General features: G+C 40.2%; 2 protein-coding genes across 4 annotated transcripts in view; one reads left to right on the top strand and one right to left on the bottom strand.

The window, feature by feature from the left end:
* Positions 1-7,155, bottom strand: part of LOC133822601 (uncharacterized) — an 8,910-nt gene extending 1,755 nt beyond the window's left edge. Inside the window, exons 1-10 of one of the 3 annotated variants that reach the window (XM_062254986.1) lie at positions 6,921-7,155; positions 5,471-5,712; positions 5,271-5,364; positions 4,749-4,835; positions 3,834-3,944; positions 2,971-3,141; positions 2,594-2,725; positions 1,114-1,616; positions 887-986; positions 690-749 (exon numbers count right to left, since the gene is read on the bottom strand). In XM_062254986.1, the coding sequence (XP_062110970.1) occupies positions 690-749; positions 887-986; positions 1,114-1,616; positions 2,594-2,725; positions 2,971-3,141; positions 3,834-3,944; positions 4,749-4,835; positions 5,271-5,364; positions 5,471-5,508 (1,296 nt within the window). In that variant the 5' untranslated portion in view covers positions 5,509-5,712; positions 6,921-7,155. Of the gene's footprint in view, positions 1-689; positions 750-886; positions 987-1,113; positions 1,617-2,593; positions 2,726-2,970; positions 3,142-3,833; positions 3,945-4,748; positions 4,836-5,270; positions 5,365-5,470; positions 6,140-6,211; positions 6,488-6,920 lie in introns of those variants that run through there. The other 2 variants (XM_062254985.1, XM_062254984.1) reach the window with 2 other exon arrangements.
* Positions 7,156-51,219: 44,064 nt separating this feature from the next.
* Positions 51,220-54,266, top strand: LOC133822600 (uncharacterized). Its single transcript, XM_062254983.1, has 8 exons — positions 51,220-51,387; positions 51,880-52,039; positions 52,427-52,533; positions 52,666-52,707; positions 52,795-52,882; positions 53,361-53,454; positions 53,803-53,903; positions 54,017-54,266. Exons 2-8 carry the CDS (start codon positions 51,909-51,911, stop codon positions 54,138-54,140), a joined length of 687 nt encoding a protein of 228 aa, XP_062110967.1. The 5' UTR covers positions 51,220-51,387; positions 51,880-51,908; the 3' UTR covers positions 54,141-54,266.
* Positions 54,267-72,089: the final 17,823 nt, after the last annotated feature.

The following is a 72,089-nucleotide window of genomic DNA, read 5'->3' as shown; positions in this document are numbered from 1 at the left end:
CTTTGATGAAATTTTTTTATTATGTGGTTACATTTGGTCTTGGATCACACAGACTGCGGAGAATACACGTCTAAGGGTAGCAGATGTGTCCTACAGTTATAGCAGCAGGTTGTGCCAAGTGTAAGCTCTTGGAGATAACCCTGCCCTCCATATTCATTAAATTTGAAAGGGTGGAGCAGCTTAGCCTGGTTGCTGTCTCAGTTTAGGCAGAAGCTAGAAGACTATCAACATTTTCAAGCAAGCTGCAAAACTTACTCTGTTGAGGTATAAAGTCATCTTGATTTGCTGGAACAGCACCAAATGCAATGCACCGCAAGAAGTTGTGAGTTACAAGGAATTTATACGATGAAAGGAACAAGGTCAGAAGCTCAAGTTTCTAGATAAAGTAGGTGCGACAGCTTTTAATTAAGTCTCTCACAGACTCACTCTGGCATAGCAGACACAATAACTTAATGGAAAATTTTCCTCATGAAAACTTAAGTAACTGCAACCGCAGTCACATTTCATAAATGTGAATCCATCACATCGTTAAATACCAATAAAATAACATATTCAAATAACTAATTGTTATTGTTCTAAAGAGTAAAGACTAAAGAAAACACTAGTTCCAAATGTTGCTCCCGCAACTCACTCTAATTTAGGCCTCAATGCATGAAATGACTAAAATGAGACAAAGTGACATTACTGACCTTTTGCATCAAAGAGAAAAGTTTCAAGTCACTTCTAGGGACTCCATAGGCCAAATATGCCTGCAAAATCAAATGAAAAAGAATTAATCTATAGTTTAATTCTTCCATTCTTATTATCCACATTTTGCTGAAAAATTAAACCATGCATATTTAAACCTTAACCAAACTTCATGGCTAATAAGATAGAAGAATCTTACATGCATTATGAGTGCATTATATAAGTTGATCCAGAAAGCCAGCCTCTGATTGCAGTTCAGATGTATAGGGTTTACTTTTGCAAGTTGCTCAACAAGTATTCTGTTCTCCCAACACAAAACAAAAACAGCAATCATCACATGATTCAAGTTTATAATCTAGAACTGTCATAAGAAAAATTGTCCTAGTTTGCAAAGAAGCCATGAGAAAGGATCAAGTGAGGTTTTACCTGAATTTCCTCAGTGCCCCTGCAGCATATTCTAATTGCTTTTTCCCAACTGACATCCAAGAAACTTCGGTGGCCAACCCATAGTTTCCAATGTCGGCCCAACTTAGTTTTCCACGAACTCTATAGGGATCGCACACATTCTCAAAGGCCAACACTTCAGAGTTACTCTGTATGTCAACCTGTGGGCTGTGCACCCATGATGAAATCACTGACCGTTCAGACGACCACCATGAAGAATTAGAAAGATGCCCACGTGGAGATAAAGATGATGAATTGTTCTCTAGTGCATCTGATGGTGGTGTTATAGCAGAATCTGCCAAAGACATGAATATATTCTTCATACATTTAACCATCTCTTCTGAAAGTTGATTAGGATTGTCCCAGAGGCCCTTAGGCGGTATCCCCTTGGGAAGCTTAATGAATTCAGTAGATCTACAAGATTCTGGGTCCATCTTAATGGATGTTTCCGTGTCATTGCAAGTTTCAACTGAGTCCTCTGCATTCTGACACAAATAATATACAACCAATCGTCAACTCCTTAGACACAAACCCATGCTAAAATCTAATGATTAAGAGAGGGGAAGGAGAGAAAAAAGCAGAACATGATCGATGGCAAAACATGTACAAGAAAACTTTTACTTCTTAAACAACCAGAAAGAAGAAAAGAAAATTGCAATTTAGTTCAGAAGAACTTTTGCCACCATTTTTTTTTCTATTTTAATCACTGTCACATTTCCTCTCTTTCTTTGTTGTCTTTCTTGCTTTCCATTTTTCATCTCAAAGTTCCTCAAACATTGATTTGATAATGAACTAGAATTTCTATACCGTCTTCAGTCAAATCCTGCAATAACTTCTCTAACTTTGTATGCATTCTGTTCTTGTATTCTCCCTACTCTAACATGATATTTTTCCACAATTTATAGAATAAGAAGAAAAAAAAATGTACCAATCATGTGGATATTAGTAAAACTAAAAGGACTTGATGGTTTAAGAGTAAAGCGAAGATGAACAACTCACACACAAAAGGCTTTAATCTCTAGCACAGAAACACATTTCCATAGCTATTTTTAACTATCAAGAACAAAAGAACAACAGCTCTTGTTATATTTGATTTCATTACCATAGGGCTCAAAATTTGGCTTTTCAACACCACATAATAGGGGTTTAAACATCGCCATTAGAGTTTATGACACTGACATTCTGTAATACCCTAAACCCTAAACAGTTGATGAAAATATCCAAATATTTGAAATATTAACAGTGTGCAGCTGAGAAGCTCTATTAAAATTTGAACTGTTTGAAAAGCAAAAAACCAAAGGGGTTGCATATATTACAGTACCTACATGAATGAATCACACTAGTGATGATAGTCTAAGAGTGTTTTATGGGCGACATTAGTTCCTATGATAAACACCAAACATGGTTGTCAAATATCATTAAGATAAAGGCAGTGCATGTACAAGAAAAACCAGAAAGTTACCTCCATTCCTGACTGCATGGAAGTTGATTCACCACTATGTTCTGATTCTTGATCTCCCAACTCTTGGAATGAGTTATCTTCAAGACTCCGTTCTGGAGTCAAATGCTTTGAGCACCTCAAAGAAGGTAAAATCTGAATGATGTAATAAAAAGTTACAAATAATGAAATTATTTTATATATAAAAATGTCATCTAATTTTTAGCTAATAAGTACTGATGCAATTTAAATCCTGTATTACCACTGCATACAACAGAATCTGCCCATTTTGAGGCATTAAAATCATTAGCTGGTCAAATCTATTAATCAATGTTTACACAGAAAATTATAGATTACAAATAAACAGCTACTGTAATTAGTGATACCGATAAATTCATTACATCAGTGCAGCGAGGAGATGTCAACTGAGGAGATGGATGCTTTAGACGATATTCTGCTAGCCTTCGTTCATTTCTTTCTTGACTAAGTTGATAATGCAAAGACACCATGTCTTGTTCAAGTTCTGAAACTGTCACCTCTAATGCTGCAATGGTGGTTAAAAGTTCTTGAGCCTGTAACAGTCATAAAGACCAAAAAAGATAAGAGGCTTCCATCATGATCAATTAATTGGAAAGAGAAACAGGAGTTTATCGTGAACTAATATCCCATTTTAGATCAATTAATTATCGGGGATCAACATATTTACATTTTTTTCTATGGAGAACAATAAAGAAACCAACTAGCTTTGGAAGAAAACAAACATAACATTTCTAAACTTCTACTAAATCCTTTAGTCACAACATGTTTTCTAAGTCAGAAACTCTACAGACTGCCTAGCTTGTACTTCCGGTAAGTCAAACCTGTTCTATTGAAAACCTTCTTTTGCTGCATAGGACAATTAAATTACAATTTTTTTTATGTGGTTTCTTAGTTGTCTCTTCTTAAAAGCAATCCAAATTCCCCCCAAGTCATATAGATATCCTTAGTAAAATTCTAAAGAAATGACTAATTTCTGCTGTTCATGAAAACTTTTTCCAATCAGCCAAAAGATGTCATTAAGTGCAGATACAAATAATATAACAGACACGTACAAGGTTTCCAAATTAATCATATTATGCATCTTAAGTCTAAACTAGTGAAAACCAAAAAGCACGTAAGCGCTCTCTTGTACATTAATCAAAAGTTTAACTAGCACACTCATCTGATTAATTACATGCATGAATAATTAACAAGAAAAGGTAAGAAAAGTAAAATAACAACATACACAGTGCGGGAGGCCTGGAGTAGAGATTTCAAGTGCATTTTTTTCAATAGCATTTTCCAAAATAATATGCAGTTCCTTTTCTTCTTGCAGCTGCTGTTCTAATTTCCGTATCTACAACAAAAGCACTACCATCAGTGAGCTGTAGTAATGACCATGTCACTCTTAAGTAACCTTATGAGGTTTCACGAAACCATAGGATAGATTCTGAAACAAGATACCTACATTCAAGTACAACTAAAAACAAACAAAGATGAAGGCTATCCTTACAAAACAAAAAATTATCCAAGTATCACCCTTAGGAAATATGACAGTTTCTAAAAGCAGAACGGTAAGAAAAAACTAAAGAAATTGAATAGTCGCTTAGTTAATTTGAATGGACAATTTTTTCTTTGACTGCACTGATATTGAGGTTGGGGTGTTTGCTTTATCAAACAAATACAACTTCATGTTACATTTTTCATCCAACTACTTGAAACAAGCAACAGCTATATTTGCATCCTTGGGTTTGTTTATGCAATTCAGTCCATTAAGGCAGTCAGCTACACTGGTATAGACATAGACGTGAATGAGACAGAATCTCCTATCAGAAATGACTACAAGAAGACTTTTCCCTTGTAACCTAGCTTCACATGTTGAATAAAGTATTCACGACATGTAGAAATTTGACCATGCTTCCATGAGATTGTATATCATGATGACAAGTCAGGTAATAATCGTTGATACTGTTTGTCTATGAACAGTATACTGCTATCATACGCACTTTGTGCCTATTAAAGCCATTACCACGAGCACAATTACTGCTTAATACTATAAATTCAGGCATACAACTTCTGGGCTTTTACAGCAGAAGCAGATACAAAGACCATAGTGGCACAATGTTGCTTATAGTTTTAGGCACAGGGGAGGGAAGCTTACATCCTGTTCAAGTTGGAATCTGTATGGGAAATTGTTTCTTTTAATGTATGTTCCAAGTCTTGCAGCACCTTTTCCACGATTTCTCACCTAAAGATCAAATAAATCACCAAATGTACCTTCCATTAAAAAATCTAAGTTTAAACAAAACCAGCAATATTGAGCACTTAGTTTATAAATATCAACTAAGTAAGAAGAAATGTTTTCCTGAGTATTTCCTAGGCTAAATCTCTACCATAATTCATTCAAGCTTTAAAAAAAAGATATAATAATCTCCCAACGCTGTAAAACTTAAGATATCTCCTCCATGGAGAGGATATCCACTGACCAAAAGGGAAGGGAATGAGAAGGAGGTTTATGTTTTCTTTTCTCTTGCAGAAAGAGGGGGTTAAGGAACAACATTAAAATTAATAAAAAAAAAGATCAAATTGAAGTGATAAATAAAACATTGATTTTGAAATAAGATATTGACAAGTACACATTTTGCTTTTGTCGTTATCTCTTGAGTTGCCAAATAGTACCTACCTCTAACTCTAAAGATGTGTTTTCACCGGTAGCATACTGAAGATGTGAGTTACAAATCACACCAGAATGAGGGCATTTACAGAGGGCATCACTTCTGTGAAAAAGGCAGTAAGACAATATTCAGGAAAGGTAAGTGTAAAAAAAATACCAGACCAGAGCTCCATTAATAACCAAGAGAAGCTTGAGAAACGAGTCCTTACTGGGTCAAGGCAGTTTGCAGAATCAGAGAGTCGCACATCCTTTGTAACGGGAGTTGACCTTTTGTCACATAAAGCACAGCCTGTAAATGTAATTCCCCCCTAAACCTTGGCTTCTGGTACTAGAAGATGCCCATGTACAAACAAGTATCATAAATCCTGAACTTGAAGCGAAATAGAAACTCTCGCTCTTTTGGCTTTAAAGAATGAAAATCTCAACCAATTTTGTCTCCAGCTATCTCAGCCTAACATGAAAGACAGCATAATGAGAAGTAGAACTAAAAAAGGCACTGTGACGCCTGTGAGTTCATAGTAAGGACAAACGCATTCATGAATGCACAGCTACCAGTCATTTTCAACATAACCATCCAAATTGGCAGCACAACTTTGTGAGCCCAGTATTTTCTTTTCAATTTAAGATCCAATGCATTGATTCTAAATACATTAAATTAAAAAAAAAAATTGACAGGTGAGTACTGAGTAGTATATGCATCAACAAACAAAAAAAAGTTGTGTATATGCACTATATTTACTCAAATGCATTACACACTCCATCAAATTCAGAGCAGGGCAAAAGGCAGTAAATTATGTCCCTTGAAATGATATGATGAATCTTCAAAAGAAAAGGAGAGAGAATATTTAATCAAAAGGGGGTTTTTCTTAACAATGTTTATTTTTATTGTGGAAAATAGTAAAGTGGGAATGCCATAAACACAGAGAAGAAAGTGGGGGCGCCTCCCTAACCTTCATGCAAGTCAAAAACAAAAGCGATTTCCACTAGTAGTTAATAGGATAGCATTCCCACAAACCTACTCCCAAAGAAAGTCTTCCAAAGTTCACTTGAAGAGAGCAAGTGGTTGCTTTTTCTCTCATTTTCTTCAATTTTTGCAACTAAAGAAAACATCATTTATTATTTTTGAGGCGAAAGAGATGCTACAACATTTTAAAAAATCCAATAATCAGATCAGAGGGTGAAGAGAAAGTGCTGTTTTTTGAAAAAGCCAAGTCAAAAGGAGCATACAAGCAAATGGGTTTTGCTTTTTCGGAAGGGAAAAAAAAAGTCACAATAAATGCGATATGATGAGGTAAATCACCAAAACAAACAAGAAACTGTAAAACAATCCAAAGCATGGAGCTTTGTGGTCCCTTTTGTCTAAAAGACCCCTCAGGAACTCTTTCAGGTTTACACAGATCACTACTTGACCCCGTGAAAATAATTGATCCCTCTTTTATTCTTTACCTCAAAACAAGAGAGCGAAAAAGAACCGTATAATAAAACAAACCAAAAGAAATGAGATGGATTAGAGTCTTGCTCTTTTTCCAATAACTTAAAAATGGTTTATTTTTTTCTAGTAAAAGAAATAGAAGAAGAAGAAGAAGATGTATTTTGGAAGTGAAAAAAAAAAAAGTAGACTTTGTAAACAAATAGGTTACAAAAATGGATTAAACTTACCAGAGAAGATTTCAAATGGTGAAAGATCCACAGAAGTATACAAAGATAAATAAAATGTCTGTAGCTCCCAAAGTTCAAACTGAGCAATGCAATGGTGTCAGTGGGTGTCAAATCCTCTATTCTCTTCTGAAACATTCAAAGTTCAAATATGCATTCATATATGGATATTATAAGAGCAATAACAGAAGAAATGACAAAGATACGACTGGAGCATCTGAGAGGAGACTGACTGAGAAAGGTATGGCAGCAAGAGAGGTTTGAAATGAGAAAGCAAACAAAAATTTGGGGAGAATCTAGAGCCACTTCCAAGCAACTAAACGACTATTAAAATTACCTGTCTTTGTATTTGGGTATTTGACCAACTCTCACGCACTACTAAATCAGATAAATAAATAAATAAATAAAAAATAATAAATAGGACAGTCTTCTTGTGTCTGTTTATGGAAAGAGGTTATGGAAGGAGCAAAAGGGTAGTGTTGCTTTGATACACATACAAACACTAGACTCCATGATTTTGTGTTTGAAATTTGAAATTGTTAGTTATTCAAATAGAAAAACAGAGAAACCCATATGCCGGAAAATCATGCTGATAATATTATATTAATGATAATACTTTATTTTATGTTATATGTTATGTTTTGAGAGACATTACATTACATTACATGGGGTATCTTGAAATGTGCGAGCCATAAACATAGCCTGGAGGAATATGACTATGAATGGTAGCTATTTGGTAAAATGAGTCGGTGGATGGGAGTACTTGGCTCTTTTGGCCAATTTTTTTTTTATTAATGATATTTACCTTTATACTTTTATTGGTATATTTTAGAGCACCAGGGAGAGTTAAAATACTTTATTCAGAAAAAATAGTTAAATAGTATTTTAATAGGTGAGGTGAATTTATATTTTTAAATAATAATTTTTTATATGCAGTTTTTTTATAAACTTATATATATATATAAGTGTGATATTATTATATTTAATATTTTATCTCTTAAAATTAATAAAATATTTTTAAAAAATAAAGAAGTTGATGTATAATATAATGTAAAAGTTTGAAATAAATTATAAAAAAGTATATTTTAGTGATGTAATTTGTAATACACTTTTTCTATAATATTTAGCTAAAACTCACAAAAACATCTTCCATCAGTTCTTTTATACATATATTTATAATAGTTATGCACAAACTCCAATTAATTTATATCTACATTTACATATCATTTATATAATATTTTAATATTATTATTTTTCTTTATAAACTTTATTTCTCCCATTTAGTATATATTTATTATTTCTTTTTTCTTTTTTAATTATTTTATTTTACTTTAATTAATAAAATATGTTTAAAGATATAATATTTAAATGATGTAGAGAAATTGATGTATGGTATAATGTAAAACTTAAAGGTAAAATAGAAAAAAATGTGTTTTGAAAAGATATTTTAAATGAGGGATTAAAACACCCATTATAAGTGCTCTTAGTATAGTTCTGAATACTAAAATACATCCATCAACATAAATAAGATAGTGTATAGCATTACTCAATTTTTTTATTTTTGTTTAAACATTTACTAAACTATTGTTGATATATATATATGTATGTATATTTAAATTAAAAATGTCTAACACACATTATGTAATAAAAAATCATTTGTATAGTTTTATATTAGTTAAAATGTCTAACGTTATACAATGCGACAAAAAATAATTAATGTAATTTTATATTGCCCTCACATATTTAAATTTGAAATTTAATATGTAAAATTTAATATTAAATTATATAAGCATTGTATATCTTATTATGTGGTGTTTTTTGTTTTGGCAAATCCTAACAATGACTAACTTTTTTTTATTACAAAGGAGGTGGTGATAGGTGTGTGGAACCAATTAAACTGTGCTTAAGACCCCAGCACCATGTCTTACTAAATTTATTCTGAAAATAAATATAATATTAATATATATATATTGTCAAAAACAAATATAAGTATGTTCATTTATTGCATAGTACCATTGGAGTTGGGTTTTGCAAAAAAATGTGTATATATATATATATATATATATAATATTGTCGCAAAGTCAAGGTTGAGATTTTACATTTTACACACGTAAGCTGTGTGGATTCATGGTTACAAGTGACATTATGAGGACTCACACTCACCTCATTTTCAATGGCTTTTTCTTGTCTTTTTGGATTCATTCATCCAAATCAACCCACACATTTGACCTTTAACACTTTCTCTTCTTTTTTGGCTATAAAGATAAAGAAGTGTGGTCAATAGAAACATAAAATTTCACACTTATTGAGTAACAAATTGTAAACATTCACTATATCATATACCAATTTGTGTTGCTAAAATCTTTTTTCATTCTTCTCATTATCTCTATAGCATATTAATAATATATATATTTATAATTTTGTATAAAATTATTAGTAGACAAGACATAGACTCACGTGGATTGGGTATCATGTGGGTCCAAGAAACTTATGTGGACTATATAAATATGGTCCATTCCATTTATTGCAACTAGAAGTAGCATGTGGTCATACCAAAATCTTATTTTAAATTAAATTACATTCTTATTATCCAAATTAATAATGTAGCATATTTTTGGTAATAAGACAATGCCATATGATATTTGGGACCAACAAGCTATTACATTATTTTGGTAGGTACGTACGCGTATAATATCATAATAATACTCTTTTTCCATTATTTCACCTTAGTCGGAATGGGAGTGTATTATCAAATTTGATCCTCTACAAAATATAGATCACATAACATAAAGTTAGTTTTGCTTCTTTTTTTTAATTACTGATGGAGTTTAGAACTTCTCAATTTAATATTAGAAGTGAAATGTGTAAGAATGCAATCACTTAAAAACAAAAAACAAAAAACAAAAAACAAAAACAAAATTGTATTTTGTACTGTCGAAAGATGCCTATATATGTTAAACGTGTTGTGATGTTTATGCAAATAATTGAAAAATAATGACCATTAAAAGCCATTTTTTCATAAAGCGAATTTGTATTATTCTCAAAAAAAAAGAAGCCAATTTGTACTTTTCATTGTTTGGTCCAGACTCCTAATACATGTCTGTCTCAAAGCCCATGGGCTAATTATGGTCCAAACCCAATCTTGTCCTCAACTTGGGCTTTTAACAATAAAACTTGGGCTTTTAACAATAATGCCCTACTTTTGAGCTTGTATAAGGGAATTTTGGTAATCTTTTAACGGGTGTTCCATATATTAATTTTTTGATTGGGATATGAGGAAAATTCATCTTATTGGTTTTTTTTTAACAAGTTTACAAAAATATAATTTTTTAAAAAATAACTTATTTTATAGATTTTAAAAAAATCAATTTTATGGATTTAATTTCCTATATTTTTGTATAAAAATTGGTTTATGTCATAGTTTTACTCTTAATTTTATTTAAATTAGGAGATTATTTTAGTCATTTAACTATTTTTCATTTGATTATTTTTATATTAGTTTCATTATACAATATCGACTTAGTATTTTAAAAAAGGAACTTAATTTATTTTATTGTTTTTATATTGTTTAATGTTTATGTTTACCGAATTTTTCGGAAACTTTAATAATAGAATATTAGAGAGCTTAGAAGAAAGGACTTGAGGAGTAAAGACAAGGTTTTTACGTGGTTGGGGCGTTAATAAACCTTAGTCCACGAGATAGTTGCATTAGAGCTTAGAGAACCTTTGACAATAGAGTTTTTCTACAAGTTTTAGCAGAGTACCTGCTTACCATCCAAAAATTATCCCTCTCCTCAGTGCACCATTATTCGTATTTATAGGCATAGGAGTGCACTGGGCTTGGGCCGGGCTGACCCGGGCCCAATAAGGGTGCAAATACCATTAGTTCCTCTAACGGGAGCCCAATACAAAGGATTAAAATATGAAACGTACAATAGTCAAAGCCCATTGGTCCAAACCAAACAATAGCTTATTATAAGACATGCGACAAACTGGAGTTTCAGTCTAGGTACTCTAGGCTGACGAAGAAGACTTGGCGGACAAGATCGGTCAGAGTAGTGGCGGCGCAGTTCTGAACCAACGGCGTACAATCCCGAGGTAGCCTCTTCTGCAGGTTTAAGCGTGGGGACAACCCCCACGCTTCATGGGACGATGTCAGTATCTTGGGCACTTTACCTTGCCAACCTTGGACAACCGACTCGGGTTCGTTTACCAATGTCCCCCTCCGTTTACCAAGGTCGCGGACCATTTACCAGGGTCCCGGACCGTGTACCAGGATCCAGGTCTAACCACAGCGATCCCGGCTCCCATCTTGGTTTTGCGAGCCGCGACCTTCTCTGTCGCGCCTCGGGACGTTGGGGGGAGTGGTTCCGGGACCATACCACCTGCCCCCGCGGAGGTCCCAGTCCGCACTCCTGGACGCACTTCGGGCCTTACCCAGCCTTGGGCTGCCAACATTCGTTTTCGTCTCGTCAAATGGGCCCGATCTGGGCCTTAACTCCAAATCGGGCGACCCACGGGCTTAGAGTGTGGACCCGGACACTCGGAAAGAAATGGGGATAACAATTGCCCCCCAAGCCTTCATCTGGGCTCGCGTGGTGGAGGCTTGTCTCCCTCCCGGATCATCTCGTCACTTCCCGATTCGTTTCCAAGGCGACGAGCCCTTAGGTGAAGGGCACTACATGCTGAACAATCATGAAATTAAACCCTGCTATGAGGCCCCGGGCTGAATCCAAAGGGCCCGGACCGTTTACCAGGATCCGGGTTCGTTTACCAGAGCCCCGGTTCATTACAAAGGGTGCACGTGTCCCCTTGTCACTAGCGCATTGATGGCACTAGGTCTTGAAAGGTCAGCAAACATCCTATTGGTTACTGTGCTAGGGGCTAGCGTGTTTGGCTCGATCTACGAAGCGTCCCATCCGCACGAGTGTTCCCATTATTACCTCTGCGACAAGGTGGACCGTTGGATGGGGCGACCTTTGAGGTGCTCTTTTTCTGGGCCGTTGGATCGGGGCGGCGCGGATCATGCCTTAGGGGTACCGTGATCCAGTACTCGAGTAGATCATTAATGTCCCTACACGATCCAGGATTGTCCGATAGGGGGGATCGCGCCTAGCCGTTAGATCAAAACAACCTTCTGGCTCTTATAAATAGCCTCAGGTTTTCATTTGAAAATCTTTACATTCTCAAAAAAGAAAAACACTTAAAGGATCTTTTATGACTGAGCTTGCCGACGACATTTTCCATCATCTTCACCGTCACCTGTTCCCAACGCGCCCGGTATCCACACCTTTGCCTGAGCAGACGACATCGGCCTGCCCCATAGACGAGCTTTTGGCCCGCCTTCACCTGTTCAAAGTCGTGATTTTCGTGACCAGCCTTTTACAGTAAGTTTTCCTGACTTTCGCTTTTATTTTCCTGCGCTTGCCATATCGTCATATTTATCTGTTTAGGCTGTTAAATCTTGCCTGCATTTAGATTGGCTTTGGGTGCCTTAGAGTAGGTTAGGAAAAGAAAACTAGTCCGGACTGTCCCGGATCTCCTCGGGCTCGGGTGGTTCCCGAACTAGTTGCAATGGGTTGGCTTAGGAGAACAGCCAGATCCTTTCCTTTTCTTTTTTGTTCTCAATCAAGGTTCTGCGACTTCTTAGTGATCTCGAACCTGATTCGGAGGGGACTCCTCCAAGCAGTTCGTAGGAGAGCCCCCGTACCTTAACCGACCTTCTTGGGTTTTGGTACTAACTGCTTGGTTGTTTGTTTTGTTCTGTTTTGCTCCCAGATCATCAGCCATGACCTCGGGCGTCACCCTTCATTCGGAAGAACAAGTTAATGTGGCCCCCATCACTCTATCTGAGTCCAAGACTCCCAGAGGCAACAGGTGGGAGATGGACGTGGTGCAGAACCTGTTTTGAAACTACCGGATGCTGTACGCCCTGGAGAAGCATTTGGGCGTGGAGTCGACTCCCGAACCATTCTATAACCGCCTGGCCAGAAGAGAGGAGAAGGCTCACACTGGCGTGGGCGAGTTCGGGGCCTGGAGTGTAGGCCACATCAATGCGGGAGCAACTCTCCCGCTCCACGACTACTTCGTGCAATTCCTCAAATTTGTGGGGATTGCGCCGTTCCAACTTCTGCCTCAAGTGTACCGGCTACTCGCGGGATGGCGCGTCTTTGGCATCACAAAGTAGATCCTGAATCCGACCCCGGCAGAGGTGTTGTATTTCTACAAGTTGGAGTCGTAGGTCAACGTCAAGGACAAGGCCCTGGACGGCTTCTACAGGTTAAAACTGCGGGGCAACTACGCCGCTCCTACCAGTACCTGGGAGCATCCCCCGGACGTCAGACATTACTGGTTCATGACGTCCGAGTTTCTTATAGAAAAGACCCCACGCTGATGCTGGACTTCCAGCGAGTGGGTAAGTGGTTTCCCATTCCCTAATTTCCTTTTTGTTTTCGCTTTTTATTCCTCATTCTCAACTTAATGCCTTGGGTGGCAGGACCCTATGTCCAGACTCCCCTCACCCAGTTCATTCTGGACCGGAAGAGATTCTACTCCGAGCTAAGCGTAGAGGATTTAGACATAGGGGGCTATGTCAACACTGACAACCTCCGAGTGGTCGGGATGCTATCGAGCAACCAAACGATCAAGGCCCCGAGCCTCCGGGGGATACAATGCAAGAAAGACCCCGCATTGAGGGAGGCGCTGGCCCTTGAGCACATCAGGGCTGTAAAGAACGTGGCTCGTGCAGATGCGGCCAAAAGGAAATGGGACCAGGCTCAGCAGAGGGAGAGCGCCACCTCCGAGGAGCTGGAAGCCCTCTTTGACGAGGCCCAACCGAACACGGGGACCCCCGGTGCTAGTGTATCAGGGCGAGGTAATTCACCTTTGCTTTTGACTTATGCTCCCCGAGTTAGGGACTTAGTTAGGGATAGACTAGTTTATCGAGGCCCCCTGTTCGGGGCTGATGGGGAGATGAGGCCTTCGTCTCCCATCACTGTCGATTCGGAAACTCTCATGTACTCATCCGAGTTCCTTCAGTATGGGAACTTCCTACACCCGGATGACATGGGAGATCGAATCCATTCCTTCACCTTAGGAGAATTGAGTCGAGTCCGAGGCCTAGACAAGGGTTCGTCCCTGATTATTTTTAGTTTTGTTATTACCCATTCGCATTAACTTGCTTATTTTGCTAACCCCTTTTTGGTTTGTGTTTGTTCCAGAAGATTCCAACATGTCCAATCCCGTGGACAAAATGAAGCAGGCCCTCGAGGTTCGGGCTACCAAGGCGAGGTCTTCGGCCAAAAAAGCTGCTAAAGGCACGCCCAAGCCAAAGCCGGTGCCGGAATCTCCTTCCGTTGGGGAGGCTTTAGCCGTGGTCCCGATCATGACTGTTGATCCTACAACTACCCCAGCTCCCCCCACTCATCCTCTAGTAATCGACCTGGAGCAGGATCCGCCGGCGAGTCGGAGTTATGGGAAGAGAACCGCGGAGTCGGGTCCGGACGAAGCCATGGCAGGGGCGAAGAAGGCCAAGACCAAAGGCGCTGGCTCGGGCGAGGAATCTTCCGGGGAGAGCCATCTCATCGCCAAGAAAATCCCGGGACGAACAGTCCAAGCTGGTAACCCGGACTTGGGAGAATGGTCAGGAGAAAAGAGAGGAGGTCTACCGGGCCCTGATGATTCGTTGTCAGGCTGGGTTCTCAAAGCGTCCAGCAGCATTCAGCGCTCCCCAGCCGATCATGGACCGGCTGGTTTCCGAGACGGGATTTTGTCCCAAACTGGGGCAGAACATAGCTCCATTTGGGGCGGACTTGTTGGACCAGGTGGGGAATACCATGTCCAACCTTCAGTTGAAGCGGTATGCCACCATCACCAACCAGGACATGTTGTTCATCTCCCAGGCCCTCCGCCATCAAGCCACGACTGTAAGTTATCTGTTTGCATCTCCTTTTTCTTCTTGCACTTCTAGTTCATATTTTTCTAACTTCAATTTGTTCCAGGACGCTCTACTGGCTCATCAGAATGTCGACTTGGCGGCCGAGATTGCCATGAAGATGGAGACGATCCAACTGGAGCTGGAGGCGGTCGTGAACCAGTGGGAGGCCGCTAAGGAAACCCTGGCCAAGGAGGTTGCTCAGGCCAACGCAGACCGCGAAGAGGCTGCCCGGACCAAGTTTCAACTTGAAGAGACTATGTCCCGGAGAGAAGCCGAGACTGGCAAGCTGGTGGCCAGTATAGAGGCGGAGCTCCTCTGAGTAAAGGCTCTGCAGGAGGCGGCCACTGCCCAGTCTACCCAGGATCGGGAGAGGGTCACCGGTCTGGAGTCCCGAGTCCATGAATTGGAGGAGTTACTGAACAATTAATATCCCTTGATTATAGGGGATTTATAGCAATCAATGTAGACCATGTCTCTTATTGATGATTCACTAAGACATTCAGAGTCATTATCTTATATCGCCAATGCTTTATTCACCCAGGTCTTTTATTGACTTTCGAGCTGTAGCATCGTCCCGAGATCATGTGACTTCGAGCTCATACTCGTGTCAGGCTCGAAGTCCCTGATCCGAGGCCATCCCGAGAACAGACGTACTTCGACGTCTATCTTTCGAGCTCGTGAGGATCTCGAGGCTACCATCTTCGAAGTCGTCTCTGCTTTGCAGGCTCGATGCCTAGGCTGCGGACATGTTCCAGACATTACGAGTCCATTCATTACGAATCCTGCTTTCGAGATCATAATTCTTATGGCTCGAAATCTGGGTGTAACACCCCTCCTTACAAAAATTTCGTCCTCGAAATTACCTGAATAACTCGGGATGCCGCTCCCGCATATCAGACTCAAGTTCCCACGTCGCCTCTTCAATCTTGCTGTTCCTCCACAACACTTTAACCAAGGCGATGGTCTTGCTCCGCAAGACTTTGTCCTTTCTGTCAAGGATCTGAATAGGCTTCTCCTCGTATGATAAATCTTGATCCAGCTCCAAATTCTCATAGCTCAACACATGAGTGGTATCTGATACATATTTCCGGAGCATAGATACATGGAACACGTCATGAACCCCTGATAGAGCTGGAGGCATCGCTAATCAGTAAGCTACCTCACCAACTCGTTCTAGAACCTCAAAGGGGCCAACAAACCTGGTGCTCAACTTGCCCAGAGCACCGAATCGTTTCACCCCTCCAGCAGGAGGTGAAGGCGCACGATGAGACCCGTCGTGAGAAAGAATAGGTGGATGCCATGCTGGAGGTTACCTTCGACGAGGCCATCTACATGGCTTGGCTCCAGGACAAAAACACGAACCTTCTGCTCTACCCCGACCCTGCCACGAAGAGGGCTGAATTTGAGGCCAAGGAGAAAGCTGACGCGGAGCCCCTGGATGAGGAAAAGGCGGATGGAGCCATCCCGGATGCGTCAGGGCATGGCAAAGCCTAGGCTCGGGTCCTCTTTATGTTTTTCTTTCTCTTTGCTTTTTAATTTTGTAACACTTTCATGGACGCGAGTGCGTCTAAGACAATTTTTGTGTTCTTATTTACTTTGTTTCTATTCGTTATGCTTTCACCAAGTGCTCTACCACTATTCATGAATGAGTCAAGTGTTTGGTCCCAGTTCCAACGACCGGGATCTCTTCTGGTGACCAGTCTTCCGGTCTCAACAACCTGGACTAGATTATTCCTGATTTTAACTTATTAGCTTGCTTTTAATTCTGCTGCTCAGTTTTCAACGGCCTGGGCCACTAGGGAGTTGATAATTATTCCTGAATTTATTTGTCTAGTTCCCAGTGTTGAAAATTTGACGGTCTAGACCGTCATGGATTAGTTGATTAGTTTGTTTTGAAACCTAGGTTAGGTTCCCACAGCTTGGGCCGTTTCTAAGACTAATTTTAGACAACTTATACCTGGGGTTCACGTTCTAATAGTCTTGTGCTATTGTAGGAATGACGCGGACATGTATTTAGTTATTTGGGACCACGTACAGTCAACCAAGTTTTAGGTATTTTATATCCTCGGGGCATGCATGTCCGGGTTAGGACCTGGGCTAGCACGTACGTCCTACTGGATATTTTACCTCCCGAACTGCGCTCGTCTGGGCCGGGACCAGGTCTGAGCCTTAGGTCCTATATATTGTACCCCCGGACCACGTATGTCCAGGCCGGGACTAGGCCTGAGCCTTAGGTCCTATATATTGTACCCCCAGACCACGTATGTCCGGGTCGGGACCAGGCCTGAGCCTTAGGTCCATTTGGGCTTTCACCCCCAGACCTTTTCACCCCCCAGACCTTGTCGGTCCGGGTTGGGACTAGGCCTGAGCCTTACGTCCATTTGGGCTTTCACCCCCCAGACCTTGTCGATTTGGGTTGGTTCGAACCTGGAGCATTTAGCTTCCTGCTTTGTTCTCAGACTTGTTTATAATGGATATACCCCCCCCCCCCAAGTGAGCAAAGACTGGTCTTGGGTCACTTGCTTATGGAGGTAGATGAGAATTTTCATTGTTTCATTGATCTCAGACTTGTCATGAGGAAGGTTATGTTGGTGACTAGTCATCATGCACCTATCCTGTTTAAGCTAGTGAAATGCTCCCTTATCTATAAAGCCCTGGTGACCTTATCATCACATGGCTATTGGGAATAAACCCACCTTAGTGACTATTACAACTGTCACTAGCCATGTGACAAGCAGTCACCTAGGCCTTAGGCCCTGGCTCTAGTAACTAGTCTTAGACTAGGCAAGCGCTTATAGGATTCATCGACCTTAGGGTCGGTCCAGCGTTAATGCTCCTAGAGTCATTCAATGCTGATATCGATTAGATCTAATCTTCATTTGGCCATGCGTTCAGGACGCTTATGCTATTTCTAACTCTTAGGTCGGTATCCCTGACTAGTCAGTACCATAAACAAGTAAACAATGCCACCAAACATATATCATATGTCAAATATCCAAATACAGGACATTCAGCATGCTTACTCAATAATTACTAGCACAATTAGGATCATGCATTAACATAGAGGCTCAAGCTCTGAACAATCTCAATACTCAATATTCATAGCATGCTCTAATCACATGTTTCTCGTGCATTACATGCATCACATTTAGACATCTAACATGCATCAAGAATAACCATGCATGTCACATATACACAGGGTGCAGTTTTCTTACCTCAGGTTCAAGCAAGAATTAGTAAAAGAACAACCCTTGAGAACGATCAATCATTTGATCCTTTAGCGGTCACCTAGTCATAACCAAATATGGAATCCCATCAATAAAATAAATCATAAAAAGGTTTATAATCTAAAACCTCACTCCGGGATCCATCCCACACTCTCGGGACTCTCAATCTACCCAAACGGGGTAAAGGAACCAACCCCCGAGCCCTAAAAATAGGTTGCTGGAAAAAGCACTAGCACTGGGGCGCTCCCAAAGTCAGAGAACCCCAGAATCTGCCCTCCCTAGCGCTGAGGCGCCATCAGCAAACCAGAAACTTTTCTGGTCTTCTCCCCTGTGATTTCCCTTGAAAAACAAACCTCCAAACCAATCCCAAACATCATCAAAACATCAAATTCAACCCCAAACCTCTACTACATCACACCCTCATCAAAACCCAAGCAACCAAACTCAAGAACTTCCATTAATTCCCAACTAACACATCAAAATCCTCAACTGAAAACTTATTAGAAAAACAGGGTATAAACCAAAGATTCTCATGGCTGAATTCCTTACCTCAGGCTTGATTTAGATATCCTTCAATGATTGAACCAAGGTCCTAAGCCCTCAAGCCTTGCTCTCCTAGCTTGCTACCTCAAATTGGCTCTCAAAAATTGAAAGGAAGAAGGAGGGAAGAACATGTACGGGAAGGAGAGAAATAGATGAGGATGATGCTCTGTTTTCTTATAATTCCACAGCCTTCTAAACTCAAAGGGCTGATATAAATCTTAGGGGTGAAAAGACCATTTTGCCCCTAGGTCAAATAAAGGCTTCTAAAGACTCCCAAGGGTAAAATAGTCATTTCCCGCCTATCTCGTTAATTATAATTAACACCCTCCAATTCCCGTTATTCTCAATATTCTCAAACACCAATAATTCATATCCCGTTACCCTCTAATTCTCGGCAACGTTCTAATCACCAAATTACCCCGAGACTCACACCGAGCCCCAAACTTAATCCCATTATGACTAGACAAAAAACTTGCATTCCATGATCGTCTCATGCCAAATGGCTCGAACCAATCCACATATAATGTGGTATTATTTATAATCCACCCACATGCATGAAAATACACAATCACGCCCTCAACGGGCCAAATTACCACAATGCCCTTATAATTAAAATGAACCCATATGCATGCATTTACCATCATATAATAATATAATTCACATAAACATGCATATAATCATTAAATAATATAATAAATCAATTATGGCCCTCCTGGCCTCCTAATCAAGGTCCTAAACCTTATTAGGAAATTTGGGGCATTACATTGTTGTTCGAAGCCTTGAACTAGAAACGCAGGGCATTTTGTAATTGGTGCCCCTAAGGCGAGACTAGGATGATTCCGGTCTCTGCTCCGTTTTCATTCGAGGCCTCGTCTATGAACACCTTCCACACAGGTGCTGCGGGATCCGCTGGATCGTCTTCTTCAATGATCACGGAGCATTCCACGATGAAGTCGACTAGATCCTTTAAGGTTCTAGGGATGTATGCAATGTCGAACTGACTCAGCTCCATGGCCCACTTCAAGAGTCTCCCTGATGATTCAGGATTTTGCAACACTTGCCGCAAAGGATGGTTGGTCAGAACTCTTATGGCATGAGCCTGGAAATAAGGCCTGAGCTTCCAGGACGCGATTAGTACACAAAATGTTAACTTTTCGATTAGTGGATATCATGATTCTGCACCCAATAATCTTTTTCTTACGTAGTAGACCGGGAGTTGGGCCTTCCCGTCCTCCCGTACTAGGGTGGCGCTGATCGCGTGTTCGGTCATAGCCAAATAGAGGTATAGCGGTTCCTCCTCCACCTATTTTTCCAGTATCGGTGCTTGGGATAGATGCTCTTTCAGTCGTTGGAAAGCCTCTTTGCACTCAGCTGACCATTCGAACCGTTGGCTTCCCCGAAGGACATTGAAGAACGGGATGCACTTATCCGTGACCTTTGAGACGAAATGGCTCAAAGCGGCAATCCTTCCAGTCAGGCTTTGTACATCTTTGTGCTTACGGGGCGAGGGCATCTCAACCAGTGCCTTGATTTTGTCCGGATTGGCTTATATTCCCCGGAAGCTTACTATGAACCCCAGGAACTTTCCGGATGCTACGCTGAAGGTGCATTTTTTGGGATTCAATTTCATCCCGTACCTTCAAATGATCGCGAAGGCTTCGGTCAGGTCGTCAGAATGTTCACCGAAGGTTTTGGATTTGACCAGCATGTCATCGATGTACACCTCCATGTTTCATCCCAGCTGGGCCCGGAACATTATGTTGACCAGCCTTTGATAGGTGGCTTCGGCGTTCTTGAGTCCGAAAGGCATGACGATGTAGCAGTACACCCCCTTGTCAGTTTGAAAACTAGTGTGTTCCTAGTCCGCTACATGCATAGAGATCTGATTATAACCTGAGTAGGCATCCATGAAACTAAATATCTCATACCCGGATGTTGCGTCCACCATTTGATCGATCCGAGGGAGCAGTAAGAAATCTTTAGGGCAGGCTTTGTTTAGATCTGTGAAGTCGATGCATGTCCTCCAGGTCCCGTTTGGCTTAGGCACTAGAACTGGGTTGGCCAGCCACATGGGATACAAAGCTTCTCGGATGAAGTTGATCGAGTATAACTTTTCGACTTCTAGCTTGAGGGCTTCCGCCCTTTCCGCCCCTAGGGGCCTTCGCTTCTGCCAGACCGGGGTCACACCTTTGTCGATATTCAAGGCATGGCAGATGATGTTGCAGTCGATCCCAGTCATATCCGAATGAGACCAGGCCAGGACGTCCTGGTTCTCCTTCACCCGGGCGATGATTGCGGCCCGGACCTTCGCTTTCAGGTTCTTCCCAACTTGGATTACCTTGGTCGGTTCGATGTCACTGATGCACACTTCTTCAATCTCCTCCATGGGCTTTAGGACACGGTCCTCCCCTATATGCAGATCCAGCTCATCCTCATCCCGGACAAACCATCTTGCCGGGGGAGGGGGCGGGACTGGATCAGCGATTTCCTCAAGAGGCTCTTCGCGAACCATATATACAGGTCAGGCGGATATGTGGTAACATTTCTGGGCGCTCTTCTGATCTCCCCGGACTATTCCCACTCCTCTGTTATCACAAGGGAATTTCATGCATAAGTGGCGAATGGAGGTGATTGTCCCGAACTCGACCAATGCGGGCCGACCAAAAATGACGTTGTAAGCGGTGGGGTAGTCCACCACCACGAACATACAAAATTTGAATGAGCTTTGCATCTCGTTCCCCAGAGTTACGGGCAACTGGATTTTTCCCATCGGGAGTATTGAGTCCCCATTGAAGTCGTAGATCTGGGTTGGGCACGAGGCTAGATCCGCCTCGGTCAAGCTAATCGCAATGAATGCTGGTTTGAACAAAATGTTGATGGAGCTTCCGTCGTCCACCAACACTCTGGACACCATCTTGTTGGCGACTTGGGCGTTGATGACCATAGGGTCATGATGCGGGAAATGGACATTGCGGGCGTCGTCTTCCGTGAAGGTGATGGGGAGGTTCATTAACTTTGGGCGTTGGGTCGGTGCCTGGACTAGGGCGCATACCTCTTGGTTGTGGTCAAGCTCGCTGAGGTAACGCTTTTGATCATTCCAGGACGGTCCTCCCAGATGGGGCCCACCCGAGATGGTGGCTACGTGACCATCTACTCGCGGGGGCGCGGTCCCAGCCGGATAAGGCATTTCGAGTCCGAGCGCCTGCACGGCGGGGGCCCCTTGAGGGGCCAGCGGTCCTGGACCCTTTGTGTATCCTCCCTGGGGAGGTAGGTACGCTCTAGGCGCGCCCAAGATCGTGGACTGCCCGGGGACTGCTGACAGTCTCGGAACCCCCACGGGCATCCTGATCCATTGGTGGAGGTGTCCCAATTTGATTATATTTTCGATCTCATCCTTGAGCTGCCGTCATTCTTCGGTTGTGTGGCCCACCTCCTTATGGTAAGCACACTGCTTGCTAGTATCCCTTGGATTCCTTCCTCCTTTGAACACGGGGGCCGGTTTCCGGTAATGAACCGCCCTTTCAGTGGCCAAGTAGATGTGCTCCCTGGTATTCGCAAGGTTGGTGTACTCCGAATATTGGGGCTCGTAGCCCTTTTTGCCCTTTTTAGACGACTTGGCCCGATTTTGTCCCTTCCCGGACCTCTTTCCCCGGGAGGGATTCACACTCGCTTCGGTTCCCCCCACCTGGGACGGCTGGGCTCCGACGGGAGCAGCATTGTACCTGACTAGCGCGATTTTGTACCCGGAATAAGGGGTAGACTAGGCCGGGCATACCTCGAAGGGGCAGGGCCATATACCGCGGGTGTAGCAAATGTCATTCCTGGCATAGCTGCCGATCCCGATGCAATTAGGGGAGTGACGTACTGCTGGGCCGGATACTACATGGCCGGATACTGCACCCCGTATCCTAGAAATGTTTGGGCACTTGGCTGAGGTGCCGGCTGCCATCCGAATGCTTGGATTTGGGCCTCCTCCCTGTTAATGAAGCCTTGGGCCCTTCTTATGAATTCCTTAAGGGTAGCCGCCTTGCTGCGTTGCATGTCATCCCAGAGGGAAAATCCGGCCCGAATCCCGGATTGCAGGGCCACCAGGCGCTGCCCTTCGTCCACCTTGGTCTTGGAGGCTTCCTCGGTGAAGCGCTGGATGTAGGCCCTCAACGTCTTTGTGGGGAGTTGCTTGATGTTGGCACGGGCACTGATCTGCATGTCCATCCTCATGGCGCCCACGAACTATTTGCGGAAAGCCGACTGCAGTCCAGACTAGGATTGGATGGATCCCGGCTTAAGCCTCTTCCACCATTCTTCAGCAGGTCCGCCTAGAGTAATTGAGAAATAGAGGTACTTGCTGTTGTCGCAGACGTGGGCTACAGTCATCAAACGATTATAGCGCGACAGATGATCTCTGGGGTCGGTGTTCCCAGTGTAGGCGGGCAGACTTGACATTTTGAATCCTTTGGGGAGCACCACATCAAGGATGTGCTTGGCGCAGGGCTCCTTTTCTTCCTCGTCGGAATCAGTGTCTGCTCCCTCCTGCTTGCGGACTAGGGGGTCCGTGACTTTCTTTAAGGCGACCAGTTGTTCCATGAACTGTTTGGCTGTACCATCCTCACGGGGAACTCTCTCGTTCCTTCTGTCGTTGAGATTATTTCTCAAATTGCCATCTCAGGGACGGATCTTTTCCCTGCGGGCCCATTCCTTTTGAGCATTCAACCCATCGCGCAGGTCTACCCGAGATGTATCATCCCCGGAACTAGGGGCATTTGGCTAATCATTCTGCTGGCGCTCCCGGTGGTGCTGGTTCACGGAAGCGCTTGGGTGGAAAGACCGTTCCCATCCAGCCCGCCCTGGGGCAGGCCGGGGCCTGGTACCCTGCGGGCGCGTCCTTCACGGATTGATTGGGTGGCCCTGTCCTAGGACGGGGCGCACCTTCTCTTTCCTAGGGAGCGGCTAGGGACGGGTCCCGGTCTTCTGGACAGGAGGGACTTCCCTCTGGGGGTTTGCTTTGGCCTTCCCTTTCCCTTGGGCCGGGTTAACCGGGCCCCGTCTGGATCTTGTCCCGGAGTAGGAATCGGCCTCGCTTCTCCGGGCGCACCATTCCTAGCCTGCAGAGTGGGCGGCTGTGTTCCTGGAGGCGGAACGACTGGAGGGTTAGCCGCTAAGCCTTGGGCAGCTATGAAAGCTTGCAGGGCTTGTGTAACGACCCAAAATTACTAATAAGGCTTAAGGGCCTTAATTAGTGTGCCAGGAGGGCATAATTAGAGGTTAAGAAAATTAATGGTAAGAAAGTATGAATATGGGTATTGGATAAGTATGTGGGCCCCGTTTGGCTGGTAAGGGCATAATTGTAATTTTGGCCTGTTAGGGCGTAAACGTAATTGTGTGTGATAAAATTGTTGAGACCACATTATTATGTGGATAGGTGGGTATATATATATATATGCATATGTGTGTGTTTGTAGCTTTCGGCACGAGGCGATCCTAGAGCTTGGTAGCGGGAGAAGTCACAAAGGAGTTTAACAATTGACTTTGGACAAGTCAGGGGTGTTTTAGGTATCGGGTAGTTAGTTAGACTATCGGGTTATGAAAATAAATATATGGAGATATATTTGAGGTTAGGAAGTCTAAGTGTGAATATTGGGGAATTTTACCATTTTGCCCTCGGGGACGTTTCCGGCACCCCGAGGCTCGGGATTGACTTAACGGGATAAAGGATAGACTTAGTTAAAACAGAAGCTAGTGGAAAGGAAGATTAGACCGACTTTCATTCTCTCTCCCTCTTCTCTCTCAAGGAAACTAGAAAAAAACACAAGGAAAACAGAGGAAACTTGGAGGATTTGGGCTGGGATTTCAAAGGGTTTCAGTGGGGATCTAAAAGCTTAGCTCAAGGATTATCCAAGGAACATTTAATCAAAGCCAAGGTGAGAATCAAACTATGTTTTTGAGGTTAGAAGCTCTGAGTTTTTCTAAATAGTAAGATAATTATAACTTTGATGTTTAAGGTTAAATTAAAGCTAGAAACTTGGGAACTAGCTGGGATTTTGCTTAAAGAAGGGGTTCAGCTGTAGAGGTAAACTTTAATTTATGATTTAGAAACTTAAATTTGATTTCTGTTTGGTTGTTTTTAGTGTTTAATGTTCTTGAGTTTCAGAGATTGAAATATGGATTGCAATGAGTTTTAGGTTGGGTTTTCTGTTGAATTATGATGTTAAAGTTGTCTTGAAAGTGTTGGGAATGATTGATATTGGGATAGGGAGCTTTGGTATGATTTTGGGTAAGGTTTGGAGGTTGGAAATGGTGGAACTTCTGGGTTCGAAGGGAAGGGTCGCGGCTCTATTCTAGAGCGCTGCGGCCCTAGGATGAAGATGAGCCAGGAGGGCTCGGCCAAGGGGGAGCGCCACGGCTCCCAAGGCAAGGGCCGCGGCGCGTGTCTTATTTCAGGGAGGGTCTTGGTTCTGTTTAAGGGCAGGGCCGCAGCTAAGCTTTAGGGGCTGCAGCCTTAGACGCATACTTGAATGTTCAGGGTTTTAAAGTACGGGGATCGAGCCTAGGGTGCTCGGGATCAATCTCACCACCGTGCTTGGTGGGATTCTACTTCCCGGAAGTTAGTTTTGTACATGAAAACCTATATGTGAATATTAATGGAATCCATTATCTTGGTTGTGACTAGGTGATAAGCTAGGGCTCGGGAATGGATCGTGCTCGGGGGTCGTCCTTTCTAATTAAAGCACTTGGAATCAAGGTAAGAAAACTGCACCTGTGTATGTGGATAGGATGGGACTAAGTGTTCCCTATATTTGAAAGTATTGTTATATGATCGCATTAAACCATGTGAATTGTTGGGACTAAGAGTTCCCTATAATCGTATGAATGTCATAAGGTGGTATTATGCCACGGGGACATGTGGTAACGGCCTAAGGGTGCCGAAATTCACACTTGCGCATATGGCGCGACTTGGACACTGGTATCCGAGGACAGCTTATTAATCACTGAGCTCGGTTAAGCTGGCCGGAGTCAGTGGGCATGTCATTGGAGTTGGCCTAAGCGAGCCAAAGGCGGTGAATTAAATAGAGGGTGCGACCTGTGGGCATTAACCCTAGCTATTGCTTGATATGTGTTTATTGTGGATTATTGTCTATGACTTAATGAGTATCTGGAGCTGGATTAATGGTTATTGACCAGTGTGTTGTCTTGAATGTATTTTGTGGCTTGATGGAACTGATTAATGCTTTGTGATTATTGGATAATGCTCTACGATCTGTTTAGCTGCTAATACTGTTATGTTATGATATTATGTTTTCTTGCTAGGCTTCGGCTCACGGGTGCTACATGGTGCAGGTAAGACAAGTTGACCATGAGTTGGAGAGCTCTGGGGGTGAGGTGTACATTGTCAGCTGCTCGGCCACCACGGTCGAGGATTTGTACAGGAACGGGAACCTAAAACGTATATTTTGCCATTAGAGTGGCTCGGTTATTTACTTGTAATTAAGAATTTTGTATTTACGTTATTTGAAACCTGATTTGGGATCCCATGTATTAAACATTTGTTTTTAATAAAGTTTAATCGTTTATAACCAAAATTCTTTTAAACCTAATCTGCTTGTGTCGTTAGAAACACATTTTGAATTAAATGACTTGATTAGCAAGTCTTGCACTATTCCAAACACACGGTGTAACGGTCTTGGTTATCCAGGGCGTTACAGCTTGGAGGGACTCTTTCATCCGTTGAGTGGCTTCCTTTTGTTTGGAAATCCTGGCCTCTTGGTCCAGGACCTGCTGTCTCAGTTTAGTCACCTCCGAGTCCACTTGGTTGGGGTCTACTTCTTCAGGGATCGCGAGATCCTCAGCTTCGAGATCGTGGTATTGCCCCTCATTTTCCTCCTCTTCCTCATAGTAATCTTCCTCATATTCTGCCCCGCCTTCGTAGTTCTGCGACTCGTCAGGCTGGGACATCTGATGAGGTGTGTCTTCAGATTGACCCTGAGGAAGAGGTTGGCTGGGTAGTGACTCTCCATTGCCTTGTTCTTGATTAGTAGTGTCGAAAGTGGTGTGTCTTGTGTTCACCATTGTTGCAGATGTTCAAGATCAACTCTAGCTTTCTCGAGCTCTCAATGAAAGCACCAAAATGTTTACCGAGTTTTTTGGAAACTTTAATAATAGAAGATTAGAGAGCTTAGAAGAAAGGATTTGAGGAGTAAAGACAAGTTTTTTACGTGGTTGGGGCGTTAATAAGCCTTAGTCCACGAGACAGTTGCATTAGAGCTTAGAGAACCTTTGACAATGGAGTTTTTCTACAAGTTTGAGCAGAGTAACTGCTTACCATCCAAAAATTCTTCCTCTCCTCAGTGCACCACTATTCGTATTTATAGGCATAGGAGTGCACTGGACTTGGGCCGGGCTGACCCGGGCCCAATAAGGGCGCAAATACCATTAGCTCCTCTGACGGGAGCCCAATACAAAGGATTAAAATATGAAACGTACAATAGTCAAAGCCCATTGGGCCAAACCAAACAATATCTTATTCTAAGACATGTGATAAACTGGAGTTTCAGTCTAGGTACTCTAGGCTGACGAAGAAGATTTGGGGGACAAGATCGGTCAGAGTAGTGGCGGCGCAGTTCTGAACTAACGGCGTACAATCCCGAGATAGCCTCTTCTACAGGTTTAAGCGTGGGGACAACCCCCACGCTTCATGGGACGATGTCAATATCTTGGGCACTTTACCTCGCCAACCTTGACAACCGACTTGGGTTCGTTTACCAACGTCCCCCTCTGTTTACCAAGGTCCTGGACCATTTACCAGGGTCCCGGACCGTGTACCAGGATATAGGTCTAACCACAGCGATCCTGGCTCCCGTCTTGGTTTTGCGAGCCGCGACCTTCTCTGCCGCGCCTTGGGACGTTGGGGGAAGCAGTTCCGGGACCATACCACCTGCCCAAGCGGAGGTCCCGGTCCGCACTCTTGGACGCACTTTGGGCCTTGCCCAGCCTTGGGCTGCCAACATCTGTTTTCGTCTCGTTAAATGGGTCCGATCTAGGCCTTAACTCCAAATCGGGGGGCTCACGGGCTTAGAGTGTGGACCCGGACACCCGAAAAGAAACGGGGATAGCATTTTATTTTTCATTATTTAATGTTACAATTTAAAATCACAAATACATTTTCATTTCACTATTTTTAGTTTTTATCTCTTCAACTTTTCTTCTCGTTGACGTCTTATTTCTCCTCCCTCTTTGTCAAATATTTTTTTTGGAGAAAGCTTCTTATTAAGTCGTCACCCCTACAACTCAAAATATTTTATTATTTATTATCATTTTTTATTATTGTACTTGTTTTTTTTACTATACAAAAAAAAAATCAAATCAATTTTTTTGTTCTAATTTTTTTTAAACATCATGACTATTTATTTTCCTTGTTTGGATTAAGTAACTAATAACAATCATGTTTTTCATATATGATTTTTTTTTTCAAATTTGGATGTTTACATCAGGGTAGCCAGGTACGCATTCACGTTTTCATACTATTTTTTTTTTCAAATTTGAATGTTTACATCAAGGTAACTGGTTACCCATTCATGTTTTTTATATCTATTTTTTTCTTTCCAAATTTGGATATTCCTATCAGGGTTACTAGTTACCCATTCAAGTTTGCATACCTATTTTTTTTTCCAAATTTGGATGTTCCCACTAGGGTAACTGGTTACCCATTCATATTTTCATCAGATTTTTTTTTCTTCAGATTTGAATGTTCTCATCAGGGTAACTGGTTACCCATTCACGTTTTCATACTTTTTTTTTTCTTTTCAAATTCGGATATTTCTATTAGGGTTACTAGTTACCCATTCAAGTTTTCATATATATATTTCCATATTTGGATGTTCCCACTAGGGTAACTGGTTACCCATTCACATTTTCATATATTTTTTTTTCTAGATTTGATGTTCTCATCAAGGTAACTGGTTACTCATTCACATTTTCATATTGTTATTGTTTTTCTTTCCAAATTTGGATGTTTCTATAAGGGTTACAGTAAAAAGGAAATTGTCAAAAAATTGATTTGAATATTTTTACATATATTGGAAAAAACTATATAAAAAAATTACAATAATAAAAGATAATAAATAGTAAAATAATTATGTAATGTTAAAATATATGTGTGAAAAAAAAGAAAAAAATTGAAGGAGAAAAGAATAAGTACAAAAAAGAAGAAAAAATGGAAGGACAAAATGAAGAAAAAAGAAGGAAAAAACATAGGAAAGAAAACTAAAAAAATATGAAGAAAAAAAAAACAAAAGAAATGATGAAGGAAAAAAAAGAAAAAAAAAATAGATTAGTGAATAAAAATTAAAAGAAGAAGAAGAAAAATAATGGAAAATAGAAAGAAAAAAAGAAGATGAAGGAAAAAATGAAAAAATGGAAGAAGAAAAAAAAAGCTCATATATGTGAAAAAATAAAAAAATAAAGAAAAAGTAGAAGGAAAAAATAGGAAAGGAAAGTGAAAAAATATGAACAAAAAAACAAAACAATACAAAAAAATAGATAAATGAATAAAAATGAAAAACCAAGAAGAAGATAATGAAGAAAAAAAATGGGAAAATGGAAAGAAAAAAAATGATGAAGGAAAAAAATAGTAGAAAAAAATGAAAAAAGAAAAAATGGAAGAAAAAAAAAGTAGGGAAAAAAAGAAAAAAATAATAAAAAAATGAAGGAAACAAATTACATTCAAAATCAAATAAAATAGAAAACATAACTATGATAAAAAAAATGTGGCATAATTATATATTTTTTCAAAGTTATGTGAAAGAAAATTCTATAAATATGAACTTCCAAATAAAAAAACTATAAAAAAGTAAAAAAAAATTAAATACCCATATTTTTGTAAAACAACTTTAAAAAAACTCATATATATGAAAAAATCCCGTTAATTTATTATTCCATATTTATATGGCTTTTTTTTTTTTTTTTGCAATTAGTGTTTTAAAAATTCACATATTTCTATATCATTTAATTTTCTATAACAAGAAGTCATTCAACACATGAAATAGAAAAAGAGCAACCAACCCCGACAATTCTATCTATCACCTTAATGATCAAGAGCTTTGACATTGATCATCCGCTATCCTTTGATCTTGCCGTCTTTTCTTTCTATGGCATCTCAAATCAATAAAATGAAATGTAAGATTTATCCACAATTTTGATTGATTTTATGTTACCCAATATCAAAATTAGTCGATTTGTAACTATTGGTTGAGTTAGGCACAAATAATATCTTATTTGGCCAAGTGGCAGGTAAGAACATGCCAGCACGAGTTTTGGGTTGGGCATGCTGTATATAGTGTCCCATCTGGTGAATCCTACTTAGGACAGGGCGAAGGGCATGGGACGTTAGGTGGAGGACTTGAGCATTAGGTGTAAAATTTGGGACATCAAGTAAAGACCTGGGTGTTGAGCGAAGGACTTGCAATGGTGGTGGAAGGTGTTGACTAGATTTTTCGTCAACTGGTGAATAAAGACAACGAAGTTCTTTGTGCGTAGATTTCAAAATGAATATTGGTTAAACTGCATAACTAAAGAGTTGCGAACATAAATGGGAGTAATAAATAAAAGAGACACTTATTTATAGTTGTTATCCCAAAATTTGAAAATGATGATGTGGCAATAAAATTGACATGTGGCATGGATTAGTTGGGTGATCTGGCTTAGCAGTAGCCCAATGCATCAGTGAAAAGTTTGAACTGCTTGAGAGATGTCCCCAAATGCACCCGAGGAGAATACTTGGGCTAAGGTGTGCTTGGCTCGGACCCTAGTCCGAGGAGCCCAAGTGCTTGGCTCGGACCCTAGTCCGAAGAACTCAAGTGCTTGGTTCGGACCCTAGTCTGAGGAGCCCAAGTGTTTGGCTCGGACCCTAGTCCGAGGAGAAGCCCATGCATGTGTGGCAAGTGCTTGGCTCGGACCCTAGTTCGAGGAGAGGCCAAGTGCTTGGCTCGGACCCTAGTCCGAGGAGAGGCCACAAATGCTTGGCTCGGACCCTAGTCCGAGGAGAGGCCAAGTGGTTGGCTCGGACCCTAGTCCGAGGAGAGGCCATAAGAAGTGTGGCTCGGACCCTAGTCCGAGGAGAGGCCATAAGAAGTGTGGCTCGGACCTTGGTCCGAGGAGAGTCAAGGTGTGGCTCGAACCTTGGTCCGAGGAGTACTCCTAAGATGTGGCTCGGACCCTAGTCCGAGGAGAGCCAAGGAAGGAGTGGCTCGGACCCTAGTCCGAGGAGCCCCAATGCATGTGTTCGGACCATGGTCCGAGGAGAGCCAAAACATGTGTTCGGACCTTAGTCCGAGGAGAACCAAAGAGGGTGTGGTCGGATCTTGGTTCGAGGAGAGTAAGGGGTATGGTCCGTATGCAAGTGTCCAGCATGCATATGTCCGACCAGAAGACGATATTCATCAAACAAATGGACCAGACTACGTCAAATTCCCATAAACGGCTTCAGCAAGAATCAGTCTGGGCATCGCGGGAATCTCTCATTCCTCACTCAAATTGAGGAATCTGTTGTATTTTGAATATTTTGTGTAATTTAAATATAATATGAGTAATAAAATATCCCGATCCTAGGGGATATCAGTTTAGGATCCCAAGCCTATAAATAGAGGGTTAATGGGATCAAAAAAGGACTTTTGGCAATTTGAGATTTGGTCTGAGTTCTAGAGAGAGAAAGTGCGTTTTTCTTGAGAGAGAACCCTTTTTGTATTCCTATTTACACTGGAGAAACTCAGTTGATACTGGTTCATCTGATCTTGAGTGTGGATAAAGTAATAAAATCTCTAAGTGGATTAGGCTATTACCGACCGATCGGGGCTGAACCACTATAAAATCTCTTGTGTTATTTACTTTTCTTGATTAAATTGTTTGTGTCGTTTAAATTCTCTTGAAGGTTCATCGTTTTTTACGTTCTCACGTCGTTGGCTAAAAACACAGTCAACATTTTGGTGCTTTCATTGAGAGCCTGAAGAGAAGAACAGACAGTCCCTGAAACAATATGGCGCCTAAGAACACCACTGCAGCCTCCAAGAAGACGGGTTCCTTTAAGGAGCATGCTAGATCGGAAGGTCCCAGCGTTCAAGATCGTGAAACTGAGCCTAGAGTCGTGCTCGAGGATGTAGCTCCAGAAGTTGAAGAGCTCCAGGAGGCCATGAGCGCATTCCAGGAGGAAATGGCTCAGTTCAACGCCAGGCAGGAGGCGTTTGCTGAGGAAATGGCTAGGCAGAATGCCGCATTCGAGCAGCAGAAACGGGAGATGGACGCTAGGAGTGAGGAGATCCGTCGACAGCAGAAGGAGGCCGACAGGCGACATCGCGAAGCTGCACTCGCTCTGGAGGCAGCTACGCAACTGACTCGAGCCAATGCCCAGGCGGCACCTGGAGTGGCAGCCACCCCAGAGGCAAGGACCACAGAAGTTGGTCGTAAGAAAACTGATAGACCAGGCAGGGGTGGTGGTAACTAGGGCTGTTCATCAAACTGCCCAAACCGCCCGCACCGCACCACATCGCAAAAAAAATGTGGTTTGAAAATCTTCGCGGTGCGGTCGCGGTTTGAATTTTCACTAAACCGCGCGGTGCGGTGCGGTTTGTGGTTTTGAATTATTAAAATGCGGTTCAAACCGCACCGCACCGCATATTATAAAAATACTATTTTTTTTACATTTATTTAAGTCTAATATGTTAAAGCCCAACCCAAAGCCCACTAATTTTAGGGCAACACTCTCTTTTTTCACTCAGCCGTAGGGACCTCCTTTGCCACTCGTTCTTCTTCTTTGCTCTGTGAAAAAAAAAAATTGTTCATGTTCATGCCATTGTTCATCTCTCTCTCATTCTCACCATAGTTTTGTACATCTCTCTCTCTCCATTTCTCTCTTCTATATTTCACCTCTCATCCATGAACGCTCCAGGTATGGTATTTGTTCCTATATATATATATAATGTTTCAATTAGTAATATTCTTCCCAAATGTTGTTCTATCATTTGCATTATTATGATGTGAATGTGAACATATATATTTATATTATTCATATGTTATAATATGTAATTTCCATTGGTGTCTTATTCATTTTTTCTTTTCTTTTTCTTTTTCCCCTCTTTTCATTTTGTGATGCATCTAGATAACTTGCTATACTTGTCCTTTTTTTTTTTGGTAACAATCGATATCATCCTTCCCTCCCACCATTGATGATAAACTCAGTTATTTTCATCTTCAAGCCCATCAAAAAAAGCCAAGTGAAATTTCCACAACTAAAAAAAAAAAAAAAAAGTTAATTTAACATTTGAAGCAAATATAGAAACAAATCTTAAGTAACTAACCCTAATACATGAAAATTAAAAACACCCCATTAGATCAATGAGACTAAGGAAGAAAAAAGTTGAGATTTTTTTTTACAGAGAAAAATTATGTATGTTACCTTAATTCAAATCAAAGCATAAAACTTTAAATCAATTCTCAACACACAAATGTAGTTTCACTATTATAAACAAACCCCAAAAAGTCTATTGAGAGCAAAAGATATACAGATCTTAAAAAAACACTAATAAGATATAGTAAAAAAGCAATAACCAACATGGCTTGTAAAATATCTTTTATAGAAAATAAAATAGTTTTAAAGATATTTTCAACATTGTACTTTTTATTTATTTCCACTCATTGAAAATTAATTAGGCAAACCAAAGTAATAATAATATTTGAATATATTACTCTTATCAACTTAGTTAATTTCTTGAAATAGTAATATAAAGTAGATGTAGATTGGATCATATATAAATTAGAAAGCTTATTAGTATGTTATGGAGAGGGAATTATAGTATATACGTACGTTTACCCTGAACTAGTATATAAATATTTATTTTCATCAAACAATATAATGAACGCAAGCCATTTATTAATATTTTGTAAAATTTATTTCCAAAAGCAGAAGTTATATGATCATTTAAGTGATTTTTGTTTGGAACTGAATGTTAATACTTAAAGATTAAGAATGGCCAATAAAAATTATCATAATACAGACCCAATTCTTTCGATCCAAAAAGTCCTACCCAGATGCTAAGAAAACAAGAAAAAAAAAAGATAAGAGAGGAAGAACAAGAAGCAAAAACACAAAGAGCAATTAATTAAAAAGACCCAAGAGAGAAAAGTAAGTCTTCAAAAATTGGTACCTGAGACTGAGAGAGAAGTCACATTATAAAGATCAAAACTTTGGTTTTAAGAGAGTGAATAAAAAATTCAATAAAAATCAAATCTTTATATTCCTCTCACTAAATATCACTACTCAATATACTTCTAGTGTTGATTGAGATAAAAGGGAAGAGCAAAATGTGTAAGAAAGAAAGAAAGAAGAGCTCTTTCCCCTAAAACGTGTGGAGTGAGAGAAAAAGCAATGAAGAGAGAGAGAGAGAGTGAAAGAGTAAAGCTTTCTGTTTTGTTTTTAGAAAGAGTTGGGTCCATGAAGGGAGAGAGAGAAAGTGAGAGAGTTGGTTATGAATGTATTTGATAACAAAAGTTGGTGCAAACTAACAAAAGTTGGTGCAAATATATATATTTTATTACTGCCCCAATATCCCTCGATGTTATCCTTTTTATTTTTGTAATTTTGTCTTGGCAGTACACTTCCATTGACCCCTTTTGCATTTTAAACCATTTTAATAAATTTAATTACAATAAAATATATTAATTATAAAAGTAAATAAAAAATGAAATGTGAATGTGAATGTGTGGCATGTGCATTATTGTTATTAATTAATTAGATCTTGAAGATATCACAGAAAGAAATTAAGAAATTTGAACTTATTACTTTTGTCCCAACTAACCCATACATATTTTAATTTCGTGTACTTTTGATTTCGAAGCAGAATCATTCATTAGCAAGGATTTGCATTTGGTATTTGCTTCTGTTTCAGCAATTTGAGTACTCTTCCAAGGTCCAAACAGGTATTTTTATTGTATCCCAAATTCTACATATCTAAATGTCATTTTTAGTGCTCATATCATTTTTAGTGACATTCGAGGCAAAAAATTTAGTGTTATTGAATTGTCTCATTCTCAGTTAGTTTCTTAAATCATTTTGTTGATAAATAAGAAAGTATTGTAAATATATCAAAGTTGAAAAATTCCTTTTGGCTATGAATGTTTATATTGTTATAGCATACTATATATGTGCCATAATTTATGAATATTTTCATTTTGATTATTTTTTTAGATGGAGCAAAGCTCACAATCCCCATCCGTTGGTACTCCCATCACCCCAACGAGCCAAAACCAGTCTGTTGATTCTAGTAATGCTTCTAAACCTCCTTTGCCTACTAACATTTCTAGAAAAACAAGTAGGCAAACATCTGATGTTTGGGACCATTTTACTAGAGTTGATGATGATCCAAAAGATCCTAGAGCTATTTGTAATTATTGTGGGCAAAGCTATGCTGCCGGTCATAGAAAACATGGAACTAGTACCCTTAGGAATCATTTGGTGAGTTTGTGCCATAAATATCCTTTTAGATTGGAGGATAAAAAACATAAAACTTTATTGTTTCAAAAGAAAAACATTGTTGGGTCTGAAAGTGTTGGAGGTAGTAATTTGGTGGCTATGGGATTTAGTCAAAATGCTTGTAGGCTTGCATGTGCGAAAATGATAATCATTGATGAATTGGCTTTTAGGTTTGTGGAGCAAGAGGGATTCAAGTTATTTTGTAGTGTTGCTTGCCCTAAGTTTGATATTCCTTCACGTGTTACAATTGCTAGGGATATTATGAAGTTGTATAATGATGAGAAGAAAAAATTGAGAGAATATTTTGTTAAAAATTCACAAAGAGTTTCCTTAACCACTGACACATGGACTTCCCTTCAAAATGTTTGCTATATGGTGTTGACATCACACTTTATAGGTTGTGAGTGGAAAATGCAAAAGAGAATTTTGAATTTTTGTCAAATTGCTAATCACAAAGGAGAGACAATAGGCAAAGCCATTGAGACATGCTTAAAAGATTGGGGAATTGAAAAGGTGTTTGCAATCACAGTTGATAATGCATCTTCTAATAATGTGGCTATTGTCCACATTAAGAAGAGATTGCAAATTTGGAAAACTGCTGTTTGTGATGGAGAATTTTTGCATATGAGGTGTTCAACTCATATTCTTAATTTAGTTGTCGGTGATGGATTAAAAGATATGGATGATTCTATTGCAGCTGTTCGTAATGCAATTAGATATGTTAGAGCTTCTCCTTCTAGGTTGGCAAGATTTCAAAGTTGTGTGAAGAATACTTCTAAAGAGGAGAGGGCTCTTGTTTGCTTGGATGTGGCAACAAGGTGGAACTCAACTTTTATGATGTTGGACCGTGCATTAAAATATGTTGATGCTTTCAAATTGCTAGAAGAAGAAGATATGTATTACATGCAATATTTTAGTGACGAAGATTGGAATGGGAGAAGATTAGTGGGGCCACCGGATTCAAAAGATTGGGAGAATTGTGTCATTTTTTGTAGGTTTTTGAGAGTATTTTATGAAGCCACTCTAAAGTTTAGTGCCTCTTTGTTTGTTACTTCAAATTCATATTTTCATGAAGTCTGTTCTGTACGTGGGAAACTAATGAAATGGTGTTCAAGTGACAAATCAATCTTGAAGGATATGGCTACTAAGATGAAGATCAAATTTGATAAGTATTGGGGCAATATTGAAAAACAAAACATGCTTCTTTATGTGGCTATTATTCTTGATCCTAGGTACAAGTTGAAATTTGTAACATGTTGTTTGAAGAAACTATATAGTGAGGATGAAGTTCATGCTATTACTTTTTCTGTGAAGAGTTGTTTGTCAAAGTTGATTAGTCACTATTCTGATGAAGTCAAGATCAAAAATCCTCCAGAAGTTAGTAGTACTCAAAGTGGGTCATCTATTCAAGAAAAAGTTTCAATGATAGATTCAGATGATGATGATTCTGTTAACATGTTCGAGTCAGAATTTGATAAAGAGTGCGATGAAGATGATGCTTTAGACATGAAAAATGAGCTTGATAGGTACTTTATGGATCGAAACGTGGATAGAAAACAAAAAGAGTTTGATATCTTGGTATGGTGGAAAATGAATTCATCAAAATATCCTATATTGTCAGAGATGGCTCGTGATGTTCTTGCCATCCAAGTTTCAACAGTAGCGTCCGAGTCTGCTTTTAGCACTGGGGGGAGGGTGCTTGATCCTTTTTGAAGTTCATTGAGTCCTAAAATGGTACAAGCTTTGATATGTTGCCAGAATTGGTTGAGATCTTCTCCTGTGCCATTAGATATGAATTCAATACTAGAGGACATAGAAACATATCAACATTTTGATTTAGGTAAATAATTTATTTATTATTGTGCATTCTTATATTATTTTTTTCTTCAAAGTATTACTATCTAGTGTCTAATGAAATTTTATTTTATTTTGTAGATAGCTCAACTACTACAACCACTACATCTGAAATTGTGGACCTTGAATAGCTTGCTGAAAGTTGGTGTTTGTTGTGTTTTTATTCTATTGCTGAAAGTATTTTAGTTGTATCTTTCATATTGATGTTGGAATTTAATTAGTCTCAAGTTTGTTCTATGTTGTTTTAGGTGTGTTGCTGAAACTTTATTAAGATTATTGACTTATAGTTGTTGTTGTTGTAACTTTATTAGTCTCAAGTTTGTTGTATTTTCTTAGGTGTTTTGTTGAGCCATTATTAAGATTATTGTATTGTTGAAAGTTTTCTTATTTTTTATTTTCAAGCTTTAGGTGTTGCTGAAATATTAATATGATTATTTATGATAGTTTAATTATTTGGCGGTAGTCCAAACCACCCAAACCGCACCACACCGCACCATTTTTTTGCGGTGCGGTTTCTGCGATTTTTTAGTTTCGCGGTGCGGGTGCGGTTTGGAAAATTAGAAAAACCGCATGAGCGGGTTGGTTTGAAAAAATGGTCAAAAACCGCACCACCCGCACCGCGTACAGCCCTAGTGGAAACCCACCTGGTCATGAGGAGGATGGAGTCCGATCACGCATTGCCTCAACTCAAAGGGGGAACTCCAAAACCCCCTCAAAGAGTCACCGATCAGAGACTTCCAGGTCAGGGAGTCATAAGTCAGGCAGTAAGAAAACACCTTCTGAGCAGGAGCACAATAGAGCTCCTCGTGGCAATGAGACTTCCCACTTCAAAGATGGGCATGGGCGTGATAAAGCTGACAGCCATCACACCAACCGTTCGAAGGAGAAGAATAATAACCAACGAGGAGGAGAGGATCGACTAGCTCAAACAGGAAAGCCACCACGGCATCCCAACCAGCGCAATGGCAAGGAGCACGCTCCACCCAGCAGACCTTCCGAGAAGACTCGGAGTACAGTGTTCAACCGGTTGGGAAAGAACACTGCTCAAAGGACCTGAGGGACGTCATTGATGATAGAAGGAGGACCGTCCCGGTCGAAGGGCAAGAGCCAATCCGTCCTACCAGTCGAGTAGAAATACTCAATGATGGTTTGCCGGATAGGAGTGCCCGACCAGGCGGTCCCGAAAGTGAGTCCCCAGCAGTGGCCCCAGGCATCCAAGCCCAGCTTGATGCTTTGACAGCGGCAGTCCAGAGTTTGTCAAAATAACCAGCTGCGATTGATCCGGTAGACCACAGGAGTGGTAGCCCTTTCTATGCTCGAATTAGAGCAGCTCAACCACCAAAGAAATACAAAGCACCGGTACTGCCAGTTTATATAGAAAAGGCAGACCCGGTAAGACACGTTGGGAAGTTTGAAGATCAGATGGAGCTGCTCGAGGTGAGTGATGACTACCACTGCAGAGTCTTCCCCACCACGTTGTCAGACACTGCCCAGGAGTGGTACTAGAAGTTCAAACCAGACTCCATCACCTCTTGGGAGAGTTTTAGGAAGGAGTTTTGTAGGCAGTTTAGTACTGCCCGAACCCCTCCTGTTTATGCCAATCACTTGGTGGATATTAGGCAGGGTAAAGATGAGTCCCTCAAGAACTACATTCAAAGGTTCATGAGAGAAGCTAACCGAGCTACCGCAGTTGGAGATGAGGGGAAGATGGTGGCAATCTCTTCCGGTATTATCTATCGAAGTCCTTTGTGGGACAGCATCCATCGCCACCCAATTTCAACTTTACAACAGTTTTTAGACCGGGCAGATAAGTATATGAAGTTGGACGATGCAATTGAGAAGGGAGAAAATGGATTGAACAATCCAAGCAGGTCGAATGATCCCCCCAAGAATGGTGGGAATGATCAGAATGGCGGTAAGAAACGTGGGAATAACGAGTCTGACCACCACAATGAGAAGAAGGCTAAGTCGGGACCAAACGACAAGCCAACGAAGTATGAACCTCGATTTACCAACTACACCACTCTATCGGCGAGCCGAGCAGAGATCTATTTGGCTAGTCATCAAGAGGTCCCTTACCGGAAACACCCACCAATCAAGAAGGAGATGAGTAAAAGATATATGAACAAATTCTGTCGCTTCCATGGAGACTATGGTCATGACACGCATGAGTGTAATCTTCTCAAAGATGAGATAGAGTTCCTCCTCTGGTCGGGGAAGCTAAAAAAGTACCGAGCGGAGAAGACCCAAGGAGAGGGGAGCAACAATAATCCTGGGTTCAAGCGGCAACGGTCCCCACCTTTGCAACCCGAACCTGTGGACTTCACACTAGATACTATATGTGGAGGACCACATCTTGCTGGAGACAGCAACAAGGCGAGGGAGAGGTATGCTCGCACCCTTCGTCATGAGTTGGGTGCGGCATCCACCTCTGAAGTTATGACGGTGGAGGAGCGACCAACAAAGAACCCAAGATATGAAAGTGAGTCCCTCACCTTCACTGAAGAAGATGCTAAACACGTGAGGTATCCTCACAATGACCCTCTTGTTGTGACAGTCCAAATTGCTAATATGAAGGTGAAGAGGTGTCTGGTCAATACAGGGAGCTCTGCAAACATTATTTATAAGTCCTCCTTTGAGAAAATGAAGCTATCTGTCAATGACTTGAAGCCGTGCTCTCAAGTCATTTATGGTTTTACTGGAGAAGGATTGTCACCAGCTGGGACAATCAAGTTACCAGTCACGACGGGGGAAGCTCCCAAGCATGAAACCTTAATGACTGAGTTTTTGATTGTTGACTGCCCGGCCGCCTACAATGTGGTTATTGGTCGACCACTACTCACCAACTTGCATGCGGTAGTTTCAATCTGGCACCTTTCCATGAAATTCCCGACCAGTGCTGGCATAGGCTGTGTCCAAGGAGACCAAAGGGAGGCTAGGGAATGCTATAATGCCTCGGTAGCTAAGGCGAAGAAAGGGGCCAAGGAGAACAACATGATTGTATGTGTTGAGAGAGAGGAGGTGGACAAGATGGATGTAGACCAGAGTCTTGCAGTAGTGACCGATGAAGAGATGTTAGAGGAGTGTGGCCAGGAGAGCACTCTTTATTTAAAAGAGCAGAAGACCCCATCCGGTGATGAAGTCACCAAATAGGACGTTGCCCAAAGCAAGGGAAGGGATTTTGATCCTCGCTTTGGGGATTATGAAAGTGATGTGGGACCGTCTGAGGAGTTAGAGGAGGTCCCTATAGATGAGAATGACCCGACGAGAGGGGTCAAGATTGGAAAAAAGTTGAAAGCTGAGGTGAGAGCACAGCTGATAGAATTCTTGCGAAGGAATCAAGATGTCTTCGCCTGGTCTCACAAGGATATGGTGGGTATCTCACCAACTGTGATCAGCCACGTGTTCAACGTGGATGAAAGCTATCCAGCAGTGTAGCAGAAGAGGAGATTGCTTGACAAGGATCGAGCAAAAGCTCTTAAGGAGGAGGTAGAGCGATTGAAGGAGAATGGGTTTATCAGAGAGGCATACTACCCTGCTTGGGTTTCAAACCCAGTGTTGGTGCCCAAAACCAATGGAAAGTGGAGGACTTGTGTAGATTTTACTGATCTAAACAAAGCATGCCCGAAGGATTGCTTTCCTTTACCGAGAATAGACCAGTTGGTAGATGCAACCTCTGGTCATGAAACATTGTCCTTCATGGATGCATATTCGGGGTACAACCAGATCAGCATGCATCCTCCTGATGAAGAGCATACCAGCTTCCGAACAGATATAGGGCTATACTGCTATAAGGTCATGCCCTTCGGATTGAAGAATGCAGGAGCTACCTATCAGTGCTTGGTGAATGGTATGTTTCGTGACTTAATCGACAAGAGCATGGAGGTGTACGTAGACGATATGCTGGTGAAGTCAAAGGAAGCTGAGGGGCATGTGCGAGACTTAGAGGAGTGCTTTGCAATACTGAGGAAGTATAACATGAAGTTAAACCCCCTCAAATGTTCATTTGGAGTGGGTTCTGGAAAATTTCTTGGGTTTATTGTGAACTCCCGAGGAATAGAGGCAAACCCAGAGAAGATCAAGGCCTTCGTTGAAATGAAGTCTCCAGCTAAAATAAAGGATGTGCAAAGCTTGACTGGGCAGATTGCAGCTCTAAGCAGGTTCGTTTCGAAATCAACGGACAAGTGCGTCCCGTTTTTTAACCTGCTTAGGGGAGGCAAGAAGTTTGAGTGGACCGCAGAGTGTGAACAAGCTTTCCAGGCCATAAAGGAGCATTTGGCCCAACCTCCTGTTCTTTCCAAGCCAGTTGATGGAGAAGACCTATTTTTGTACCTAGCAGTCACGGAGCACACTGTTAGTGCTGCCTTAGTACGAGAGGAAGATAGAGTGCAGCACCCGGTGTATTATGTTAGCAAGCGATTGATAGGAGCGGAGTCTCGGTATCCCGTGATCGAGAAGTTGGCTTACTGCTTGGTACTTGCATCACGAAAATTGCGGCCATACTTCCAAGCACACCCCATTAAGGTCCTTACTGACCAGCCTCTACGCTAAGTCTTACAGAAGCCGGAGTCGTCTGGTCGGCTACTTAAATGGGCGGTTGAGCTAGGCCAATTTGAAATCAAGTACCAGCCGAGGACTGCTATTAAAGGCCAAGCTTTGGCAGATTTCATCGCTAAATGTACCGGAATCGCTGATGTTCCCGACCAGCAAGAGAGTGTAACTGGGCAGAAAGAAGAAATTCCTACTTGGCAACTTTTTGTTGATGGGTCGTCGAATGAGCATCATTCCGGAGTTGGGATTATATTAGTCACACCAGAGAAGCACCGAATTCATTGTGCATTGAGATTCGGATTTAATGCTTCTAACAATGAGGCAGAATATGAGGCCCTCCTAGCAGGCTTACGACTGGCTAGAGATGTACGTGCCCGGTCGGTGGAAATAAATAGCGATTCCCAATTGGTGGTCTACCAAGTATTGGGGGAATACCAGGAAAGGGGCCTACGCATGGTGGCATACTTAAACAAGACCAAAGATCTGCTGGCACAGTTCGAGGAGTATACCATCAAGCTAGTACCACGGGAGCAGAATTCTAATGCAGATGCTCTAGCAAAGCTTGCTAGTGCAAAAGATGCCGAAACTCTGAATATAGTACCGGTAGAATACTTGGCGGAGCCGAGCATTGATAAACAAGAAGCCATGCCGATCACGATAGTCGACACCTGGATGACTCCCATCATTGCTTACCTTGAGCAAGGGACCCTCCCAGTGGAACGTAATGAAGCAAGGAAGATTATGAGGCAAGCTGCTAGGTACACCATGGTGGATGGGGTGTTGTATAGAAGAGGGTATTCCTTACCTCTACTCAGGTGCATAACACCCGACCAATCAAAGAGTTTATTAGCTGAGGTGCATGAAGGGTTTTGTGGAGATCATGCTGGGGGGCAGAGTCTATCTAAAAAGATCTTGAGGCAAGGATTTTTCTGGTCTACCATGAATGAGGACTCTATGGAATACGTGAGGAGGTGTGACAAATGCCAAAGATTTTCTAAAGTGCCCAGAGCGCCCCCAAATGTCTTGAAGCAAATGCAAAGTCCATGGCCTTTTGCAGTGTGGGGTATTGATTTGATCGGGAAGTTGCCCAAAGGAAAAGGAGGAGTACAGTTTGCGGTGGTTGCAGTAGATTATTTCACTAAGTGGACTGAGGCCGAACCATTAGCCACGATCACTTCGAAGAAAGTATTGGACTTTGTGGTTAAGAACATAATATGTCGCTATGGTCTGCCTAAGAAGATAGTGTCTGACAACGGCACCCAATTTGATAGCGACATATTTACCGATTTTTGCACTCGGCATGGCATCACAAAAAGTTTCTCCTCGGTAGCCCATCCTCAAGCCAATGGGCAGGTTGAAGCGGTAAACAAGACACTGAAGGACACTCTGAAAAAGCGTCTGGAGCGAGCTAAGGGTGCTTGGGCGGAGGAATTACCAGAAGTCCTTTGGTCATATAGGACTACTGCTCGGACGACAACTGGTCATACCCCATTTTCTTTGGCATATGGGTATGAGGCCATGATACCTATGGAGATAGACCCCCCATCTCATAGAAGGACCATGTACAACCAAGAGGAGAATCATCAGTTACTAGCAGAATCCTTGGACTTCCTCGAGGAGAGAAGAGGGGAGGCAAACCTGAAAGTTGCTGCTCACCAGCAAAAAGTGGCGCGCTACTTCAATTCCAAAGTGCGAGATCGAAAGTTCCAGGTCGGAGATTTGGTCCTAAGAAAGGTGTTTGTTAGAGACCCAGCAGCTGGTGTGCTAGGACCAAACTGGGAAGGACCGTATCAAATTGAACAAGTCTTGCCACCCGGCACCTACAAGCTTGCTCGGTTGAATGGAGAGCTGATCAGGAACTACTGGAATGGCGAGCACTTGAGGAAATATTATCAATAAATACTGCTTGCAGAGTAGTAGCTTTGTATCAAGTGCTTAACTTGTTATTTAAGTTTTTTGTTTGTGAACTGGTTATTTGCTACCCAGTCACATTATTTTGAACAATGTTATTTTGTTTGGAACTCGTTGTTAGACACGTTTTGTCATTTATTATTACGAGTAATAAAAGAGATCACGCGCAGCGTGGTCGAATCTTGCTACAAATTTTGCATATGTGTTGATTATTCTTGCTTGGCAGTGTTCAACTGTCATTATGATTTGAACAAAACAGGTCTTCTAAAAACTAAGTGTAAATATATACTAGACAGTGTTCAACTGGTCGGTATCATGAGATGAATGACCAACGTTTAAATAATGTTTTTGTAGTGGTCAACTACTGAAATATGTTTGTATATTTTATGTGTTTCACGAGTAGTAACTGCTCGGACAAATTCGGTTAAGTAGCAAGTGATCAAGGATTTTTCAACCCTCAATCACTTGGGGGGCACATAGGGTATACTGGTTTGTACTTCAACACAGGCAATAAGAGCACGAGCAAAGATATCTATTTTTGGGCTGACTTGTAAATTTGGAAGTCTAAAAAGACCATTAAGCTAACTTGTTTGACAAAGCTTAAGTAACTTAGAATTTTTAAAAAAATTTAAGTCAGAAATAGATATTCGTGTAATAATATAAGTTATGCTCATAAAAAGTTAGAGCAAGAAGAGCATGAGGAAGTATATTTAGTATGGACTTATGAAATGTTTAGAATTTCTAAGTTAGAAAACTAAATACTCATGTGAAATTTAAGGCATATAGGAACTTTACTATTCACAATAAAGACTTAAAAGTTTAAAGATAGTAAAAAAAAAAAAGAAAAGTAAAGTGCCAATGTCAAAATGCTCAATCACACGAGCAAAGGTATACAAAATAAAGCAAACTATGATAAAAACTAGTAAGACTACAACTAGTCATGCAGGTGTGCTCTAGCAGGATGAGGAGTCATTGGCATGCTTCTCTGGTGGGTTGATCAACCCCCTCCTCGACCTCAGCTGCTCCTCTTGCTCGGAATGATAATGTAGAGGAGGCTGGTGTAGGGCTAGGAGGATTGGCAGCTTCCTCAGCAGCCCTTGCTTCACATCTAGCAAGCTCCTCTGCCTGGACCTCCTTGGTGAAAAAATCAAGCTTGAGAGGTTTATTCAGTTTCCAGACCTGATAAAAGCAGTCGAAGCTAGCCTCCTCGTAGTAAGTTAAATCAAACTCCTTCTCTTGTTTCAACTCTTCATTCTCGTTGATTAGTCCTTCATTCTCACGAGCTAACTCCTTATTCTCAAGGGTCAGCTTCTCCAGTTGAGCGGTCAAGGACTGGTTGGTTTGAGCTTGCTGCTGATTCTCATCAGATAGTCTCCTAAGAGACTCATCCCGTTCAGCCACGGTCTTCTCCGCCTGCTCTAACTTGGATTTAGAGTCTTTTTCTGAGGCAGTTAGAGTCTCTACTTTAGCTTGGGCCTCCACCGGTTGATCATTCAGTACCTTGATCAACTCCTTGTAATCAACTGACCACTGCTGGGCATGACAGAAGGTCATAAGCGTCTGCATGAAAAACAAAAAGTCACTACAAAGCATTAACGTAAGTAACAATCTATCTTATGGTGGAGTACTACGTGTGTCAGCTGAGCAATCCCTCTATCTAGGACATCATCGACATTAAGCCGAGGAAGAGATTCAAAGCTTTGAATCGTTGATGCATCGCGGAGGGTCTGATCAACTGACCCCCTGAGCTTGGTATCAGCAGCCCGAAGTGCCTCGCTCGGGCCAGGCGGGCCTGGAGGAGTTAGGCTCGCTGATAGAGGAAGTGACGAAGGAGTTAACGGTGGGAGTGTGGTCGACCCATCGGGTTGTCTCCCTCGCCTGGGCGGCACTGCCTTCGGAATCTTCCTCGGGGGCATGGAGCCACTTCCATCGCCAGCTTTCCTCTTTGGAGCAGAAGCAATGCACTGCCTGAACATATCTGGATCTGCAATAGAGGAAAACACAAAGTTGTTAGAGATATAAACATAATAAAATGTAGATGAGTATATCATTACTACAATTTTGTTAGTCTCAAATCACCAAGTTATTAAACGTATTCCTATGGTTATTGGACCTGAGTTGAGCATCTGGTCAATGAACTCGTCCTCGTCGTCTGAAGATGAGCTGAGTTCTCTCTCAATCTGGATGGCCTTTCCTTTCCTAGACTGAGCAGGAATAGCAAATCTGCGCTGAGGTTGAGGCTGAGGCTGAGGCTCCCTAATGACAAGGTCACCGGGCCTATGAGAAAGCGGAGAGGGTCCAGGAGAAAACTGATCAGTCACTATCTCCGTGCCCGCGTTGGACTGATCAGTTGTATTGTTCTCCCCGGTGGTACTTTCCACCGCCATATCTTGGTCACATGGTATAAGGCCCATCATCTGTAGGTAGTCTACAGTGACCAATTTTTTCACATCTTTCTCCCCAGGACTCATGCTAGCCAACTTCTCTGCTCGATCGAGCATCCCTTCAGTAGGCAAAGGTCGCTCGAATGGACCTGCATGTGTAAAGGCCAAGTTGTTGGCCTTAATGTCCAATGTAAGGAAATATTCTTTGTGATACTTCCCGGGGTTCTATTTGTGAGAGATACCACTAAGGTATGTAGTCCCCCTTTGCCTATGGTAGAGGTGGAAGAAGCCCGTGTTGTTATGAGTGGGATTGGTCCTGAAGTCAAATAAGTAATGCACCCCGTGAAGGGTAGGCTCTTCCCAACCATGCAGGAAGTAGAGAATGTATAATGCAGACAATGCCTGGATCCCATTCGGTGCAATCTGGAATGGGGAGACATTGAAATAGTCCGCTATAGATCGGAAGTAGGGATGTAATGGAAGTGTCGCTCCGGCGTGGACATGATGCCTAGACCAGGCGCAGTATGCTCCACCAGGGCATATCACGTTCGCCCCGCTCAAACCCAAAGCCTCGATGTGTTTGTGGAACGACGCGGGATTAAGCTTTAAAGCTTCGGCAATGAACCAGGAAGGTTCTTCTCCTCCCCCCTTCCGTGGCTTTTGAACGGCCAAGTTCTGGATCACGGTGGCAAATTTTTTAGAAGGTGATCCTGAAGGAGTTGCAGTGCGGGCGTGACTGCGCTCCACCACCTTCTGCACCGCTCTGCGTGCAACTTGTGGATCTTGGTCCTGGGGAAGTCTGTTAGACTTCTTCACCCTCATCGTGGACTGTGAAGCTTGTTGAAGAAACTGTTCCTCGTGGAGAAGTTACAAGGCTGAGCGGGGAAGGATCTGCTTGAAGCGACGAAGGCGGTCCTTGGGAGTGCAACTGGTGGAAGAGTGTGATGAGGAATCGCTGTTCTGAGGAGTCTCGATTGACTGCGGGATGGATGTGTCGGAGTCCGTATGGTTGTCACCTCCCCTATAATCAGAGCGATTCATCTACAAAAATAAATAAAAAATGGGGAGGTGAGTAACCATACAGAGAAAATTCAACAAGAATAAAATTTGTTTTTATACTTAGAAAAATGTATCTAAGTAGTAAAAATATAGCACACATGGAAAAAAAAAAAATCTTAGTGCCTAAGAGTGCCTAAAGGTGCCTAAGAAATATTTGAAAAATATAGCTTGAAGAATGCCATAATTGAGCTTAAAATTGTGCCTAAGTGCGAAGGCTAGGCGTGTGTGTCCGATCGGACAACAAAGGCCCAAGGAAAGGCCAAGGGATGCTTAAAGTGGGAATGGTACGCCTAGTGCCTAAAATGTGTAGGTCCGAGCGGATGCACCAGGCAGCTGCCATGAGGAGTGACGCCCGAGGAGAAGCACGCCCTGCGGTCCGAGTGAGTGGTGTCCGAGCGTCCGAGCGTCTTGCACGCCTTGCACCTCCAAGGAGCCTTGCAACAAGCAACCCAAGATGTCCGATCAGACATGGGCATCCTAGGAGTATACATGTGGTCCGATCGGACCACATGCTTGCCCAGAAAATTCAGTGGCCGATCGGCCACTTTCCTTAATCTACCCATTTTTCATACCCCAACTCTAACCATAAAACCCAAACCATAAGAGAAAAGCCCTAGATTCCCTAGCATAAACACATTTCTTCATCCATACATACAAAAACAAGATCAAAACATGGAAGTGGAAAGGTTTTTTCATGTTCTTGAAAGTTTTTATGCTATCAAAAACCCCAAAACCCATACTCATGATTTATATCAAATTAACCCATTTTTCTTGAAATTCCTATGAAATTAAAGGTAATGTTGGGTTACCCATTCCTCAAAACCCAACAAACCAACACATTATACAAGCATTCATATGAAATTCATGAACAAACTCAACAAAAAAGCTATCAATGGGTTTCGGCCATGGCATGGGTTTCCATGAATTTTTTTGAAAAATAACCACAATGTAAAGACATGGAAAAGAAGACTTACTCAAGGTTGGAGAACCTTTGACTTGCTTGGAGATTACTTGAAGAGATGCAGAGCTTCCCTTGAAGTCCTTGAAGATTCGGCCAAGAGAGAAGAAAGAAGAAGAGAGGATTTTTAAAAATGTGATTTGCTTGTGTGAAGAAAAATGTGTAAAAGTGGGGTTATTTAAAGGGAAAAAGGTGGGGTTCATTGTTTATTTTTGGACCCTTGGCATTCCGGGACTATTTTTTCTCCCCACGATCATGGGCAGTTTTTTGCAGTGATCGTGGCCTATAAGTTGTGGTCTGCTGCATGGAGATGAACAGTTGTTTTTTATAAATGCCGCAATTGGAGAAAAAGTTTATTATGTGAATGTATCATATAATAAACTTGGGGGGCAAATGTTATCCCAAAATTTGAAAATGATGATGTTGCAATAAAATTGACATGTGGCATGGATTAGTTGGGTGATCTGGCTTAGTAGTAGCCCAATGCATCAGTGAAAAGTTTGAACTGCTTGAGAGATGTCGCCAAATGCACCCGAGGAGAATACTTGGGCTAAGGTGTGCTTGGCTCGGACCGTAGTCCGAGGAGCTCAAGTGCTTGGTTCGGACCCTAGTCCGAGGAGCCTAAGTGTTTGGCTCGGACCCTAGTCCGAGGAGAAGCCCATGCATGTGTGGCAAGTGCTTGGCTCGGACCCTAGTCCGAGGAGAGGCCAAGTGCTTGGCTCGGACCCTAGTCCGAGGAGAGGCCACAAATGCTTGGCTCAGACCCTAGTCCGAGGAGAGGCCAAGTGTTTGGCTCGGACCCTAGTCCGAGGAGAGGCCAAGTGGTTGGCTCGGACCCTAGTCCGAGGAGAGGCCATAAGAAGTGTGGCTCGGACCTTGGTCCGAGGAGAGTCAAGGTGTGGCTCGGACCTTGGTCCGAGGAGTACTCCTAAGATGTGGCTCGGACCCTAGTCCGAGGAGAGCCAAGGAAGGAGTGGCTTGGACCCTAGTCCGAGGAGCCCCAATGCATGTGTTCGGACCATGGTTCGAGGAGAGCCAGAACATGTGTTCGGACCTTAGTCCGAGGAGAACCAAAGAGGGTGTGGTCGGATCTTGGTCTGAGGAGAGTAAGGGGTATGGTCCATATGCAGGTGTCCAGCATGCATATGTCCGATCAGAAGACGATATTCATCAAACAAATGGACCAGACTACATCAAATTCCCAGAAACGGCTTCAGCAAGAATCGGTTTGGGCATCGCGGGAATCTCTCATTCCTCACTCAAATTGAGGAATCTGTTGTATTTTGAATATTTTGTGTAATTTAAATATAATATGAGTAATAAAATATCCCGATCCTAGGAGATATCAGTTTAGGATCCCAAGCCTATAAATAGAGGGTTAATGGGATCAAAAAAGGACTTTTGGCAATTTGAGATTTGGTCTGAGTTCTAGAGAGAGAAAGTGCGTTTTTCTTGAGAGAGAACCCTTTTTGTATTCCTATTTACACTGGAGAAACTCAGTTGACACTGGTTCATCTGATCTTGAGTGTGGATAAAGTAATAAAATCTCTAAGTGGATTAGGCTATTACCGACTGATCGGGGCTGAACCACTATAAAATCTCTTGTGTTATTTACTTTTCTTGATTAAACTGTCTGTGTCGTTTAAATTCTCTTGAAGGTTCATTGTTTTTGACGTTCTCACGTCGTTGGCTAAAAACACAGTCAACAATAGTAATTCATCCATTAATGTGATCTATCTCTATTGCAGTCAATATTAATGAGATTGCCTTTATGAACCAACAAGAGCAATTACATTTAAGGGGGTTTCTATTCGTGAGGTAGTAGGAGGTAGAGCTGTAAATGTGGGCTGGCCCATCACGACCCATATTTTCGTGCATTCGAATAATTCGGGTTGTATCAGGCCGAGCCCGTATTCAAATTTGTGTCGTGTCAAGCCGATCCATATTTGAAGGAGTAAGCACAACACGACCCATAGGCACGACCAATGTCGTGCCGTGCTTTGTGCCGTGTCTGGCCCAAATCGGGCTGACTCATTTTCTTTATTAGGGCCTACTTTTAGGCCCATTTTATTATTACTAAAAAAATGTGAGGATGATGATAGATTTTTATTGTCATTTTAATTTATATATAATTGGCAAATAAAAATTTGTTATCATTATTAATGTCAAAATATTTGGTTTTTTATCGTGTCGTGCTTTCAGACTAGTTTGTTCATGCTTTCGTGTTGTGCCGTGCTCATGCCCATGTAGTATCGTGTCGTGTCATGCCAATTTGCAATTCATGTTGTGCCTAGCCCAAACTCATATTTTTTTGTGTCGTGTGGTGCTCGTGTTGGTTTCGTTCCGTGCTAAAAAGTTTTGCTTGTATTTACAACTCTAGTTGGGGGTTTAAGTACGCTAAGTAATTGCTTTGAGCAGTATCAACAGTCTCTAATCACTCTCTAGTTTACATTGTAGTTTATAGGAGAATTAAATGGATAAGATTAATTATACAAAAGCTTTTCCATATCTAGCTAATTCTCATACGTGGTGAAAATATTACAAGTTATGCATCTACTAAATCAAGTAATGAACTTCGTACGTGTCATTTGCTTGCAAGTCTGGTGTACTCGAGGAAGCCTCAATCTGGCGATCCTGGAATCTAGCAAAGTGAGTCACATTGAGCGATTCTTGGAACCTGGCGATGTACCCCAAAATGGTGAGGACTCCTCTGAGCACCAAAATGGAGAGGACCCCTCTAAGCATGAAATTGGTGAGCACCCCACTGAGCACCCAAGTGGCGAGGGTCTCCCAATTTTTCAAAGTGGCGAGGTGCTCCATCAAGTTTGTCCTGCATTATACATCTTTTACACGTCCCTCGCCATGTCATTAGCCACATCATCTTGCTAAAATTTGGTATAATGGAAGGGGAGTGTTGGGGTCTCTTTTGGTGGTTACCAAAGACCATGTCGTTGACTTGCATTATGAGATTTGTGTTTTAATTAGAGACTTGGTTTCATTTGTTTGTTTAAAGATTTGAGTTGATTTATGAGATTGGAACATTTTTAGGTTTGGTTTTAGTTTTATTATTTATTTAGGTTTGTTGTATGAGATTTGATTATTTATTTGTTCAAAATTCAAATATGATTTACGAGATTTTATCATTTTCAAGTTTATTCACATATATATTTTTTTTGTTCAGCATAAATTATTTTATTACATATTGGTTTTTTAAGTTTAATTTAAATATATTTACATTATTATTAAAAATATATATATACACGTTATGTTTTTTTATTGTGCAATATTTTATTAATTTTAGAGCTAATTTATATACTTTCTAAAAAATATTTATAAGATGGACGGATATATATATTAATCATAATATTTGAAGGCAGGCTTAAAAACCAAAACGCATAACTCTTCTCCGAACGAAATGCTCAGCAGCCCCAACTTTATCTGCATCTGCGTGCCCTAGAACCTCCTCTTCTTCTTTTTCTTCCATTACGATCAACCGATCACGAGCTTTTTCTTCTACTCCAAATTTATTCGCAGGTAACATCCAATTTTCCAATCTCATTTACTTGTTTACCTATTTCAATCCTTCTTTTGTGATTAATCGGTGCTAGCTAGGGTTAGGGTTAGGGTTAGGGTTTGCCTACGATTTTCATATGTAAGTTATGTCTGAACTATCTTGGATATTCTTTGTAAGCTGGTTTTTTTTTCTCCTTTTCGGCATCTTGAAAAAGGTCTCTCATTTCAAGACTTCCAAATTCTAATGCCGAATTTACCAATTCGACTGAGTTTAACTACCATATTTATGTTTTGAATTCAATTTCGTGCTATAGATACATATCTAGGCATATTTCTTGTTTTGTGTGTGTTTGTTCTTTTCAAATTTTGAAGAATGTAATGAAGCTAAATGCTTGGTCTGTGGCATGGGGTTGGATATTTGGTACATGGGCAGCGGCAATGTCTTCATATAAATATATATAGCTTAAGCTTGTTGATGGTTATGGGTTTTGAAGCATTTGTCTTGTCTCTCAGATCACATATAGCAATAATAGTGAGCAGGCATGACGACTGCAGCTCGACCAACGTGGGCTCCTGCTAAGGGTGGTAATGAACAAGGCGGTACTCGCATTTTTGGCCCCTCCCAGAAATATTCATCGAGGGACTTAGCTGCTCATACAACTTTAAAATCCAGGTACATCAACCATTGGGGCTGACAACAACTTTGTTTATAACTCATACGAGTCTTCGTTGCATAATCCAAAAAACTTATATGCTCCTCTTTCTTTAGAGTTTTTTTTTTTCATAGATTTTCTTAACATGTATTTTCTTTCAGTAGAGTTGGGATAATTAGGCGATCATAATTATTTGATAGATTTTTAACTAAGAGCCGTTTCACTTAAATTTTGTTGCGATGGAATAACATGGGAGCTACTCTTGGATGTTGTTCTTATCTTTAAAAGTGAGATTCTTCTGTTCATTATCTTTTTTGTTTTCTCTTAGCCATGAGTAAAATTTAACATGTGGAATTTTGTCTGAGTGCAACTTTAACTCTGTTAATACTATTATGCCTCAATTATAGGAAAGAAGGGCAGGACACCCAAGATGAACTGCAGAAGAGGAACCTTCAGGAGGAGCTTGAAGAACGTGAGCGAAGGCATTTTTCATCAAAGGATAAGAATTATAATGGTACAGTTTCTAAGATTCTAACTGGTTTTTCATCACGCGGAGTGTTAGTCCACAATGTTGTTCTCCCATCGTGCTTCCATTTTGTCTTCTAGAAATTTGGATTTTATTTGATTGGTTTGTTTATTGTTACAGATGACAGAGATCGAAGGAGGGGAAGCCATCTCCTGTTAGAAGGTGAATCTATAGTTATTAGCATTTAGATTACATTTCCTGAAGTGTTTGGTTCATCATCACCAACTGTCTGAATTGTTCATTAAATAGGTTCAAAGAGGGACATTGAAGACCGCATAATACCACGCAGTGTGGATGCTGATGACTCTGATGTTGAAGTCAAAAGTGATGAGGACAGGTACTTATGTATTTTAATAATTTTTTATGTACTTGCATATTATACGTCTATTTTATTGTTTGAATGAGCAAAAGCTTCATGTGTGTGATTTTTTTTATGGGAAGCTATATTTAAATATATATATACACTATATATATTGTACAGGGGATGAAAACTAATACTACCAATTATTGTAAGCTCTGTATTTGCTGGATCTAACTTATCTACTGCTTTCCCAGCTTTTTCTCCTGGTTTTTATTGTTCTGTGTGTGTGATTACAATTTTGTTGGTTAATCTTGGGTTTGTTTGGTGATGGTAACAAGCTTTCATTGAAGGGGCTGTTGATATATCATTATGAAAGTCATGATACTTATTATAGCAAAAAATTGTCAGCTTATGTAGTTTTGTCCCTTATCCTATTAGCATTTGGTGTGTCATTACAAATTTACACTTATATATCTTATTGACATTTGCTAAGATAATTTCTCGCTAATTACAGCGATGACGACGACGACGACGAGTCTGATACAGAAGCCCTCATGGCTGAGCTTGAACAAATCAAGAAAGAAAGAGCTGAGGAGAAGATGAGGAAGGTGAGATCTATTTGTGCATGTAATCTATAGTCTCTTCTGATATATAATTATGGTGTTTAATTTCTGTAGGTAGTAGAAAAACTTGTGAATTACGTCATGTTTTTTATTCAAAATTAATCATTTATGAGCGCTCAGCGCGCTTTTGTTGGAAATAGAATTGTGCTTTAAATGATTCACCTATGGTTAACTGGTTAGATATTAAATATCTTAGCCACATTACCCTATTAGCATGTTGCCTTGAAATGCATTTTTATCAAAAGAAGCTTTAAACATAGATATCACCACTGAAGAAAAGAATGACTGTCGTTTCCTTTGCTGTAAAGAATTTGTATTATGCATCTTCCCCAGGAACGAGAACAATGGGAAGAGGATCTTAAAGTCAAGGAAGCGGAGCTTCTGAAAGGAAATCCACTGCTCAATAATCCGACTTCTTTCAACGTGAAAAGAAGGTTTGAGTTGCAAGAACCCGTATCTTTTTGGTAATTGTCTTTTTCTATAATTAATCTTATTGCCTGTCCTAATTCATTTTGTTTTGGCATGGTTATTCATCTTTCCGGATCAGATGGGACGATGATGTGGTATTTAAAAACCAAGCCCGAGGTGAAACCAAGACCCCGAAGCGCTTTATCAATGATACCATCAGGAATGATTTCCACCGAAAATTCCTTCATAAATACATGAAGTGAGAACACAGATCAATGCTATATGTTAAATTTGAAGAAACTGACTGTTATAATATTCTGGACCTGAATACAAACTGGGTTGCCAAATATTAAGTTGAATCTAAGTGGTGAATGTCATATTCTGTATTAGTTGGCAAACGTTAACCAACCTTTAAATTCTGCTTTTTTTTTTTTTCCGGGTGGGGGGGGGGGGGGGGGTGTGGTGGTAAAAAGACGTGGTTAGGATCAGCGTATGACTCTTGCTATGGCTATATTTTGGTTTACAAACTTAAAAAAATCAGATTATGTGAGTGTTTGGATGGATATATAAAAGGGAGAAGTTACAATACACGAAAGTCGAAGTTAGTCAAATGTTTCTATTAATCTAGATTAGTTTTATTGAAAAAAAAATTAATGCATGCATGCTTATTCGTGACAAATTTATAAGTATGGGGAAAAAAAAAAGTATGGCAAAAAAAAAAAAAAACTCCCTTTACGAACCAATTCTAATGTGCGTTGGCATTTTCAAAACCACAAGACTCTGGCAGGGAGAACTATGTTGGGTTTCTTACTCTTTCTTTTATAAAAAAAGGTACACCCAGAGGGCTTCTCCAACCGAGCGGAATAACCCCCATGTGTGCCAACCGAACTATAAATTTCTCAGAATTTTGGTAATAAGCTGCGGTGTCCAACATTATTTGTAAGCCAACACGGTATTACGTCATATATATGCCAATGACAGTGCATATTTTCCTCTAATCCAACTTCATTTATTACCCCATTTAGCTATGTAAATAGTGTTACGACATATATGCTTTGTTCACAGCAAAATCTCACTTTTTTTTAATATATACATCATATCTTACTTTTATAAAAACAAATATATTTATATCCTATATATATAAACAAATGAATATTATTTGAATTTATATTTTATGTCGAGTTTTTTAAATTATAAATACACATGTAATTTATTTTTCTAAATAAAATTTCAAATATTTTATAATTTATTTTAATTTGTGTATGAAAATTCTTACTCTACAAGAAAGTAAAATTAATAATAACTTTTTTACTTAATAGATTAATTAAATAAATAAATGATAAAATAATAAAAAGAATATTCTATTTTATTAAAAAAATAATATAATAATAAAGAATATATTTTTTGGTGTAATTTTTTGTGTTGCAATTGGAATGGAAAAAAATATAGTGCTAAGATTTCTTAGTTTGGTGTTGGTGTAACACCATATATATTGTTATGGGTTGGAGATGCCCTAACAACGTCAAATTGTTTAGTTAGGTTGGTTATGCTGTGTGTTTTAAATTGTGAACCATACATATAATTAATATTTATTTTAATAAAAATTAAATATTTGTATATTTTTTTTATTTTAATCAAAATTTATAATATATACTTATATGAAAATGAAAATTAACATGCATATTAATTAAATAAACATCTAACAAAATACAATAAAAACAAACCAAACTTAAATTAAACATACATTGCAAAGTTAAAATTAAACACACCAAACATGAAACTGAAAGCAATAACATAGATCTAAAAAAAGTTATATAAACTAAAACAATGATTTAATCATGTGGAAAATTATACATGATTCTGCAAGATAATTATGATATTTATTAAAATCTTTTAAGAGATTTTGAAAACCTTGGCCTTGATCTTCGGATCCTTGAACTTCATATTGAGCTCATTCTCCTTGAGCTTCTTCATATTGAGATCATTTGATAACTATACAAAATATAGTTATTTTAACACTTTTTTTATACTAATTGTTACGTAGTCTTTGAGTTTTTAAGTAATTTATTAAGTTTTTAAGTAATTTTGTATTTATTAGTCTTATTGTGATTTTCTAGATTTTTATATATTTTTATAGATATTTTATTGTTTTATGTTGTAATTTAATTATTTAAAATTAGTATTGTTAGTTTGAATGCTAAAAATATGATTTTATTGGAATTAAATTTTATGTAAATTAAATTTTAATTAATATTTTCATGGAAGTTATATGGTATATTTTATTAATGAAAATATTAAATTTTAATTTAGTTTATGATTATTTTATAGGAAACAATGTTGTTTTTGGGCTCTTGAAAAGCAAGGAAAATGATGAAAAAAGTGGCATTTTTGTGAAAAATAACAAAGGAATGTGGCATTTCTGAAACAGCCAATGCCCAGCCCGACCTCCATCAGCCTCCTTCTCCACCTGGGCCGCGCCTCCCTCCATTGGGGCAACAAGCAAATTAGCCCCCAAAACAGCCATTATTTAGATAAATGTCTTTGTTTAAAAAAAATCAACAAATGACCCAATACAACAAATTAATATAGTGAAATTTCATATATACCCTTACATTCTGTAACCTTAGTTAAACCTTATTATTGTCTCCTTCTCGTTGTTGTTTTTTTTGTTGAGAAATTTTTTGGTAGTATCCCTCTCCTTCTCATTGTTTTTTTTTTTGCTGAGAAATTTTTTGGTAGTATCTTTAAGTGATAGAAATGATACAGTAGGGATAATTTAGGTAATTAATAATCTAAAAATGTCACTTTTCTACCATTTTTAAAATAAGGACATTGTGCTTCAACTGCACTTATTTTGGGCCATTTGTTATAAATTCTCTCCCTCCATTCGATCCGCCTGATGCACCTGTCCAGGCCCAATGCCTCCTTGCTCCTGCCAGCAGCCCAGCCGAGCCTCTCTGCCCACCGAAGCATCCAGCTGCTTCCTCACCAGTTCTTCAGCCTCCCAGCAAAGCTTGCCTCCTTTTGACCCCAGCTGCCTGCTTCCATGTGCCAACGCCAGCTGACCAATCAGCCCCTGCACAAGCTCAATCAACCTCCCAGGCCCAAGCACATCATACCAAAGCTGCCTCTTCCCAGCACCTTCGACCTGCTCTCCCAACACACCCAGCTTTCCGCTTCACCCAGCCACCAAGCCTCCTTCTTTTCCCATTTTTAAGCCCAACAAAAGCTTAAATGTCCCCTTGTCTCCTATGTCCAAAAATATCATTTTTTTTTACTCAAACTTTAATAACACATTTTACCCCAAAACATCATCATTACACCCTATAATTTACTTCTATTTGTCATATTATAATAAATTAAATTAATTTAATCAATTTAAATTGATTATTTTAATACTTTTTTTTTTTTGCTATAAATAAGGGAGTTTAGTGCTCATTTTGGGAGGAGGTTACCATACTACAAAGTTTCTACACTTTCAAACCTCTTTATTCTCTTCATCTTCTTCTTTTTTTGGTTAATTTTCTATGTATTTTTAAAGGAACAATTTGAGGGTTTATTCTCCAAATTTTCCTATTTATGTTTGTAATTTTTTGTTTGTATTTGCTATTCTAGTTATGAGTTTCTAATCTTTTTAAGATTATTAAGGTGATGATGAAACAATATGTAACTAGATAGTGTTTATTTTGTATGTTGATTTTCCATTTTGTGCAATAAAGTTTATGGATTTTATTCTTCAAATATTTTCTTTCATCTTAAATATCATGTATTTTGGATTGTTAGCACATATTTACACTTTGTTCTTCATTAGTGCAAAACATAATATTCTTTGTCTAAGATGTGTCATTAAATTGTACACAGTTATGCTTAGAACAAAAATATTATGTTTTGCCTTATAAATAATGTTCGTTGATTTATTTGTTATTTCATTAGATTGATTTACACTAAATACTTTGAAATTATAATTAGAAAAGTGAAGATAAATCCTATATTTTTATAAGAACTTGTGCTTAAATAGAATATCTAATTTGAATAAGTAATGGTTTGATTAATTTATACTATTACTAGAACTTGGGAATCAATGTACTTTTAAATATTATTGAACTTATATTTTGTGGATTCTATTATCTTAATAATCTTTCTTTTACTATCTTGATTTTTACTTTTAATTTAGTTATATATATATTGTCTTTAATATATTTATTATTATCTTTTATTTTATTTTATTGTCACAAAAATCTCATCAATCTTTGGAGCTGGGTTAGAATTTATTAATTTTGGTTTAAAATAGTTTTCTTTTTTATTTTAGACAACTCCTTTGGGTTCGACATCCTTGTGTACACGATCACTATTCTATATGCGCTTGCGATTTATAAATATTTAAAACATACCCGTTTTGGGTCTATCATCATTCATACTGAGATACTTGATATTGAGATTCATGATATTAAGATCGTTCTCCTTATTCTTCATGTTGGGATGTATATGTTCTTTTTCGCAAAAAAAAATCATTTTTTGTTTTGAATATTCAGACGAAACTCTGAATCGGATATAGAATTCAAATTTGTAAATAAAATTTTATTATTTTATCTCATTTAGCCACTTCAACCTTTTGTTTTTTAATTTCATTTTTTTCTCTTTGAATTTCATGTCTATTTGAGTTACCTTGTTTATAGCTTTACCAAGTTTTTCACTTTGCTCCATTAGTTTTTTAGAATGTTCCTCACCTTTTTGTTTTTGTTTTGATATTTTTTAGGGAATTTTAAAAAATATGGCTTTTATAACATCAATGTGAAAATATATGAGAATTATACTTTTTTTAATTTGTATGGAAAATTTTATTAAAGAAAAAAATTAAAATATAGGAAACACAATTAGTAGCTAACTAAAATATAGTAATGCCACATTTTTTTTATCAGAGTTATGTTTTATTTGATTTTGAAAGTTATTTTATTTTTAATTTTTTATTCTTTCCTTCATTTTTAATTATTTTTCAGTTATTTTTTCTTAACTTATTTTTTCCCTTTTCTTTTTTTTTTCTACCAATTTTTTTCATCTTTTTTTTTTCTTTACATTTTTTCATTCTTCCTCTTCTTTTCATTTTTATTCATTTATCTTTTTTTTTTCTTCTTTCATTTGTATTGTTTTTTTAATTCATATTTTTTTTTTCAGTTTTCTTTCATTTTTTTACTTCTTTTTTTTCTTCATTTTTGTATTTATTATTTTTTCCTTCCATTTTTTTTCTTCTTTTTTCACACATATGAGCTTTTTTTCTTCTTCCATTTTTTACTACCAATTTTTTTATTCATATTTTTTTATTTCCATTTTTCATTATTTTTTATTCTTCTTATTTTCATTTTTATTCATTCATCTGTTTTTTTTTCCTTCATCATTACTTTTGTTTTGTTTTTTTTTTCATATTTTTTTAGTTTTCTTTCCTAAGTTTATTTCCTTCTTTTTTCTTCATTTTTTGCACTTATTATTTTCTCATTCCATTTTCTTTTTCCCCATTTTTTCATACATATTTTAGCATTACATAATTATTTTACTATTTTTTTATTTATTATCTTTTATTATTGATTTTTTTTATAGTTTTTTCCAATATATATAAAAAAATTCATATCAATTTTTCAGCATTTTCTTTTTACTGAAACATTTATAGGAACACCAAAATTTGGAAAGAAAACTAATAAAAATATGAAAACGTGAATAAGTAACTAGTTACCCTGTTGAGAACATTCAAATCTAAAAAAAAATTATATGAAGAAGATGGGAGAGAAGGGAAATGGGATGAATCTGATTTTTTTTTCTATCTTCAGATATGTGGTAACTGATTACCTTCACGTTCTTTGCGTGTATATTTATGGGGATAACTAGTTACATTCACGTTCACATTCACGTTCTTTATATGTATATTTATGGGGGTAACTAGTTACCTTCACGTTCTAATATGTGTGTACATTTCTGGGTTCTTTATTACTAAAATCATAGTTTTTTTTTTTTTTTAATGAAGTGTTCTTCATATTTTTCCTTCAAATTTAATGTTTATTTTCATATTTAATATGAGTAACCTGACACCCATCTTATGGTAACTGGTTACCATTCTTATGGCAGAAAATTACTCATCTCAGGATAACTGGTTACCCCTCCTGGTACATGTTATTTAACCTAACTTTATGATTTTTTTTTACATAACTGTTAAAAATCAATTAAGTAACTGATTACCTTACCCAGGATTTGAAAAAAGAAACGTCAAATCTAAAAAAAAGAGAAAAAAAATCTTTATAATAAATAAAAAATAATTTTAAACACAATTCATGTTACAAAAAAAAAAGAAACTTTTTTTGCAAAACAACTAAAGAAAAATTTAATATAAAAAAAGCAAGCTAAAAAAATAACATTCAAATTACAAACATACCCTTCCAAATTAATAAAACTTGATTAAGAGTAAAACTATAATATAAACCAACTTTTATACAAAAACATGAGAAAATAAACCCATAAAAATAAAAATTCTTAAAAAAGCAATGGATTAACTTTTCTTTTTGAAAAAAAACTCATATTTTTGCACTCTATTAAAATTCTCATAAAAAAATATAATTTTTTTTTACACTAATAGGCCTTTGAGTTACATTAATAGCAGTTTCCTCATTATTCATATTAAGATCAAATGAATTCATATGGGGGATGCCTATGTCGATGACTCCAAACAAGGAGAACATGATTGGTATAAAGTGAAATTATGATCTTGTTGGAATCTAGTTGGTGCATTGATGTTGCTATTTGTAACTGGACATAATATTTTTTATGATTTGGTAAAATAATATAACAATAAAGAGAGTATTATATTTCATTAATAAAATAATATATTTTTTTTGTGTAACTTTTAGTGTTGTGGTTGGAATGGAAAAAAATTCCACCATTTTGGTGCTGGTTCAATACCAAAATAGCTTTCATTGTTAGAGTTGCTCTTAGGATGGTACTTATATGCATGTATTTATATATAGAGTAAATAATGACTAAATTACTAAATATTTTCAAAATGTTGTATTTTTATATATTTTTTTTGCGGTAAATATATCAATTTTTTTTTCAAAATGTTACGCTTTTATATATGGTAAAGATAGATCACTCTGGTATTAAAATATTTTGTATATTTACTATAAAAAAAATTGGTATAAAAGTGCTAAATTATGAAAATATTGGACACATTTACACCAATAAATAATTGAGTACAAAAGTATAATATTTTGAAAACATTGAACATATTAACTATAAAAAACAAAGTATAAAATACAATAATTTAAAAATATTGAGTATTTTAATAACAATTTATTATTCACAGACGATGTACCGAAATGAATGAATAATATGCACTTAAGATAAACCAATATAACTCGTAAAAGGAAAGCCCACCATAGCAGTAAAAGACCAAAATACAAACATTTTATGTTGGGAAATTACGCTTGCTAAGTGTACACTATTTATATATTTAAGTAGTAAACTGGTTGTAACCGATAACATGCTATTGAATGGGATCTTGGCTATATTACAGCAACTCCAATGGTAGTAATATTATTAGTTGCCAAAAGTACATAATATATAATAAAATATTAGTTTTGTTTTAAAAATGAAAGGCTTGCCATTGTCTCTTTTGTCTCTTTAATATAAAAAATTATAAACAAGAATATTGGGATCACTTTAGTCTTTGGCAACTAGAGTGGCTCTTGCATCAGATTTGCTCATAGTTTTACTTTTGTTGTCCAACAGGTTTAAAATGGCAGACAAATAATGGGGTTTTTTTTTGGACTCTACACTTATGCTTTATGACTGAGTTGTCCCATAGACGGGAAAAAGACCATATATATATATTTAGAAATAATGAAATATCCACCTAAAATATCTATCTAAACATTCATTATATATAATGACATAATATTATTTTTTAAACAGTAATTCTTAATTTTAACAAAATTGATTAACCGCGTCTTTACTTGTAATATTTAAGTACAATGTTTTTTTATTTGAAAAAAAATATCTCATTAATCTTATATTTATGTCTTGTTGGTAAAGTAGAATAAGAGATCTACACATTCTAATTTTTTCGCACGTGGTTATTATAGTTTATAATGAGCTTGTTAAGAATTATTTATGCTCACTATTAGAGATATTAGACTTAGACCATCTCCAACTATATCATCAAATTTGGTGTTAGACCAACACTAAATATGCCGTTATATTTTATTTTCCATTTCAACTATAATACTAAAAGTTACACAAAAAAAAAAATTATTTATTATTATATTATTATTTTAATATTATATAATATTTTTTATTATTATATTATTTTAATAAAAAATAAAACTATTAAATAATTACATGACAATAATAATATAGATTATTAAAACTCAATAAATTAAAATATCATATTACATGTGCTAAAATAAATATTACATTACTAGAGAAAAAACATTACGATAAATTAAATCGAAATCATAACACACACTTGAAAAGATTAATGAAATTATACTAATTCTCAAAGTTAGTATATTTGTCCCACAAATGTTCAATTAATGCATTTCGATGTTTGGTGTGTTTGATTTTAACTTTTAATGTATGTTTAAGTTTCTAATGTTTTATTGTAATGTTTTAATTTTGTAATAATGTTTTGTTGTATTTGTTAGATGTTTCTTCAATTAATTTCAGTATTAATTTTCATTTTCTTATAAGTATTGTTATCCCTGTTTTCCCCTAGGACACGTGGCATGACGCAATGGGTCCGTGGGCCCCCTTAAAGAGATCCAGGCCCATCCTGAGCCCGATGAACAGGGAAGAAGAAAATCCTGATAGCCCAATCGTCAATGAGCCCAACAACGTTCGGAGGGCGCGACCATAACAAGGGAACCGAGACCAAGATGCAGGCCCAACTCATCTTCTCAGTCCCAACCTACCCGTATCCTCCGGGATGCTAATAGAGGTGGCAGACTCACTAGTCTGAGAATAAACCTTGTCAAGAATGAACCCGAGTCCTGGTGAACAAACCAGGACTCTGGTAAGTAAATTGGGACATTAGTAAAGGAACTCGGACCAGACGTCCGGATAAGGCAAGTTTGATCTTCCCTGATGCTGACATGTCCCCAAGAAACACGGAAGTTGGTCTCCTCAACTAACCTGCAGAAGAGGTTACGCACGGAACGTACACTGTTCCTAGGAAACAGTACTGCCACTACTCTGACAGATGCTGTCCCCAGGATCCCCTTAGAAGCCCACGCGGACCAGTCTGAAATTACGCACTATTGGCAGCTGTAAGGCTTGGCTATGCCCAAGTCGACCCAATGGGCCCTGATTACTATGTTTTATTAAACAACATTCTTTGTATTATGACTTCATTAGTGAGAAAATCATGATTACATCCCTATTGGGCCCGGATTAGTCCGGCCCAATCCCATTGCACCTAACTGCTTGTAAATAAGACCAGTTGTGCAGTGTATCGGGGATCCCAAATTTTCTCTTGTAAGCAATTACTCTGCTAAAACTTGCAGAAAATTCCATTGTCGAAAGCTCCCTTAAATCTAATACAATAGACTCGTGGACTAAGGCTCATTAATGCCTCAACCACGTAAAAACTCTGTTTGTTTATCTTTGATCCTTTCTTTCTAGATCTTATTTCTTAATATATTTATAGTTTCCGAAAAACTCGGTAAACATTGTGGTGCTTTCATTGAGAGCTGATGAAAGTGTGAATCAAACTTGATCATCTGCACAAATGGTGAATACTAGGCACACCATGTTCGATCCTGCTCACTAGCAACAACAAGACAATGGAGAACCATTGCCCAACCAAACATTTCCTCAAGTCCAACCTGAGGATACACCTTATCAGGGCCCTCTGCCTGATGATTCCCAGAACTTCGGGGACGGGGGTGATTACGACGAAGGCTACTACAAGGAAGATGAAGGAGAATATAGGGATCACGAGGTCGAGAACCACGCTGATCCCGACGAGAAGGATATGGATCTCGAGTAGGAGGATCCAGAGGTGACCCGCCTGAGGCAAGAGGTCCTGGATCAAGAAGCCAGGATAGCTGAACAAAAAAAGGCTACCCGCCAGATGCAAGAGTCCCTCTTGGCTCTTCAGGCCTTCATTGCTGCCCAAGGATTGGCAGCCAATCCTTCTGCCGTTCCGCCTCCAGGAACGCAGTCACCTGTCCCACCTATCAGGACGGGCATACCTAACAACACTAGCCCTGTCCCTCCTCCGGGACCATATCCCGGAGCCGGCCCGACGAATCCGGCTTAGGAGAAAGGAAAAGGAAAAATGGTCGATCCTATGGGAAAAACAAACCCCTAGAAGAAAGTTCATCCCGTTCCAAGAACCAGGGATGACCCAGGGCAATTCCCTAGGAAAGGGCGGATGAATCCTGTTCCCAAATGGGATCATCCTAACGATCTGTAGGGGAAACGCTCACAGGGTACTAAGCCCCAAAACGTCCCTAGACAGGACGAATGGGAATGACGTTTTTATCCCAACGCCTCCGTGAATAAGGATCACGGAGGGTAAAAATATGAAGAAGAACCAGAAGCCATCAATTCGGGAGACGATACTTCCCGAGTAGACTTGCGGGATCGCATTAATGCCCGAAAGGAACGGGCCCACAAGGAAAAGATCCGCCTCCGAGGAGGCGACTTGAGGAATAACTTCAACGACCGGAGGAACGATAGAGTCCCCCTGGATGATGAAATGGCCAAACAGTTCATGGAACAGTTGGCCACTTTTAAGAAAGTCACAGATTGCTTGGTCCGGAAACAAGAAGGCGGAGGTTCCGCTTCCGAAGAAGAGGAAAAGGAGCTATGTGCCAAACACATCCTAGATGTGGTACTACCAAAAGGGTTAAAAATGTCGAACCTGCCCTCCTATACCGGGAACGCAGACCCTAGAGACTATTTGTCCCGCTACAATCGCCTGATGACCGTAGCTCACGTTTGTGACAACGACAAGTGCTTATGTTTCTCGATCACTCTGGCTGGACCCGCAGAAGAGTGGTGGAAAAGTCTCAAGTCGGGATCAATCCAATTTTGGTCTAGATTGCAGTCAGCATTCCGTAAGTAGTTTGTGGCTGCCATGAAAATGGACATGAAAATTAGCACACTGGCCAATGTCAAACAATATCCCACTGAGACCCTCACGGAGGAAGCCTAAAAAACTAAAGTGGATGATGGACAACGCCTGGTGGCTCTCCAGTCCGAGATCAGAGCTAGCTCCCCTCTCTGGGATGACATGCAACATAGCAAGGCGGCCACCCTCGAAGAGTTCATCAGAAGGGCACAAGGTTTCATCAATTGGGATGAGGCCCGAATCCAGGCCTTTAGGTGGCAGCCAGCGACCTAATCGACTGCCCAAACCTTCCTCGGATACGGAGCGCAGTATCCGACACCGCCAGTGGTGTTCGGATCTGCCAGGACCCATGGGATGACATACATGATCCTGACGATATATGGGCCCGCCTCAACAGGGTATGCTCCAGCACCGTCGACCCCATTTTTCGGGTACGAAGTGGCACCTTTCGGCTACAGTGTTGCACCTGGTGGTTCCCAACCGCCTCAAGCCAAAGGAGCTGAGTCGAGGGTAAACCCTTCTCGGGGAAAAATATCGAGCAAAGGTTAGAACCGATTCGAGCCCTCAAAAAAGGGAAAGAGGGGTTACGAACCCCAATACACAGAGTATACCAACCTGGTCGACACCCAGGAAAACATATATTTGGCAACGGGCAATGTAGTCCACTACCGGAAGCCAGCCCCTTTGTTTAAAGGGGGAAAGAATTCGAGGGGCACTAACGAAAGGTGCGCCTACCACAAGGACGTGGGTCATACGATCGAAGAGTGTCATCAGCTAAAGGAAGAAATTGAGAACTTGATCAAATTGGGGCATCTCCACCAATGGGTTAGAATGGCAATAGGGGTTCTGGGATGCCAGCAGTTCCCGGACAACCTACGGCCCTAGGTGCACCTGGATCGTATCGACCTCCTCAGGGAGGGTATGTTACAGGTTCAGGAGCACAAGCCCCTCAGGGGGCCCCAATAGTGCAAGCACATGGACCAGGAATGCCATATCCTCCCGGAACCGCGCCTCCACGAGTAGATGGTCACGTGGCCACCATATCAGGAGGCCCGCATCTGGGAGGACCATCCCGGAATGATCAGAAATGATACCTTAGCGAACTCGATCACGACCATGAGGTATGCGCCTTGGTCCAGAATCCGGCCCAACGCCCGAAGTTAATGAACCTGCCCATCCCGTTCTTGAAAGAGGATGCCCAGAATGTTCACTTCTCGCATCATGATCCCCTGGTCATTGATGCCCAAATCACCAACAAAAGGGTATCCTGAGTGTTGGTGGATGACGGGAGCTCCGTCAATGTATTGTTCAAGTTGACTTTCATAGCAATTGGGTTGATTGAGGTAGATCTGGCTTCATGCTCGACACAGATCTACGGCTTCAACGGGGATTCATTGCATCCGATGGGTAAGATTCAACTACCCATGACGTTGGGGAATGAGATTCAGGGCTCGTTCAAATATTGCACCTTTGTAGTGTTGGACTGCCCTACCGCATACAATGATATTTTTGGTCGTCCCGCATTGGTTGATTTTGGCACCATCACCTACATCCGCCATCTCTGCATGAAGTTCCCATGCAATAACGGGGGAGTAGGAAACGTGCAGGGAGATCAGAAAAGCGCCCGGAAGTGCTATCACGTCTCCGCCAGACAAATCTATATGGTCTGCGAAGAACCTCTTGAAGAGGAAAATGTTGTTCCAATCCCTCCACCACAGCCCATGCAGAGGGTGGTCCGGGAGGAGGACGAAATTGATCCGTGATAGGAGCAGACAGGGTGTTAGAACCCATGGAGGAGGCGAAAGAGGTGTGCATCAACGACAGCGACCCGACCAAAGTAATCTGGGTTGGGAGAAACCTGAACCCAAAGGTCAGGGCTGCCATAATTGCCCGGGTGATAGAGAACCAGGATGTCTTGGCCAAGTCTCATTCATATATGACCAGGATTGACCGCAACTTCATATGTCACGCCCTGAACATCGACGTAAATGTAACTCTCATCCGGCAGAAGTGGAGACCTCTAAGGGCGGAGAGGGCAGAACCCTCAAATTAGAAGTTGAGAAGTTGTCCTTGATCAACTTCATTCTGGAGGCCTTGTATCATGTTTGGCTGGTCAATCCGGTGTTGGTACCAAAGCTGAACGGAACGTGGAGAACTTGCATCGACTTCACTTATCTTAACAAGGCTTGCCTGAAAGATTGTTTCCCTCTTCCCTGGATTGACCAGATGGTGGATGCTACATCTAAGTATGAGTTGTTGAGTTTCATGGATGCCTACTTCGACTACAACTAGATCTCAATGCACGTAGTAGATCAGGAACACACCAGCTTCTAGACAGACAAAGCTGTGTACTGCTACATCGTCATGCCCTTCGGGCTTAAAAACGTCGGGGCCGCCTATCAGAGGCTGGTCAATAGGATGTTCTGGAATTAACTGGGGAGGAACATGAAAGTCTACATAGACGACATGTTGGTCAAATCCAAAGCCTCAGCCGGACATGCGGATGATTTGGCAGAAGCATTTTCCATTATTCGGAAGTATGGGATGAAGTTAAACCCCAAAAAATGCACCTTTGGCGTGGCATCTGGGAAGTTCCTGGGCTTCATAGTTAGCTCGAGGGGAATAGAAGCCAACCCAGATAGGATCAGAGCGTTGATCAAGATGCCTTCGCCATGGAAGGACAAAGACGTTCAAAGCTTGACGAGAAGAATAACAACTTTAAGCCACTTCGTCTCGAAATCCACGGACAAATGCATCCCATTCTTCAATATACTTCGCGGAAGCCAAAAATTTGAATGGACGACCGAGTGTGAAGAGGCCTTCTAGAAATTAAAGTAGCATCTGGCCCAAATGCCAATCTTGTCGAAACCAGTGGACGGGGATCCATTATACCTGTATTTGGCAGTGTCAGAACACACCATCAGCGCTGCTTTAGTGCGAGAAGAGGGAAATGTCCAACTCTCGATCTATTACGTGAGAAAAAGGTTGCTGGGCGCGGAGTCCAGATATCCATTAATTGAAAAGTTGACATTTTGCTTACTGGTCGCATCCAGGAAGCTGAGACCTTACTTTTAGGCCCATGTCATTAAGGTATTGACAAACCACCCCCTACGACAAGTATTACAGAAACCCGAATCATCGAGAAGATTCTTGAAGTGGGTCATGGAGCTTAGCCAGTTTGAAATAGCATATGTCCCCAAGATTTATTTCAAGGGACAGGCCCTGGCCGACTTCATCTTAGAATGTACTGGGATAACCGAAGATGAAGAACCCGTCAACCACATAATGCCTCTATGGAAAGTCTTCGTAGATGGAGCCTCGAATGAAAATGGGGTCGAGGCTAGGATCATCTTAATATCTCCTCAAGGTCATCAGGTGCAAAGCGCCCTATGCTTCCAGTTTGAAGTGTCAAATAACGAAGCTGAACATGAGGCCATGTTAGCCGGACTACACTTAGCTCGGGAGGTGGGAGCAACAAATTTAGAAGTCCACAGCGACTCCCAACTGGTGGTCAGGCAGATTTCTGGGGAATACCAAACAAAGGGGGAAAATATGTTCGCCTACGTGATACGAACCTGGGAGTTACTCCAATCCTTCAAAAAATACTTCATCTGCCAAATCCCCAAGGAACAAATTGTGTTTGTAGACACATTGGCGAAATTGGCCACGAATGTTGAAGCAGAACTCTCTGGGGTTGACCTGATCGATTATCTTTCCGCGCCTAGTATTCAAGCCCCCGCAATCATCAACGCTATAGATTACTCCACATCCTGGATGGGCCCTCTCATCCAGTACCTAACCACTAGGGAATTGCCTGCAGATAGGGGCTGCTAGGAGACTTTAGTACCAAGCTCCCAAATACGCCATGATGGATGGCAAACTCTATCGCAGGGGGTTGTCCATTCCATATCTTTGATGCGTATCCGGGACAGAAATGAATGCAATCATGCACGAAGGTTTTTCCGGAGATCACACAGCCGGACTTAGCTTGTCCAAGAAAATCCAAAGGCAAGGATATTTTTGGCCGACAATGAAGAAGGATTGTGTTGATTACGTTCGCAAATGTGAACAGTGCCAAAGGTACGCGAAGATCCTGCGAGCCCCTCCAACGGAAATAACCTTGATGACCAGTCCCTGGCCTTTTGCAGTGTGGGGAATCGATTTAGTAGGATCTCTCCTGACTGGGAAGGGCGGTGAAAAATACGCCATTGTAACCATTGACTATTACACCAAGTGGGTCGAAGCAGAACCAATGAGCACCATCACCTCCAAAAAGGCCTTGGACTTTGTCATCAACAACATTGTGTACCGATATGGCCTCCCTCACAAAATCGTGTCTAACAACGGGAAGCAATTTGATAGCGTCCACTTCACTGACTTCTATGAAAGACATGGCATCATCCAAAGCTTCTCCACATTCGTAAGGTCTCAAACAAACGGGCAAATAGAGGTCGTGAATAAGATTTTGAAGGGGACATTAAAGAAGAAGCTACAAGCCTGCAAGAGCAAGTGGCCAGAAGTGTTGCCCTGCGTCCTATGGGCCTACCGGACCACAGAAAGAACGTCGACCATACATACTCCCTATTCGATGGTGTATGGATGTGAAGCGATCATCCCAGTAGAAACGAGGGTCCCATCTCACAGACGGGACACATATGATATTATCCAGAACCACGCTTGTAACGCCCTACTACCTAGGGACGGTTACGTTGTGCATTTTAAACAGTGCTAAACTCGCTAACCGAGTCATTTGGCCATAATCGTGTAACTAAGTATGATTAACATTCTAGGGTTAAATTTTTTGGTCAAAGATACAACATTTCACTAAAATGTTTATTGTATACATTGGGATCCCAGAATATATTTTAAAGGTTAATTACAATTAAAGAGTTACAACCAGCCGACCTAAGCAGCAAAATAGGGTTTAAACCTAGCTCCTCTTTAAATCCGCGGCCGTGGTGGTCGAGCAGCCGCATATGTACACATTGTCACCTAAGCTCTCCAACTCAAGGATGGTCTAGCTTTCTTTTTCCTTTACCTCCACCACATAGCACCCGTGAGCCGTGGCTCAGCAAGAAAACTAAACATGCTCATAAACAGGTAATAACATGTCACTAAATCATAATAAGCATGCCTAGCAATAATAGTCCTATTCATGCATACATGCAAATCCAAATAAATGATTATGGGGTTCTGCGCCCTGCATAGATGACTAATGAGTCTATCTCTGGGGATCTTCTCCCTGAATAGATGACTAACGAGTCTATCTCTGGGGATCCGCTCCCTGAATAGATGACTAATAAGTCTATCTCTGGGGATCCACTCCCTGAATAGATGACTAATAAGTTTATCTCTGGGGATCCGCTCCCTGAATAGATGACTAATAAGTGTATCTCTGGGGATCCACTCCCTGAATAGATGACTAATAGGTCTATCTCTAGGGCTCTGCACCCTAAGCCATGTGACGTTTCAGTCAACCTGAGCCTTTTGGCTCTGGCTCTACGTAACTAGCCTTAGACTAGACAAGCATTTTAGTTTTCTTCAACCTTCGGGTCGGTCAAGCATTTAATGCTTATGTTGATTAGATCTAATCATTTCGGCCTGCGTTAAACACGCCAATGCTACTCTTGACTCTTAAGCCAATACCATACGACCAGTGCTCAGTACTATTGTCGATCCTGACTACTAAGTCACAGCTTCACGACCAATACTAAACACCAATGTCGTTCCCTGACTAATAAGTCTGTGCTTCCTCAATGAGGTAATGCAAACAGACATATATCACATGTCAAATATCTAGATATAAGACATTCAACATGCTTAATCAATAATCACAAGCATAATTATAATCATGCACAATTAAAGAGACTCAAGCTTTGGCAAATTCCATATTTCACATTCATGCCATGCCATGCCATAATCACATGTATTGCATGCATCACATACTGGGTGCAGTTTTCTTACCTTTATTCCAAGCACAAGTTACCAATGAACGATACTTGAGCACGATCCCGGTCTTGAATCCTTAGTGATAACCTAGTCACAACCTATAACGACCCGAATTTGCAAATCGGGCTTAGGGCCCTGATTAGTGTGCCTGGAGGGCAATAAGTGGTTTAATATGCTTATATGTGGAATTATGTGTATATATGATTGTGATGCATGTTTAGTTAAGTTAAATATGCATGTGGACCCCATCTGGATATTAGGGGTATAAATGTGGTAAATGTTATATAAATGTGATATGTTTGTGCAGCACGATCCGAGACAGTCCTGGGGAGCGCTTAGCCAGAGAGTCACAACGGGGTTGAGATTCGGACTCGGGGTGAGTCGAGGGGTAATTTGGGTACTAGGTGTGTTATGGGATTATCGGGACATGAAAATAAATATTTGGAGATATATTTGAGGATAGAATGTCTAGGCGGGAATATTTGGGAAATTTACCATTTTTGCCCTCGGGGACGTTTAGGTACCCCGAGCCTTGAGGTAACCACATAGACTTAAGTGAATAAAACAAAAAGGGGGAATTGTTTAGAAACCTTAGCAACCGACTCATACTTCCTCCCAACTGAAGATAGCTCTTACTTCTCTTTCTCTTTCACTCTCTAAGACAAAACTCAAAGGGGAAACTCAAAGGAATTGGTTAGGAACCAAAGGGAATTCAGCTGTGATATCTTAGGAGCTTAAAGCTTAAGGATTGAGGATCAACCCAGGGATTGAGTTCAGCAAGGTAAGCTCTAATCATTGGGATTATATTGAGAACTGTTGCTGGTTTGCTAGAGCATGCATGTTAGTCAAGCTTAATCTGTTTTTGGGTATTCTAGTAGGACTTTGGAGCAGATTTCTGATGGGTTTTAGTGTTGATATTGAGCTGGTATACATGTGTTATTTATCTGGGTTTGTTAAGTAGGCTTTGAGTGAGTTAGCTTGAGGAAAAGGTAGGGAAGAAGATGGAAAATTCTGGGTTTGGAGGTGAGAGCCGGGCCCTAGGAGGGGTGCGCCGCGGCCGGTGTGCGCACGCGGCCATGGGAGGCCGAGAAGCTCATGTGCGCCGCGGCGCTTGGTGGGCGCGCCGCGGCCCGTGTGGGGGTCAGTG

This window comes from Humulus lupulus, chromosome 3, assembly GCF_963169125.1.
Source record: "Humulus lupulus chromosome 3, drHumLupu1.1, whole genome shotgun sequence".
Classification (NCBI taxonomy): domain Eukaryota; kingdom Viridiplantae; phylum Streptophyta; class Magnoliopsida; order Rosales; family Cannabaceae; genus Humulus; species Humulus lupulus.
The sequence above is the reverse complement of the archived record's forward strand: the minus strand, read 5'-3'. Positions and strand labels throughout refer to the sequence as shown.

Excerpts from the sequence above, each read along its gene's own strand:
- LOC133822600 (XM_062254983.1), top strand. The coding sequence starts at position 51,909 with ATGACGACTGCAGCTCGACCAACGTGGGCTCCTGCTAAGGGTGGTAAT. Across the intron at positions 52,040-52,426 it reads CATACAACTTTAAAATCCAG|GAAAGAAGGGCAGGACACCC; the intron begins GTACATCAACCA and ends CCTCAATTATAG. Across the intron at positions 53,904-54,016 it reads TCTTTCAACGTGAAAAGAAG|ATGGGACGATGATGTGGTAT; the intron begins GTTTGAGTTGCA and ends TTTCCGGATCAG.